Raw genomic sequence first — 72,089 nt, forward strand, 5'->3', positions numbered from 1 at the left:
GGCCACGGAAGGAGAGTTGTAATGGCGTTGAAGCTCGTTTGGAGGTTTGTTAACACAGTGTCCAAAGAAGGGCCAGAAGTATACAGAATGGTGTTGTCTGCGTAGAGGTGGATCAGAGAATCACCAGCTGCAAGAGCGACATCATTGATGTATACATAGAAAAGAGTCAGCCTGAGAATTGAACCCTGTGGCACACCCATAGAGACTGAACACACTGAACTCTATCAGAGAAGTAGTTGGTGAACCAGGCGAGGCAACCATTTGAGAAACAAAGGCTGTTGAGTCTGCCAATAAAAATGAGGTGATTGACAGAGTGGAAACCTTGGCCAGGTTGATGAAGACGGCTGCACAGTAATGTCTCTTATCGATGGCGGTTATGATATCGTTTAGATATGATGTGCATCCATGACCAGCTCGGAAACCAGATTGCATAGTGGAGAAGGTACGGTGGGTTTTGAAATGGTCGGTGATCTGTTGGTTAACTTGGCTTTCGAAGATTTTAGAAAGGCAGGGCAGGATGGATATAGGTCTATAACAGTCTGGGTCTAGAGTGTCTCCCCCTTTCAAGAGGGGGATGACCACGGCAGCTTTTTAATCTTTGGGGATCTCAGACGATATGAAAGAGAGGTTGAACAGGCTAGTAATAGGGGTTGCAACAATTTCGGGAAGATAATTTTAGAAAGAGAGGTTCCAGATTGTCTAGCCCAGTAATTTGTAGGGATCCAGATTTTGCAGCTCTTTCAGAACATCAGCTATCGGGATTTGGGTGAAGGACATGCAGGGGGGGCTTGGGCAAGTTTCTGGGGGGTGCAGAGCTGTTGGCCGGGGTAGGGGTAGCCAGGTGGAAAGCATTGCCAGCTGTAGAAAAATGCTTATTGAATTTATCGATTATCGTAGATTTATCGGTGGTGACAGTGTTTCCTAGCCTCAGTGCAGTGGGCAGCTGGGTGGAGGTAATCTTATTCTCCATGGAATTTACAGTCTCCCAAAACCTTTTGGAATTAGTGCTATAGGACACTAATTTCTCTTTGAAAAAGCTAGCCTTAGCTTTCCTAACTAATTGTGTATATTGGTTCCTGACTTCCCTGAAAAGTTGCATATCGTGGGGGCTATTCGATGCTAGTTAGTAGCTAGTTAGCTGGCTAGTTACTGATGGGGGTTCCGGTTCTAAAATATAAAAATAGCAGATCCGTACCACATTGGGTGTACCGGGTTGCAGGAAAGTATATTCAGTCAGTAGATAGAAAGTGAGATTAAAATATAAAGGAAAAAAACAACAACGAGGAAAACGACCAGTTACACGAGACAAGACGGGACAAGACAAACACAAGTCCGACTGCTACGCCATCTTGGAATAAGGAGTAAGGTACAGTAGATATGGAAGCTGTGCAAACAACGTTCCACATTCTGTTATTTTTCTCTGAATTAAACGTTTACAGTATAAATCTTAGGTTCAGGATATTGGTATTTTTCAGGTGCCAGATTTACCAAGCATTTGCATCAGGTGTCAAGTTTTCTCCTGTCTTTCCAATTGGTGAATATGAGTAGCCACAGCAAGATGGCTTGGGTTTGAATGAGCTAAATAGGGTTCTCCATGCTACGTTCTCCTCCTCCATTTTACTGTAGTGTCACATCAGAACCCTCTCATTGGTTCTACCAGAGATAAGTCAGTCTAATTGGTTGGATCATGTTCCAACTCATCCTCTGATTGGTTAGACCCGATTCCGGCTCAGCCTCTCGACACCTGTGTGTGGAATGTTCAGGAGCGTTCCGGAGCTTTTCACAGCTAACTGTCTCTCTCTAAACACTCTAACGTTAGAGGCTTTGATCCTGGCGTATGTACATGTGCTGTCTAGGCCTGAAACAGACTGTCAGACCAGGGAATCCAGGGGAATCCCAGACCAGACTAATAAATGATTCTACAGTGGGGAGAACAATTATTTGATACACTGCCGATTTTGCAGGTTTTCCTACTTACAAAGCATGTAAAGGTCGGTAATTCTTATCATAGGTACACTTCAACTGTGAGAGACAGAATCTAAAACAAAAATCCAGAAAATCACATTGTATGATTTTTAAGTAATTCATTTGCATTTTATTGCATGACATAAGTATTTGATACATCAGAAAAACAGAACTTAATATTTGGTACAGAAACCATTGTTTGCAATTACAGAGATTATACGTTTCCTGTAGTTCTTGACCAGGTTTGCACACACTGCAGCAGGGATTTTGGCCCACTCCTCCATACAGACCTTCTCCAGATCCTTCAGGTTTTGGGGCTGTCGCTGGGCAATACGGACTTTCAGCTCCCTCCAAAGATGTTCTATTGGGTTCAGGTCTGGAGACTGGCTAGGCCACTCCAGGACCTTGAGATGCTTCTTACGGAGCCACTCCTTAGTTGCCCTGGCTGTGTGTTTCGGGTTGTTGTCATGCTGGAAGACCCAGCCACGACCCATCTTCAATGCTCTTACTGAGGGAAGGAGGTTGTTGGCCAAGATCTCGCGATACATGGCCCCATCCCTCCTCCCCTCAATACGGTGCAGTCGTCCTGTACCCTTTGCAGAGAAGCATCCCCAAATAATGATTTTTCCACCTCCATGCTTCACAGTTGGGATGGTGTTCTTGGGGTTGTACTCATCCTTCTTCTTCCTCCAAGCACGGCGAGTGGAGTTTAGACCAAAAAGCTCTATTTTTGTCTCATCAGACCACATGACCTTCTCCCATTCCTTCTCCGGATCATCCAGATGGTCATTGGCAAACTTCAGACGGGCCTTGGACATGCGCTGGCTTGAGCAGGGGGTTCTTGCGTGCGCTGCAGGATTTTAATCCATGACGGCGTAGTGTGTTACTAATGGTTTTCTTTGAGACTGTGGTCCCAGCTCTCTTCAGGTCATTGACCAGGTCCTGCCGTGTAGTTCTGGGCTGATCCCTCACCTTCATCATGATCATTGATGCCCCACAAGGTGAGATCTTGCATGGAGCCCCAGACCGAGGGTGATTGACCGTCATCTTGAACTTCTTCCATTTCATAATAATTGCGCCAACAGTTGTTGCCTTCTCACCAAGCTGCTTGCCTATTGTCCTGTAGCCCATCCCAGCCTTGTGCAGGTCTACAATTTATCCCTGATGTCCTTACACAGCTCTCTGGTCTTGGCCATTGTGGAGAGGTTGGAGTCTGTTTGATTGAGTGTGTGGACAGGTGTCTTTTATACAGGTAACGAGTTCAAACAGGTGCAGTTAATACAGGTAATGAGTGGAGAACAGGAGGGCTTCTTAAAGAAGAGCCGAGAATTCTTACTGGTTGGTAGGTGATCAAATACTCATGTCATGCAATAAAATGCAAAATAATTACTTAAAAATCATACAATGTGATTTTCTGGATTCTGTCTCTCACAGTTGAAGTGTACCTATGATAAAAAATTACAGACCTCTACATGCTTTGTAAGTAGGAAAACCTGCAAAATCGGCAGTGTGTCAAATACTTGTTCTCCCCACTGTATGTCCATTTTGTTTCTACATGGACTTCTAACCCTTAGTCTGTAGCATCTATTATAGACACTTGTAGATCTTGGATAGGTGTGATAGGATACCATAGCTACTACCAATACAGATTATAAAATAAAACCATACAAATATATTGGATTAGATTAATATCATTTTAATAATAATAGTAATCATAACAACATACATAGTCCTTCCATAAGTTCACATAGTAGCTGGTCGTATACAGCCACTGTCTCTCCTCTTGGAGAGATCTGGAGAGGATTGTATGGACCAGAGACCACCACTCTACACCACACGAGATCTGGAGAGGATTGTATGGACCAGAGACCACCACTCTACACCACACGAGATCTGGAGAGGATTGTATGGACCAGAGACCACCACTCTACACCACACGAGATCTGGAGAGGATTGTATGGACCAGAGACCACCACTCTACACCACACGAGATCTGGAGAGGATTGTATGGACCAGAGACCACCGCTCTACACCACACGAGATCTGGAGAGGATTGTATGGACCAGAGACCACCACTCTACACCACACGAGATCTGGAGAGGATTGTATGGACCAGAGACCACCGCTCTACACCACACGAGATCTGGAGAGGATTGTATGGACCAGAGACCACCACTCTACACCACACGAGATCTGGAGAGGATTGTATGGACCAGAGACCACCACTCTACACCACACGAGATCTGGAGAGGATTGTATGGACCAGAGACCACCACTCTACACCACACGAGATCTGGAGAGGTTTTTTTTGTTTCTACCTGGTAGTTAATCACATGATGTCCCTGGTCTGAAATAGTCTCTGATTAGTTGGAGATGATGAAAACCAGAAGTGTTTGGGCCCTCCAGGACCATGATTGGGCAGCCCTGGTCTAGTAGGACCTATGATTGGACAGCCCTGGTCTAGTAGGACCTATGATTGGACAGCCCTGGTCTAGTAGGACCTATGATTGGACAGCCCTGGTCCAATTGGACCTATAATTGGGCAACGCTGGTCTAGTAGGACCTATGATTGGGCCCTGGTCTTGTAGGACCTATGATTGGACAGCCCTGGTCTTGTAGGACCTATGATTGGGCAGCCCTGGTCTAGTAGGACCCATGATTGGGCAGCCCTGGTCTAGTAGGACCCATGATTGGGCAGCCCTGGTCTAGTAGGACCCATGATTGGGCAGCCCTGGTCTAGTAGGATCTATGATTGGGCAGCCCTGGTCTAGTAGGACCTATGATTGGGCACTGGTCTAGTAGGATCCATGATTGGACAGCCCTGGTTTAGTAAGACCTATGATTGGGCCCTGATCTAGTAGGATCCATGATTGGACAGCCCTGGTCTAGTAGGACCTATGATTGGGCCCTGGTCTAGTAGGACCTATGATTGGGCCCTGGTCTAGTAGGACCTATGATTGGACACTCCTGGTCTAGTAGGACCTATGATTGGACAGCCCTGGTCTAGTAGGACCTATGATTGGGCCCTGGTCTAGTAGGACCTATGATTGGGCAGCCCTGGTCTAGTAGGACCTATGATTGGGCACTGGTCTAGTAGGACCCATGATTGGACAGCCCTGGTCTAGTAGGACCTATGATTGGGCCCTGGTCTAGTAGGACCCATGATTGGACAGCCCTGGTCTAGTAGGACCCATGATTGGACAGCCCTGTTCTAGTAGGACCTACGATTGGGCAGCCCTGATCTAGTAGGACCTATGATTGGGCAGCCCTGGTCTAGTAGGACCTATGATTGGGCCCTGGTCTAGTAGAACCCATGATTGGACAGCCCTGGTCTAGTAGGACCCATGATTGGACAGCCCTGGTCTAGTAGAACCCATGATTGGACAGCCCTGGTCTAGTAGGACCTATGATTTGGCCCTGGTCTAGTAGGACCCATGATTGGACAGCCCTGGTCTAGTAGGACCTATGATTGGGCCCTGGTCTAGTAGGACCTATGATTGGGCAGCCCTGGTCTTGTAGGACCCATGATTGGACAGCCCTGGTCTAGTAGGACCTATGATTGGGCCCTGGTCTAGTAGGACCCATGATTGGACAGCCCTGGTCTAGTAGGACCTATGATTGGGCAGTCCTGATCTAGTAGGACCTATGATTGGGCAGCCCTGGTCTAGTAGGACCTATGATTGGGCCCTGGTCTAGTAGGACCTATGATATGGCTCTGGTCTAGTAGGACCTATGATTGGGCAGCCCTGATCTAGTAGGACCTATGATTGGACAGCCCTGATCTAGTAGAACCCATGAAAAGAATCACAAACACAAAGCAGCACATGCATTCAATTATTCTGAAAAAGTCTGTAATGAAGAACTGGAAGAAAAACAACTTTGAAATGTCCCCAACACACCCCAACTCCACTGACATGCATGGGAGGGACACAATGCCATTATTCATCTGAAAAATATGGCATAATCATTCTGTAATGTTTAAACACTTTGGGAGAGCTATATTTCATCATCACACGTGTGTGCACAGATCCAAGGCAAATCACAATAATCTAAAACTCCCTAAATGATTAAATGATGAAATCGAAGTTATTCATGCTGCAATGGGTTTTGGGAGCACTGGTTTTCAATGGTCACCGGTTTCAACTGTACCTCACTGTCTTGGAAAACAACTTGGCTGGAACAAAAGCCTGTAACCACACAGTAAAACTGCCCAGCATCACGGATCACATCCCCCCTGTTCACAGATCACATCCCCACTGTTCACAGATCACATCCCCCCTGTTCACAGATCACATCCCCACTGTTCACAGATCACATCCCCCCTGTTCACAGATCACATCCCCACTGTTCACAGATCACACCCCCCTGTTCACAGATCACATCCCCACTGTTCACAGATCACATCCCCACTGTTCACAGATCACATCCCCACTGTTCACAGATCAACCCCTCCCCCTGTTCACAGATCACATCCCCACTGTTCACAGATCACATCCCCACTGTTCACAGATCACATCCCCCCTGTTCACAGATCACATCCCCACTGTTCACAGATCACATCCCCCCAGCATCACAGATCACACCCCCTGTTCACAGATCACATTCAAGAATAATTAAAATTGTGAAATTATAATTGTACAGTTTAAAAGAGGTTAGGGATTAACGCTGGTGTCAAAGTGTTGCTTCAGCGCCAATAGGATAGTAAGACAGAACTCCCGAAGGCCAATAGGATAGTAAGACAGAACTCCCGAAGGCCAATAGGATAGGAAGATAGAACTCCCGAAGGCCAATAGGATAGTAAGACAGAACTCCTGATGGCCAATAGGATAGTAAGACAGAACTCCCAAGGGCCAATAGGATAGTAAGACAGAACTCCCAAGGGCCAATAGGATAGTAAGACAGAACTCCTGAAGGCCAATAGGATAGTAAGATAGAACTCCCAAGGGCCAATAGGATAGTAAGACAGAACTCCCGAAGGCCAATAGGATAGTAAGACAGAACTCCTGGTGGCCAATATGATAGTAAGACAGAACTCCCAAGGGCCAATAGGATAGTAAGACAGAACTCCCAAGGGCCAATAGGATAGTAAGACAGAACTACTGAAGGCCAATAGGATAGTAAGATAGAACTTCCGAGGGCCAATAGGATAGTAAGACAGAACTCCCGAAGGCCAATAGGAGAATAAGACAGAACTCCTGAAGGCCAATAGGAGAATAAGACAGAACTCCCGAAGGCCAATTGGATAAAATGACAGAACTCCTGAAGGCCAATAGGAGAATAAGACAGAACTCCTGAAGGCCAATAGGATAAAATGACAGAACTCATGAAGGCCAATAGGAGAATAAGACAGAACTCCTGAAGGCCAATAGGATAGTAAGACAGAACTCCCGAAGGCCAATAGGATAGTAAGACAGAACTCCTGAAGGCCAATAGGATAGTAAGACAGAACTCCCGAAGGCCAATAGGATAGTAAGACAGAACTCCCGAAGGCCAATAGGATAGGAAGATAGAACTCCCGAAGGCCAATAGGATAGTAAGACAGAACTCCTGAAGGCCAATAGGATAGTAAGACAGAACTCCCAAGGGCCAATAGGATAGGAAGATAGAACTCCCAAGGGCCAATAGGATAGTAAGACAGAACTCCTGAAGGCCAATAGGATAGTAAGACAGAACTCCCAGGGGCCAATAGGATAGTAAGACAGAACTCCCAAGGGCCAATATGATAGTAAGACAGAACTCCCAAGGGCCAATAGGATAGTAAGACAGAACTCCTGAAGGCCAATAGGATAGTAAGATAGAACTCCCAAGGGCCAATAGGATAGTAAGACAGAACTCCCGAAGGCCAATAGGAGAATAAGACAGAACTCCTGAAGGCCAATAGGAGAATAAGACAGAACTCCCGAAGGCCAATTGGATAAAATGACAGAACTCCTGAAGGCCAATAGGATAAAATGACAGAACTCCTGAAGGCCAATAGGAGAATAAGACAGAACTCCTGAAGGCCAATAGGAGAATAAGACAGAACTCCTGAAGGCCAATAGGAGAATAAGACAGAACTCCTGAAGGCCAATAGGCTCACAGGGAGGAATGTCAAAGCCAACAGATCAAATAAGCAAGAGGTCAAACCACCAAAGCCTTGATGCTAGTGTATGTGCGGGTGGGCGTGTATGTCTGTGTATGTATGTATGTATGTATGTATGTGTGTGTATGTGTGTGTGTGTGTGTGTCTGTCTGTCTGTCTGTCTGTCTGTCTGTCTGTCTGTCTGTCTGTCTGTCTGTCTGTCTGTCTGTATGTATGTATGTATGTGCGTGCGTTATGCGGGTGTTGAACAGAAAATCACTTGGTCTCACAACTCTCCCCTCCAGACACAAGTACAGATTAGAGGAGGAGGCAATGATTTGGAAATGGTCAAATATAGAATATAATACATCAATACCCTCTAAAACAGAGGAAATAAACATCACAATAAACTAATAATAAATATAATTATTAACAAATGAATAAACATTAATAAACATAACATTAATTAAATATTGTTATTATGTTGGCTAGTTTGGCAACTCTTGGATTCAACTCAATTTGAACACGTCTGACTATCATTTCTCTTTTCGTTGTAAGAACGAATAATAATGATCATGATAATAATAATAATGATAATAATAATCATGATAATAATAATAATGATAATAATGATAATAATGATAATAATAATCATGATAATAATGATAATGATAATAATGATAATAATAATGATAATAATAATCATGATAATAATAATCATGATAATAATAATAATGATAATAATGATAATAATAATGATAATAATAATAATAATGATAATAATAATAATCATGATAATAATAATAATGATAATAATGATAATAATAATGATAATAATAATAATAATGATAATAATAATAATAATGATAATAATAATGATAATAATGATAATAATAATGATAATAATAATAATAATTATTATTATTATTATTTTTAAAAAACAGAGTCCATTTATCTATGAAATATACTTATTTTTCAGTTGTATGTGCTTTAAAATAATTTTAAAAAATCTCAGTTTTGCATCTAATGTGAGAATGTAGACTAGGCTCATTCAGACAGTATATACAGTATCTCAGTGACCAGGCTACATAGCTACACACTCCACGCCCCCCCAATACAAACTCATCCGGATGGAGGTGGGGAGTTTACAGTACCTCAGTGACCAGGCTACATAGCTACACACTCCACGCCCCCCCAATACAAACTCACCCGGATGGAGGTGGGGAGTTTACAGTACCTCAGTGACCAGGCTACATGGCTACACCCTCCACGCCCCCCCAATACAAACTCATCGGATGGAGGTGGGGAGTTTACAGTACCTCAGTGACCTGGCTACATGGCTACACCCTCCACGCCCCCCCAATACAAACTCATCGGATGGAGGTGGGGAGTTTACAGTACCTCAGTGACCTGGCTACATGGCTACACCCTCCACGCCCCCCCAATACAAACTCATCGGATGGAGGTGGGGAGTTTACAGTACCTCAGTGACCTGGCTACACCCTCCACGCCCCCCCAATACAAACTCATCCGGATAGAGGTGGGGAGTTTACAGTACCTCAGTGACCAGGCTACATGGCTACACCCTCCACGCCCCCCCCAATATAAACTCATCCGGATGGAGTTGGGGAGTTTACAGTACCTCAGTGACCAGGCTACATGGCTACACCCTCCACGCCCCCCCCCAATACAAACTCATCGGATGGAGGTGGGGAGTTTACAGTACCTCAGTGACCAGGCTACTCCACGCCCCCCCAATCCAAACTCCTCCGGAAGGAGGAGTGGAGTTTACTCCCGCTCTCTATTCGAGGACACACGGGGTTCAGATCATAATGAATTAAACTCTGACAGAATACAGGTAGGATTCTTGTGTAGTACAGGAAAGAGCATGCTCATCAATACGCTATTTTATTCATTCGCGGGATGTTCTATGTCGTTTTGGAGAGACACGGAAAGGCAATTTAATTTCTGAAGCCGACATTTCTTCTCTTGGAATAGAACACAAGACGCACTTCAACTTCGGATTGGCTCGAGAGGAAACGTCGTTCGCTGCTTTGAAGCATACTAAGTAAATTAAATTATTCTTTGCGGTGACGAAAATTGAGTTTGAATACATTTAAATCGATATCTTCCACAGACACACACACACACACCGCTATTTCGTCTGATGTTTGGACGGCTATCACTGAGCCGAAACTATGTGATAGAAATCCGTCACGGATTTGACTAAAGACGCGCCGCAGATAAAGGAATAACAAATCTTCAGAGAAACAAAAAACCTCATCGCTGTCTGAAGTCTGACGGAATGGAGCCTTCCATAGTATTACTGCTTACGACACTTTTCGGTAAGATGTTAAATATATATGTTTACTGAAATACTATTCATGTGGTTCCTTGTCTAATCATGCTTTTGAAGTAACTATAATTGATCCTTTAAAAAAAAAATGAATAGTCCTTTTAATTGGAGTTAATATGAAATACGCGTTTAGGAATATAATCGTGTGCAGTTGATACATCTGGTTTCCCACTACTGTAATTACTAGACGTTATAGACCAGTGCTATTCAACTCTTACCCTACACGTTCCGGGGGGGGGGCTGGTTTTCTGTTCTATCTGATAGTTATCTACACCTACCTGTTGTCCCAGGTCTAAGGCAGTCCCCGATTAGAGGGGAACAATGACAACAAGCAGTGGGAACTGGGGGGGGTTCTAGGTCCAGAGTTGAGTTTGAGGGTTCTAGACCCTCCATATACGGCCAAACTATGTGCGTATAGTTAAGCTATTTTCAACATCTTGTTTTACTCTATAGGCCAAATATGACATATTATAAGGATAAAAACACCCATGAGTGGAAAAGTTGTCACCAGAACTTCCCACAGAGAACAGAGCATTTGGTAGTGACTTATGTTTGGCCACATTGGTGGACATATTTGAGGCAGAGAATGCAATATAGCGTAGCCATGGGCAACAGGGCAGATGAATCAGGGCCTGATTACTGTAAACATTCCTGCTGGGGCTCATTCACACCACTACACACACACACACACACACACCACTACACACACACACACACACACACACCACTACACACACCACTACACACACACACACACACACACACACACCACTACACACACACACCACTACACACACACACACACACACACACCACTACACACACACACACACACACACCACTACACACACACACACACACACACACACCACTACACACATACACACACACACACACACACCACTACACACACACACACACACACACACACCACTACACACACACACACACACACCACTACACACACACACCACTACACACATACACACACAACACTACACACATACCACTACACACATACACCACTACACACACACACACAACTACACACACCCACACACACCACTACACACACACACACACACACACACACACCACTACACACACCCCCACACACCACTACACATACACCACTACACACCACTACACGCACACCACTACACACACCACTGCACACACACCACAACACACACGCACACCACTACACACACCCACAACACACACACACACACCACAACACACACCCACACACACCCCACTGCACACACACCACAACACACACACACCCACCCACACACACACCACAACACACACCCACACACACACACCACTGCACACACCCCACTGCACACACACCACAACACACACCCACACACACCCCACTGCACACACACCACAACACACACACACCCACACACACACACACCACTGCACACACACCACTAAACACACACATTTACACACCACCACACACACACATACACACACCACCACACACACACACCACTACACACACACATATACACACCACTACGCACACACACACCACTGCACACACACACACACCATTACACAACTACACACACACACCACTACACACACACATATACACACCACTGCACACACACACACACACACACACACCATTACACGACTACACACACACACCACTACACACACACACATATACACACCACTGCACACACACACACACACACACACCATTACACGACTACACACACACACCACTACACACACACATATACACACCACTGCACACACACACACACACACACCATTACACAACTACACACTAGATTACTGGAATAGAACTGACCAGTTCCATCTGCTGGCTATGACAGTACAGACAATGAAGCCAAAGACTTGGCCAGGACTTCAAACGAGCTGCAAGAAACTAACATTCAATTAACTGGGGCGTTATTGTAGTCTTTCCTTACAGCTGTACAACCGGCCTCTCAGACTGGATCAGTGTCAGCTGTACAACCAGCCTCTCAGACTGGATCAGTGTCAGCTGTACAACCAGGCTGTCAGACTGGATGAGTGTCAGCTGTACAACCAGACTGTCAGACTGGATCAGTGTCAGCTGTACAACCAGCCTCTCAGACTGGATGAGTGTCAGCTGTACAACCGGCCTCTCAGACTGGATCAGTGTCAGCTGTACAACCAGGATCTCAGACTGGATCAGTGTCAGCTGTACAACCAGCCTCTCAGACTGGATCAGTGTCAGCTGTACAACCAGGCTGTCAGACTGGATCAGTGTCAGCTGTACAACCAGGCTGTCAGACTGGATCAGTGTCAGCTGTACAACCAGCCTCTCAGACTGGATGAGTGTCAGCTGTAGAACCAGCCTCTCAGACTGGATCAGTGTCAGCTGTACAACCAGCCTCTCAGACTGGATCAGTGTCAGCTGTACAACCAGCCTCTCAGACTGGATCAGTGTCAGCTGTACAACCAGCCTCTCAGACTGGATCAGTGTCAGCTGTACAACCAGGCTGTCAGACTGGATCAGTGTCAGCTGTAAAACCAGGCTGTCAGACTGGATCAGTGTCAGCTGTACAACCAGCCTCTCAGACTGGATCAGTGTCAGCTGTACAACCAGGCTGTCAGACTGGATCAGTGTCAGCTGTACAACCAGGCTCTCAGACTGGATCAGCGTCAGCTGTACAACCAGGCTCTCAGACTGGATCAGTGTCAGCTGTAAAACCAGGCTGTCAGACTGGATCAGTGTAGGCTGTAAAACCAGACTGTCAGACTGGATCAGTGTCAGCTGTAAAACCAGGCTGTCAGACTGGATCAGTGTAGGGTGTACAACCAGGCTGTCAGACTGGATCAGTGTAGGCTGTACAACCAGGCTGTCAGACTGGATCAGTGTCAGCTGTAAAACCAGGCTGTCAGACTGGATCAGTGTCAGCTGTAAAACCAGGCTGTCAGACTGGATCAGTGTCAGCTGTAAAACCAGGCTGTCAGACTGGATCAGTGTCAGCTGTACAACCAGGCTGTCAGACTGGATCAGTGTCAGCTGTAAAACCAGGCTGTCAGACTGGATCAGTGTCAGCTGTAAAACCAGGCTGTCAGACTGGATCAGTGTCAGCTGTAAAACCAGGCTGTCAGACTGGATCAGTGTAGGCTGTACAACCAGGCTGTCAGACTGGATCAGTGTCAGCTGTAAAACCAGGCTGTCAGACTGGATCAGTGTCAGCTGTAAAACCAGGCTGTCAGACTGGATCAGTGTCAGCTGTAAAACCAGACTGTCAGACTGGATCAGTGTAGACTGTAAAACCAGGCTGTCAGACTGGATCAGTGTAGGCTGTAAAACCAGGCTGTCAGACCGGATCAGTGTAGACTGTAAAACCAGGCTGTCAGACCGAATCAGTGTAGACTGTAAAACCAGGCTGTCAGACTGGATCAGTGTAGGCTGTAAAACCAGGCTGTCAGACCGGATCAGTGTAGACTGTAAAACCAGGCTGTCAGACTGGATCAGTGTAGGCTTTAAAACCAGGCTGTCAGACCGAGGTGAGGAGGATTATTTAAGATACTGTTTGCAGTGGACGTGAGCTTCGACTAGAAGCCAGTGTAGTGTGAGGAGAAGCGGGGTGACATGAGAGAACTTGGGAATGTTTGAACACCAGGCGGGTTGCAGTGTTCTGGATAAGTTGAAGGGGTTTGATGGCAGAAGCAGGGAGCCCAGCCAACAGACGGGAGATGACAAGTGCCTGGATTAGGACCTGCGCTGCTTCCTGTGTGAGGTAGGGTCGTACTCTACGGCTGTTGTAGAGCGTTAACCTGCAGGAACGGTGTTTGCAGAGAACGACAGGGTGTTGTCCAGGGTCACGCCGAGGTTCTTTGCACTCTGGGAGGGCGACACTGTGGAGTTGTCAACCGTGATGAGGTCTTTAAGCGGGGCAGGCCTTCCCCGGGAGGAAGAGCAGCTCCATCTTGTCCAGGTTGAGCTTGAGGTGGTGGGCCGACATCCAACCTGAGATATCTGCCGGGCACGTAGAGATGCGTGTCGCCACCTGGGTGTCAGAACGGGGGGGGGGGGGGGGGGGGGGGGGGGGGGGGAAGTAGCTGAGTTTCATCCTCATAGTAATAATACGAGAGACCATGTGAGGATATGACGGAGCTGAGTGACTTGGTCTATAGAGAGAAGAGGAGAGACCATGTGAGGATATGACGGAGCTGAGTGACTTGGTCTATAGAGAGAAGAGGAGAGACCATGTGAGGATATGACGGAGCTGAGTGACATGGTCTATAGAGAGTAGAGGAGAGACCATGTGAGGATATGACGGAGCTGAGTGACTTGGTCTATAGAGAGTAGAGGAGAGACCATGTGAGGATATGACAGAGCTGAGTGACTTGGTGTAGAGAGGAGAGGAGAGGTCCATCCTCATAGCAGTGATAAGAGATATCATGTGAGGATATGACAGAGCTGAGTAACTTGGTGTAGAGAGGAGAGGAGAGACCATGTGAGGATATGACAGAGCTGAGTGACTTGGTCTATAGAGAGAAGAGGAGAGACCATGTGAGGATATGACGGAGCTGAGTGACTTGGTCTATAGAGAGTAGAGGAGAGACCATGTGAGGATATGACGGAGCTGAGTAACTTGGTGTAGAGAGAGTAGAGGAGAGACCATGTGAGGATATGACGGAGCAGAGTGACTTGGTGTAGAGACAGTAGAGGAGAGATCCATCCTCATAGCAGTGATAGGAGAGACCATGTGAGGATATGACAGAGCTGAGTGACTTGGTGTAGAGAGAGTAGAGGGCTTAGAACCGAGCCCTTGGGGGACACCAGTAGCGAGAGTACGAGGAGCAGACACAGATCCTCTCCGCGTCACCTGGTAGGAGCGGTTTGCCAGGTAGGGTCCAATCCAAGGTACTTCATTATCCATTTGGTTAGAATATAAACCGACGTCGTCTTAGATATATGATGATGTCGGAGGAGGAGTTCTCAAAGCCAACGTTCACAACAGATGTGGAGTCCTCCAGCTCCAGCCCAGCCAGGCAGGGGTCCCAGTTGTGTTAGCTCAATGGTGGTGCTGGGCCAAACTACGTGGGCCAATTGGAAATGTTCACTGTGGTTTGGATCTCTGCTAGGAGCTCTGTGGTTCTCTTTGATTTAGATAGAAACCAATGGGAAATGATTGGTAGAGGAGGAGGAGGAAGAGGAAAGAGCCTGCCATTCGGCCTCGGATAGCAGTGGCTTTAGATATAGGACTAATGAAGGAAGGGTTATGGACTTCTACATGAAAGAAACATGAACCTTGAACCCCCCCCCCCCCCCCCCCCCCCCCCACACACACAGATACAGTGCTAACATCATTCTGAGGAGGACAAATATGGACATTGGTGAGATTGCTGTAATTATGTGTAGTTTTGATCAAAATATATATTTTATATCTATATATTTGAAAGTGTTTTCCTCCCTTGGTGTGAAAGTGTTTTCCTCCCTTGGTGTGAATGTGTTTCCCCCTTGGTGTGAAAGTGTTTCCCCCTTGGTGTGAAAGTGTTTTCCTCCCTTGGTGTGAAAGTGTTTCCCCCTTGGTGTGAAAGTGTTTTCCTCCCTTGGTGTGAAAGTGTTTCCCCCTTGGTGTGAAAGTGTTTTCCTCCCTTGGTGTGAAAGTGTTTCCCCCTTGGTGTGAAAGTGTTTTCCTCCCTTGGTGTGAAAGTGTTTCCCCCTTGGTGTGAAAGTGTTTTCCTCCCTTGGTGTGAAAGTGTTTTCCTCCCTTGGTGTGAAAGTGTTTTCCTCCCTTGGTGTGAAAGTGTTTTCCTCCCTTGGTGTGAAAGTGTTTTCCTCCCTTGGTGTGAAAGTGTTTTCCTCCCTTGGTGTGAAAGTGTTTTCCTCCCTTGGTGTGAAAGTGTTTTCCTCCCTTGGTGTGAAAGTGTTTCCCCCTTGGTGTGAATGTGTTCCCCCCTTGGTGTGAATGTGTTTTCCTCCCTTGGTGTGAAAGTGTTTCCCCCTTGGTGTGAAAGTGTTTCTCCCTTGGTGTGAAAGTGTTTCCCCCTTGGTGTGAAAGTGTTCCCCCCCTTGGTGTGAAAGTGTTCCCTCCCTTGGTGTGAAAGTGTTTTTCCCCCTTGGTGTGAAAGTGTTTGATGCAAGAAATGATGCATGAAACCACTTGACAAAATGAAATTAATTAACAGAGAATTAGACAATGTTGACTTATTTACATGTTCAAGCCTGTCTCAAAATACAACACTGCCCCTTTTATTAAATTAACATAAGCTGTTTACCTAACTGGCTTTTCAAATGCAGTTTGAAAAGTAGTCTACACGTTTTGTGCTCTTGTAGGCAGCAATAACTCCCCATTTCGGACCTATACTTATCTATAACTGGGCTAATAACTCGCTAACTAGCAAAGAACATCAACAAATGTTTACACTCTGATCTGAAGTAATCTGAAAAGCGCAATTCACTTGCAGATGATTGAAAGACTTGTGAGATACACCCCCCCCCCCCCCCCCGGACCGCCCCACCCACCCCACCCCCCCCCCCCCCAAACGTTAGGTTGCTGTCATCAAGGTGAGACATTCGGGCTCTTCAATCAGCTCTGCTTTAGCCAACCTCCGCATAGCGGTTGTTTTTGACTTTTTGATCATTGGGTTTACTTGATAGCTACCTACACAAATAGCTAGCTAGAACAAAGTGTTAATAAGATAAATGAATTTAAAAAGATTAAAAGCAATACAAATAAGTTATCCTTGTCTCACCTTGTTATCACATTCAATACCACCTTGCACAATCTTGCCTGAATCTAGCTGATCTAGGGTGTAATCATTAGTCCAACAGTTGCAAACAAGAGTTTCTATTGGACAAATTCAGGTATGTTTATCCCAGTTTCGTTCCGTTTCCTTCTGTTTAAGGAGAAGTATAGCTTTAATTCTATACACTTGTATCTTTTATCAACGTTTATGATGAGTATTCCTGTAAATTAATGTGGCTCTGCAAAATCACTGGATGTTTTGGAGGCAAATGTAAACTGCCAATGTAAACTGAGATTTTTGGATATAAATATGAACTTTATCGAACAAAACATACATGTATTGTGTAACATGAAGTCCTATGAGTGCCATTTGATGAAGATCATCAAAGGTTAGTGATTACTTTTATCTCTATTTCTGCTTTTTTGTGACTCATCTCTTTGGCTGGAAAATGGCAGTTTTTTTGTGACTAGGCGCTGACCTAACATAATCACATAGTATACTTTCGTCGTAAAGCTTTTTTGAGATCGGACACTATGGTGGGATTAACAACAAGTTTATCTTTAAAATGGTGTATAACACTTGTATGTTTGAGGAATTTTAATTATGAGATTACTGTTTGAATTTGGGACCCTGCACTTTCACTGGCTGATTTAAAATCGATCCCGTTAATAACGGGATTTCAGCCGTAGGAAGTTAATGCAACCGCTGTGTCAGATTTTAAAAAAAAGCTTTACGGCAAAAGCAAACCATGCGATAATCTGAGTACAACGCTCAGCCACCATACAGATACCCGCCAAGTTGTGGAGTCAACAAAAGTCAGAAATAGCATTATAAATATTCACTTACCTTTGATGATCTTCATCAGAATGCACTCCCAGGAATCCCAGTTCCACAGTAAATGTTTGTTTTGTTCGATAAAGTCCATCATTTATGTCCAAATACCTCCTTTTCGTTTGCACGTTTAGTCCAGTAATCCAAATGCACAACTAGGAGCACTAGGAGCACTAGGACCAGACGAAAAAAGAAAGTTATATTACAGTTCATAGAATCATGTCAAACAATGTATAGAATCAATCTTTAGGATGTTTTTATCATGAATCTTCAATAATGTTTCAACCGGACAATTTCTTTGTCTTTAGAAATGAAAAGGAACAGAGTTCGTGCTCACGGCAGTGCACGTAACTAAACTAAAGGATTTCAAATGACATCAAATCAAATGTATTTATATAGCCCTTCGTACATCAGCTGATATCTCAAAGTGCTGTACAGAAACCCAGCCTAAAACCCCAAACAGCAAGCAATACAGGTGTAGAAGCACGGTGGCTAGGAAAAACTCTCTAGAAAGGCTAAAACCCTAGAAAGGCAAATTTCCCACTTCCTGGTTGGATTTTTCTCAGGTTTTCGCCTGCCATATGAGTTATGTTATACTCACAGACATCATTCAAACAGTTTTAGAAACTTCAGAGTGTTTTCTATCCAGAGTGTTTTCTATTCTACAGTAGTCCCCATTCTACAGTAGGTCCCCATTCTACAGTAATCCCCATTCTACAGTAGATCCCATTCCACAAACGTCCCATTCTACAGTAGGTCCCCATTTTACAGTAATCCCCATTCTACGGAAGTCCCCATTCTACAGTAGGTCCCCATTCTATAGTACGTCCCCCTTCTACAGTGGTCCCCATTCTACAGTAGGTCCCCATTCTACAGTAGGTCCCCATTCTACAGTAGATCCCCATTCTACAGTAGGTCCCCATCCTAGGAAAGTGTTCCTCTGATTCAATCTCTATTTGTATAACATCCCAGCAGATTTCTCCTTCTCCAGATAAGGGATGTGTCCCCAATGGCAGCCTATTCCCTACATAGTGCACTACCTTCGACCAAGGCCAGACCAGAGCGGTTTCCTCCTTCTCCAGATCAGCTGTACTGTAATCTGTAATCCACCATACCTGATTCATAGGACTCCATCCTCCCAGCGTGTGTCTGTGTGGTGTGTGTGTGTGTGTGCGCGTGCGTACGTACGATAAGGTTGTTCCTCCCAGGTTTGGCTGTAGCGTGTGTCTGTGTGGTGTGTGTGTGTGCGTCTGTGTGGTGTGTGTGTGTATGTGCGCGTGTGTGCGTACGATAAGGTTGTTCCTCCCAGGTTTGGCTGTAGCGTGTGTCTGTGTGGTGTGTGTGTGTGCGTCTGTGTGGTGTGTGTGTGTGTGTGTGTGTGCGCGTGCGTACGTACGATAAGGTTGTTCCTCCCAGGTTTGGCTGTAGTAGAAGGATGTCTGTTTTACCTCAGAATCTGATGGTCTCCTGAGCCCTGTGTTTCCATCCTCTTGTCATTGAGAGGAAACCCCATTGAATACCTTATCTGAATATTTGATGGAGGTGTGTGTGTGTGTGTGTGTGTGTGTGTGTGTGTGTACATATGTGTGTCAGGCGTTTGTACTGTAGACCTTAACAGTTCACCTCGCATTCATTCACATGCCAGTAAAGCTGTGTTTCAACATGCAGTAATTCCGACTAACGGATTTCTGGATGAGAAAGTGTTTACATACGCACACACACACACACACACACACACACACACACACACACACACACACACACACACACACACACACACACACACAGCCTTCGGAAAGTATTCAGACCCCTTTACTTATTCCACATGTTGTTACTTTACAGCCTTATTCTAAAAAAAAAAAAGTTTAATTTTATTTTTTTAACACAGCAATATGTACACACTATCCCAATAATGACAAAGCGAAAACAGTTTTTTTAAGAAATGTTTGTACATTTATTAAAATAAAAACGCTGACCTATCACATTTACTTAGGTATTCAGACCCTTTTGCGATGAGACTTGAAATTCAACTCAGGTGCATCCTGTTTCCCATTGATCATCCTTGAGATGTTTCTACAAGTTGATTGGAGTCCACCTGTGGTAAATTCAATTGATTGGACATGATTTGGAAAAGGCACACACCTGTCTATATAACGTCCCACAGTTGACAGTGCATGTCAGCGCAAAAACCAAGCGACGATATCAAAGGAATTGTCCGTAGAGCTCAGAGACAAGATTGTGTCGAGGCACAGATCTGGGGAAGGGTACCAAAAAATGTCTGCAGCATTGAAGGTCCCCAAGAACACAGTGGCCTCCATCATTCTTAAATCGAAGAAGTTTGGAACCACCACCAATCAGGCCTTTATGGTAGAGTGGCGAGATGGAAGCCACTCCTCAGTAAAAGGCACATGACAACCTGCTTGGAGTTTGCCAAAGGCACCTAAAGGACTCAGACCATGAGAAACAAGATTCTCTGGTCTGATGAAACCAAGATTCAACTCTTTGGCCTGAATGCCGAGCATCATGTCTGGAGGAAACCTGGCACCATCCCTACGGTGAAGCATGGTGGTGGCAGCATCATGCTATGAGGATGTTTTTCAGCGGCAGGGACTGGGAGACTAGTCAGGATCGAGGGAAAGATGAACGGAGCGAAGTACAGAGAGATCCTTGATGAAATCCTGCTCCAGAGCTCTCAGGACCTCAGACTAGGGCGAAGGTTATCCTTCCAACAGGACAATGACCCTAAGCACACAGCCAAGACAACGCAAGAGTGGCTTCGGGACAAGTCTCTGAATGTTCTTGAGTGGCCCAGCAGGAGCCCGGTCTTGAACCCAATCAAACATCTCTGGAGAGACCTGAAAATAGCTGTGCAGCGATGCTCCTCATACAACCTGACAGAGCTTGAGAGGATCTGCAGAGAAGAATGGGAGAAAATCCTCAAATACAAGTGTACCAAGTTTGTAGCGTTGTACCCAAGAAGACTCAAGGCTGTAATCGCTGCCAAAGGTGCTTCAACAAAGTACTGAGTAAAGGGTCTGAATATTTATGTAAATGTGATATGTTTTATTATTATGAATAAATTAGCCCAAAATTCTAAAAACCTGTTTTTGCTTTGTCATTATGGGGTATTGTGATGTCATTACGGGGTATTGTGATGTCATTACGGGGTATTGTGATGTCATTATGGGATATTGTGATGTCATTATGGGGTATTGTGATGTCATTACGGGGTATTGTGACATCATTACGGGGTATTGTGACGTCATTACGGGGTATTGTGACGTCATTACGGGGTATTGCTTCTACACCTGCATTGCTTGCTGTTTGGGGTTTTAGGCTGGGTTTCTGTACAGCACTTTGAGATATCAGCTGATGTACGAAGGGCTATATAAATACATTTGATTTGATTTGATTTATTGTGACGTCATTACGGGGTATTGTGATGCCATTACGGGGTATTGTGATGTCATTACGGGGTATTGTGATGTCATTACGGGGTATTGTGATGTCATTACGGGGTATTGTGATGTCATTACAGGGTATTGTGATGTCATTACGGGGTATTGTGATGATGTCATTACGGGGTATTGTGATGTCATTACAGGGTATTCTGTGTAGATTGATGAGGGGAAAAAAACAATTCAATCAATTTTAGAATAAGGCTGTAACATAAAATGTGTAAAATGTAATCGGGTCTGAATACTTTACGAATGTAACACATCTCTCCAGACTAACTCAGACACACACCGCCCGGTGTTTTCTGGTATCCCAAGTCCGAACACAATTCTGTTCAGGGCCGTTCCTCTGAAAGGAGGAGGCATAAACGCTCACACACTTATTGTGTCCTTCTTATTTTAATTTCTCCTGTTCTACCTTGTGTTTTTTCAAGTCAGAGCAAATTCTTCTTTACAATGACGGCCTAGGAACAGTTGGCAGAATGACAGATTTGTATCTTGTCAGCTAGGGGATTTGAACTTGCAACCTTTCGGTTACTAGTCAAACGCTCTAACCACTAGGCTACCCTGCCGTCCCTTCATTATTATTGATTACTGTATTGTTGGTTTTAGAGATTGCAAGAAAGGTATTTATTTGTATTTGTGCACATGACATTAAAGCGTGAAGCTTTGGGGTGACGTGAATGGGCTGCTGGTGCACACCAGACAGACAGACAGAGATACATTCGCTGGCGGAGAGAAGAGATCTGTGAAGTGCAAAGTGATCTCCTTGACACGGCCCCTGTGTGTGTGTGTGTGTGTGTGTGTGTGTGTGTGACCACACTGACAGCGTTATGCTTAGTATCACTCCGGTATTCATATCTACTAAACACACGCCAAGTCACTCCAGATTCCAAGGTGAAATTCAACGTTTGTCCCCAGGATTGTGGGAGATGTATTTAAAAAATTTTTTAAAAAGAAGCTGGTAAACAACCAACAGACAGTTGGTCTTGATACAGACCGACACCAAAGAGATGCTGTGTGTGTTGTCGTTGTGTTTTAACAGTCGTGTTAATGTCCGTGAGACTCAACTGAAACAAACAGGCTCAATAGTTCACCTCTCCTCCATCCAGGAATGCGGTTTCCCGGTGAGCCGACATGTGCAGCGCTCACCGTGAACATTGCCTTTAAAATTTCAATCACACTGAGGGCGGATCTTCCACGTACGGATTGAATCTAGCCCTTTACTCCGTGAGGAAACCTTTCCCAGGTGTGACAGACTGACTAAAGTTATTAACCAATCTCATAGTGATGCAAGGGTTAAATTGATGTTTAATCCCTGACGATGACACGGGTTAAATTGATGTTTAATCCCTGATGATGACAAGGGTTAAATTGACTAGATGTTTAATCCCTGACGATGACAAGGGTTAAATTGACTACATTAAACTTTGTATCACTTCAAAAGAGATTCGGCTTAATGAAAATGGTAATGAAGAATGTTAAAAGCAGCATTTTCTTTGTTTGAATGGTGTGGGTCGTACCCCAAGAACAGAATGGTGTGGGGCGTACCCCAACAACAGAATGGTGTGGGGCGTACCCCAACAACAGAATGGTGTGGGGCGTACCCCAACAACAGAATGGTGTGGGTCGTACCCCAACAACAGAATGGTGTGAACGTACCCCAACAACAGAATGGTGTGGGGCGTACCCCAACAACAGAATGGTGTGGGGCGTACCCCAACAACAGAATGGTGTGGGTCGTACCCCAACAACAGAATGGTGTGGGGCGTACCCCAACAACAGAATGGTGTGGGTCGTACCCCAACAACAGAATGGTGTGGGTCGTACCCCAACAACAGAATGGTGTGAACGTACCCCAAGAACAGAATGGTGTGAACGTACCCCAACAACAGAATGGTGTGAACGTACCCCAACAACAGAATGGTGTGGGGCGTACCCCAACAACAGAATGGTGTGGGGCGTACCCCAACAACAGAATGGTGTGGGGCGTACCCCAACAACAGAATGGTGTGGGTCGTACCCCAACAACAGAATGGTGTGGGTCGTACCCCAACAACAGAATGGTGTGGGCGTACCCCAACAACAGAATGGAATGGTGTGGGTCGTACCCCAACAACAGAATGGAATGGTGTGGGTCGTACCCCAACAACAGAATGGTGTGGGCGTACCCCAACAACAGAATGGTTAGGTTGGTTGTAGATGGAAGGCCGTGTTGCCCAACAGAGATCTTCCTGTCCTCGGAAGAATGTCTCTGGTGGTAAATTGGATACGTTGTAGTATCGTCGTTGTGTGTTAGACTGGATCCGTCGTTCGTCCTTTCCTAGCCCACGTTTACAGCGGCCGTTGCTAACTCAACGGCTAGGAGGTATCACTTCTGCAGTGAATAAGAGTTCAAAGTTCATACCATTCACAACCAAAGCTTACGCTGAGGTTGGCTTCGTTCTGTAGTTGACATGTTAGTCCTTTTCAACGTGGGACCGTCGTCCTCACGTCCTCGGAACCGGAGGTTACATTTTCGTCAAGGGCTTATATAGTGGAGGGAGAGAAGGGTGTGTTTCATAGTTTATAACCTATGTCTCTTCACAGGGGCGGGCCACTGATTGAGCAGAGCTCTAACCTTATGAAAACCCAATTCTCTCACTTGGAAGCTAAAATTACATTGAATCTTTTCACAAATAGTTTCATATTTATACATTTAAATTGCACAACAATTCCATGTGAATCTGATAACTAGAATGTGTAGACTTTCCCAGATACAGTTTATGTCGTCCTGTCATCAGTCATAATGTCTCAGATGACAACCGAACTGACATCATATTCATTAAGTACCAACGCATATTTTCAACTGGTTCTATTACCAAAATATGGTTCCTTCCCCCCATCTTTTGATGTTCCCTGACTCTCTATGTTTAACAAAGGCTCTTCAAGAGTCCTTCAGTAGAGTCAAGAGAGAGGCGTAGGGGAGAAAGGTATTTATGGGGGGGGGGTCATAAACCTTACCCACAGGCCAACATCATGACACCGGTCATCGATAATATTAATGACAAGTAACGGCTGATTGGTCAGCTCAATGAGCCAACATGACATCCTGTTCTATGAGGAAATAGCAAGCATTTTTACAACAGTCTGTTTGAGATACGAGTTTGAGGTGGGGTTTTAAAGTGTTTTTTTCTTCTCAAATATATGCTTTGGACACAGTATTATTTGGGTGTAAGTTAACTGAATATGAACTATAAAAAGTGAGATTTTCATTGGACAATTACTTTAACTGTTGTCTCTCTTAGGTTTGGGTGAGGGGTCGTCCCACAACTACTCAGAGGGCCGCTCCAACCGCCTGCTGTCCCTGGAGAAGATGTTCGGTCGTCCTGCGAAACACTCCCAGTGTCATCACAAGTTGAAACATCTCCACCACGGGGCCCGGATCACCGTCCAGATGCCCCCCAACATAGAGGGTCACTGGGTCTCTACCAGGTAAAACTAACCCTAGCTCCGATCCTAACCTCATCGCAACAGAGTGACACTGGGGCCGGGACTCAATTAAAGGCACGTTGTAGCCAAGCACATTGTTCTTGACGTTTTTAGGGAAATCAAACTCCTCTCCCCGTCCACCTCTCTCTAAGTCCTCTCCCCATCCACTTTTCTCTAAGTCCTCTCCCCATCCACCTCTCTCTAAGTCCTCTCCCCATCCATCTCTCTCCAAGTCCTCTCCCCATCCACCTCTCTCTAAGTCCTCTCCCCATCCACCTCTCTCTAATTCCTCTCCCCATCCACCTCTCTCTAAGTCCTCTCCCATCCATCTCTTTCTAAGTCCTCTATCTACCTCTTTCTAAGTCCTCTCTATCTACCTCTCTCTAAGTCCTCTCCCCATCCACCTCACTCTAATTCCTCTCCCCCATCCACCTCTCTCTAAGTCCTCTCCCCCATCCACCTCTCTAACTCATCTCCCCATCCACCTCTCTCTCTCCGTCTGCCAGCTGTGAGGTACGTCCTGGCCCAGAGTTCCTGACGCGGTCGTACCGGTTCTTCCCGAACAACACATTCCAGGCCAACCAGTTCTACTACAGGGACAACCACTGCACCAGCCCCACCTACACCCTGGTGGTCCAGGGACGGCTGAGGCTCAGACAGGCCTCCTGGATCATCAGAGGAGGAACAGAGGCTGACTACCAGCTTCACCACACACAGGTAGGGGTTGTTTTAGTGTGTGTGTGAGTGTGTGTGTGACAACAGTAAAACTCCTTGCTCAACTAGATTAATTTACTAGTGTGTTAAAGCCCTGGTCAGTCAGTGTCTTAAAGCCCTGGCCAGTCAGTTTGTTAAAGCCCTGGTCAGTCAGTGTGTTAAAGCCCAGGTCAGTCAGTGTGTTAAAGCCCAGGTCAGTCAGTGTGTTAATTAAAGCCCTGGTCAGTCAGTGTGTTAAAGCCCATGTCAGTCAGTGTGTTAATTAAAGCCCTGGTCAGTCAGTGTGTTAATTAAAGCCCTGGTCAGTCAGTGTGTTAAAGCCCTGGTCAGTCAGTGTGTTAAAACCCTTGTCAGTCAGTGTGTTAAAGCCCTGGTCAGTCAGTGTGTTAAAGCCCTGGTCAGTCAGTGTGTTAAAGCCCTGGTCAGTCAGTGTTAATTAAAGCCCTGGTCAGTCAGTGTGTTAATTAAAGCCCTGGTCAGTCAGTGTGTTAATTAAAGCCCTGGTCAGTCAGTGTGTTAATTAAAGCCCTGGTCAGTCAGTGTGTTAAAGCCCTGGTCAGTCAGTGTCTTAAAGCCCTGGCCAGTCAGTTTGTTAAAGCCCTGGTCAGTCAGTGTGTTAAAGCCCAGGTCAGTCAGTGTGTTAAAGCCCAGGTCAGTCAGTGTGTTAATTAAAGCCCTGGTCAGTCAGTGTGTTAAAGCCCATGTCAGTCAGTGTGTTAATTAAAGCCCTGGTCAGTCAGTGTGTTAATTAAAGCCCTGGTCAGTCAGTGTGTTAAAGCCCTGGTCAGTCAGTGTGTTAAAACCCTTGTCAGTCAGTGTGTTAAAGCCCTGGTCAGTCAGTGTGTTAAAGCCCTGGTCAGTCAGTGTGTTAAAGCCCTGGTCAGTCAGTGTTAATTAAAGCCCTGGTCAGTCAGTGTGTTAATTAAAGCCCTGGTCAGTCAGTGTGTTAATTAAAGCCCTGGTCAGTCAGTGTGTTAAAGCCCTGGTCAGTCAGTGTGTTAATTAAAGCCCTGGTCAGTCAGTGTGTTGATTAAAGCCCTGGTCAGTCAGTGTGTTAAAGCCCTGGTCAGTCAGTGTGCTAATTTAAGCCCAGGTCAGTCAGTGTGTCAATTAAAGCCCTGGTCAGTCAGAGTGCTAATTAAAGCCCAGGTCAGTCAGTGTGTTAATTAAAGCCCTGGTCAGTCAGTGTGTTAATTAAAGCCCTGGTCAGTCAGTGTGTTAAAGCCCTGGTCAGTCAGTGTGTTAATTAAAGCCCTGGTCAGTCAGTGTGTTGATTAAAGCCCTGGTCAGTCAGTGTGTTAAAGCCCTGGTCAGTCAGTGTGCTAATTTAAGCCCAGGTCAGTCAGTGTGTCAATTAAAGCCCTGGTCAGTCAGAGTGCTAATTAAAGCCCAGGTCAGTCAGTGTGTTAATTAAAGCCCTGGTCAGTCAGTGTGTTAATTAAAGCCCTGGTCAGTCAGTGTGTGTTCATCCCACTACCCAGGTGGTGTGTCACAGCGCGGCCGTGGCCAGGGACCTGAGCCAGAGGTTAAACCAGAGCTGTCCGGGCACCGTGAGGATCAAAGCACCCTGGGAACCCAACGTCAGCTACGAGCTGTGGAACGAGGAGGGCTGTGACTGTTCCAGAGAGATCAACCTCTCCATACACGAGCTACAGGTTAGTGAGGAGGACTAGTAACCAGAGGGTCGACGGTTCGAATCTCATTCCCGACTAGAAAAAAAAATATGCAATGGGACTGGCAACCACAGGGTTGCGCTGGCATCAATATCCACTAGTAACCCTTTGAACAGAGGCTCTTAACCTCTAGATACTGACCATGGGAGAGTTGCAGTGTGGCTTTCTGTTAGACATGAGTGTACGTTGGACCACAGAATAAAACACGTTTTGAATTATATGTCTATGAATCATTCTTCTTCTATGTCTATATCTATATATCTATCTATATCTATATATCTATCTATATCTATATGTCTATATCTATATATCTATCTATATCTATATGTCTATATCTATATATCTATCTATATCTATATATCTATATCTATATATCTATCTATATCTATATGTCTATATCTATATATCTATCTATATCTATATATCTATATATCTATCTATATCTATATGTCTATCTATATCTATATATCTATATCTATATGTCTATCTATATCTATATGTCTATATCTATATATCTATCTATATCTATCTGTCTATATCTATATATCTATCTATATCTATATGTCTATGAATCATTCTTCTCCTCCTGCAGCTGCTGCGTGTGGAGAAACAGTACCCTCATCATAACTTGGACCACATGGTTGAAGAGCTGTTCCTGGGAGACATCCACACTGAGGTAGCCCAGAGGATGTACTATAGACCCTCTAGTTACCAGGCCGCGCTACAGAGTGCCAAGGTCAGTGTGCTGCTCTGTATGCTAGTGGGGCTGAAGGTTGTACAGATTTAAGACGTTAGGTTGAAGACTGTTCCTGGTGTTGTCTGTGTACTTACTGCCTCCCAGACCATGACATACTGATACCATACTGATACCATAACATACTGATACTATGACATACTGATACCATACTGATACTATGACATACTGATACCATAACATACTGATAGCATACTGATACTATGACATACTGATATCATACAGATACTATGACATACTGATACCATGACATACTGATACTATGACATACTGATACTATGACATACTGATACCATACTGATACTATGACACACTGATATCATACAGATACTATGACATACTGATACCATGACATACTGATACTTTGACATACTGATACCATGACACACTGATACCATGACATACTGATACCATACTGATACCATAACATACTGATACTATGACATACTGATACTATGACATACTGATACCATGACATACTGATATCATACTGATACTATGACATACTGATACCATGACATACTGATACTATGACATACTGATACTATGACATACTGATACCATACTGATACTATGACATACTGATACCATGACATACTGATAGCATACTGATACTATGACATACTGATATCATACTGATACTATGACATACTGATATCATACTGATACTATGACATACTGATACCATGACATACTGATACTATGACATACTGATACTATGACATACTGATACTATGACATACTGATACCATACTGATACTATGACATACTGATACCATGACATACTGATACCATACTGATACTATGACATACTGATATCATACAGATACTATGACATACTGATACCATGACATACTGATAGCATACTGATACTATGACATACTGATATCATACTGATACTATGACATACTGATACCATGACATACTGATACTATGACATACTGATATCATACTGATACTATGACATACTGATACCATGACATACTGATACCATACTGATACCATACTGATACTATGACGTACTGATACCATGACATACTGATAGCATACTGATACCATGACATACTGATACCATACTGATATCATACTGATACCATGACATACTGATTCCATGACACACTGATACCATGACATACTGTTACCATGGCATACTGATAGCATACTGATACCATGACATACTGATACCATACTGATACTATGACATACTGATACTATACTGATACTATGACATACTGATACCATCACATACTGATACTATGACATACTGATACCATACTGATACTATGACATACTGATACCATGACATACTGATACCATGACATACTGATACCATGACATACTGATACCATACTGATACTATGACATACTGATACCATGACATACTGATACCATGACACTGATACCATACTGATACCATGACATACTGATACCATGACATACTGATACCATACTGATACCATGACATACTGGTACCATACTGATACCATGATATACTGATACTATGACATACTGATACCATGACATACTGATACCATACTGATACAATGACATACTGATACTATGACTTACTGATACCATGACTTACTGATACCATGACTTACTGATACCATACTGATACCATGACATACTGATACCATGACACACTGATACCATGACATACTGATACCATGACACACTGATACCATGACATACTGATACCATGACATACTGATACCATACTGATACTATGACATACTGATACCATGACACACTGATACCATGCCATACTGATTCCATGACACACTGATACCATGACATACTGATACCATGACATACTGATACCATACTGATACTATGACATACTGATACCATGACACACTGATACCATGACATACTGATACCATGGCATACTGATACCATGTCCAGTTGCTTTCCACTTCTTTACATATCAAGGCCCAAGTCATTTTAATTCCTGATCGTGCTCTTGATGAGGATGTGATTTTAACTGTTTATAGTTGAACAGAGGTTGTCCTGCTCCATGTAACCTTATAGTCATGCTGTGAAACCAGCTCCGTCGAATAGATTACCCTGAGATCCTCTGGAGTGGCCTGTCTAAACAACCATTACATCTGTACCACGCTGACCCAGCTCCATTTCACTGGACTGGTAATGCAAACAGCGACTGGGCACCCTATGGGCCCTGGTCAAAAGTAGTGCACTATATAGGGAATAGGGTGCCATTTGGGACATAAACGAGTGGTTAAGGTGAGGAGCCATGACAAGACTAGCTACGTTGTGTTGCTCTAACGACCAGTGCTGCAGAGGGAAGCACCTCAGGGCCGGTTGAGAAGAGAAACAGGGGGGGGGGGGACATGAAACCTGGGTACGTCCCAAATTACACATTATTGCCTACATAGTGCACTACTTTTGGCCAAAAGCCTATGGGCCTTGGTGAAAAGAAGTACCCTATATGGAGAAAGGGGTTTCAATTGGAATGTGAAACCTTCCGTCTCTGGTAGTGATCAACGTGCGGCATTCCTAGAATTTGGAATCATGCAGCCTTATGAATGATTCCGGACCGAACATCCCGACTCTGATTTCATGCATACCCCTGTATGTTTCTCTCTGTATGTTTGTCTCTGTCTGTCTGTCTGTCTGTCTGTCTGTCTGTCTGTCTGTCTGTCTGTCTGTCTGTCTGTCTGTCTGTCTGTCTGTCTGTCTGTCTGTCTGTCTGTCTGTCTGTCTCTCTCTCTCTCTCTCTCTCTCTCTCTCTCTGTCTCTCTCTCTGTCTGTCTCTCTCTCTCTCTCTCTGTCTCTCTGTCTCTCTCTCTCTCTCTCTCTCTCTCTCTCTCTCTCTCTCTCTCTCTGTCTCTCTCTCTGTCTGTCTCTCTCTCTCTCTCTCTCTGTCTCTCTCTCTGTCTGTCTCTCTCTCTCTCTCTCTCTCTCTCTCTCTGTCTCTGTCTCTCTCTCTGTCTGTCTCTCTCTCTCTCTCTCTCTCTCTCTCTCTCTCCGTGCAGTAGGTCCAGCATATCTTATCTACCATAATCAAAGCACACTAGCAGCATTTCCATTTTCCATGAGCTCTAATCAAATACAGGCAGCTTGGAGGTCATCAAAAAACATTTCCCTTGTCCAATAGTTTGCCTTCTATTCCTGAAATAAAGTCTTATAATAAACCCCAGGAAGAGTAGCTGCTGCCTTGACAGGAACTAATGGGGATCCATAATAAACCCCAGGAAGAGTAGCTGCTGCCTTGACAGGAGCTAATGGGGATCCATAATAAACGCCAGGAAGAGTAGCTGCTGCCTTGACAGTAACTAATGGGGATCCATAATAAACCCCAGGAAGAGTAGCTGCTGCCTTGGCAGGAACTAATGGGGATCCATAATAAACCCCAGGAAGAGTAGCTGCTGCCTTGACAGTAGCTAATGGGGATCCATAATAAACCCCAGGAAGAGTAGCTGCTGCCTTGACAGGAACTAATGGGGATCCATAATAAACCCCAGGAAGAGTAGCTGCTGCCTTGGCAGGAACTAATGGGGATCCATAATAAACCCCAGGAAGAGTAGCTGCTGCCTTGACAGGAACTAAATGGGGATCCATAATAAACCCCAGGAAGAGTAGCTGCTGCCCTGACAGGAACTAATGGGGATCCATAATAAACCCCAGGAAGAGTAGCTGCTGCCTTGACAGGAGCTAATGGGGATCCATAATAAACGCCAGGAAGAGTAGCTGCTGCCTTGACAGGAACTAATGGGGATCCATGATAAACCCCAGGAAGAGTAGCTGCTGCCTTGACAGTAACTAATGGGGATCCATAATAAACCCCAGGAAGAGTAGCTGCTGCCTTGGCAGGAACTAATGGGGATCCATAATAAACCCCAGGAAGAGTAGCTGCTGCCTTGACAGGAACTAATGGGGATCCATAATAAACCCCAGGAAGAGTAGCTGCTGCCTTGACAGGAACTAATGGGGATCCATAACAAACCCCAGGAAGAGTAGCTGCTGCCTTGACAGTAGCTAATGGGGATCCATAATAAACCCCAGGAAGAGTAGCTGCTGCCTTGACAGGAACTAATGGGGATCCATAATAAACCCCAGGAAGAGTAGCTGCTGCCTTGGCAGGAACTAATGGGGATCCATAATAAACCCCAGGAAGAGTAGCTGCTGCCTTGACAGGAACTAAATGGGGATCCATAATAAACCCCAGGAAGAGTAGCTGCTGCCTTGACAGGAACTAATGGGGATCCATAATAAACCCCAGGAAGAGTAGCTGCTGCCTTGACAGGAACTAATGGGGATCCATGATAAACCCCAGGAACAGTAGCTGCTGCCTTGGCAGGAACTAATGGGGATCCATAATAAACCCCAGGAAGAGTAGCTGCTGCCTTGACAGGAACTAATGGGGATCCATAATAAACCCCAGGAAGAGTAGCTGCTGCCTTGACAGGAACTAATGGGGATCCATAATAACCCCCAGGAAGAGTAGCTGCTGCCTTGACAGGAACTAATGGGGATCCATAATAAACCCCAGGAAGAGTAGCTGCTGCCTTGGCAGGAACTAATGGGGATCCATAATAAACCCCAGGAAGAGTAGCTGCTGCCTTGACAGGAACTAAATGGGGATCCATAATAAACCCCAGGAAGAGTAGCTGCTGCCCTGACAGGAACTAATGGGGATCCATAATAAACCCCAGGAAGAGTAGCTGCTGCCTTGACAGGAGCTAATGGGGATCCATAATAAACGCCAGGAAGAGTAGCTGCTGCCTTGACAGGAACTAATGGGGATCCATGATAAACCCCAGGAAGAGTAGCTGCTGCCTTGACAGTAACTAATGGGGATCCATAATAAACCCCAGGAAGAGTAGCTGCTGCCTTGGCAGGAACTAATGGGGATCCATAATAAACCCCAGGAAGAGTAGCTGCTGCCTTGACAGGAACTAATGGGGATCCATAATAAACCCCAGGAAGAGTAGCTGCTGCCTTGACAGGAACTAATGGGGATCCATAATAACCCCCAGGAAGAGTAGCTGCTGCCTTGACAGGAACTAATGGGGATCCATAATAAACCCCAGGAAGAGTAGCTGCTGCCTTGGCAGGAACTAATGGGGATCCATAATAAACCCCAGGAAGAGTAGCTGCTGCCTTGACAGGAACTAAATGGGGATCCATAATAAACCCCAGGAAGAGTAGCTGCTGCCCTGACAGGAACTAATGGGGATCCATAATAAACCCCAGGAAGAGTAGCTGCTGCCTTGACAGGAGCTAATGGGGATCCATAATAAACGCCAGGAAGAGTAGCTGCTGCCTTGACAGGAACTAATGGGGATCCATGATAAACCCCAGGAAGAGTAGCTGCTGCCTTGACAGTAACTAATGGGGATCCATAATAAACCCCAGGAAGAGTAGCTGCTGCCTTGGCAGGAACTAATGGGGATCCATAATAAACCCCAGGAAGAGTAGCTGCTGCCTTGACAGGAACTAATGGGGATCCATAATAAACCCCAGGAAGAGTAGCTGCTGCCTTGACAGGAACTAATGGGGATCCATAACAAACCCCAGGAAGAGTAGCTGCTGCCTTGACAGTAGCTAATGGGGATCCATAATAAACCCCAGGAAGAGTAGCTGCTGCCTTGACAGGAACTAATGGGGATCCATAATAAACCCCAGGAAGAGTAGCTGCTGCCTTGGCAGGAACTAATGGGGATCCATAATAAACCCCAGGAAGAGTAGCTGCTGCCTTGACAAAAAACTAACTGGGGATCCATAATAAACCCCAGGAAGAGTAGCTGCTGCCTTGACAGGAACTAATGGGGATCCATAATAAACCCCAGGAAGAGTAGCTGCTGCCTTGACAGGAACTAATGGGGATCCATGATAAACCCCAGGAACAGTAGCTGCTGCCTTGGCAGGAACTAATGGGGATCCATAATAAACCCCAGGAAGAGTAGCTGCTGCCTTGACAGGAACTAATGGGGATCCATAATAAACCCCAGGAAGAGTAGCTGCTGCCTTGACAGGAACTAATGGGGATCCATAATAACCCCCAGGAAGAGTAGCTGCTGCCTTGACAGGAACTAATGGGGATCCATAATAAACCCCATGAAGAGAAGCTGCTGCCTTGACAGGAACTAATGGGGATCCATAATAAACCCCAGGAAGAGTAGCTGCTGCCTTGACAGGAACTAATGGGGATCCATAATAAACCCCAGGAAGAGTAGCTGCTGCCTTGACAGGAACTAATGGGGATCCATAATAAATCCCAGGAAGAGTAGCTGCTGCCTAAGCAGGAACTAATGGGGAACCATAATAAACCCCAGAAAGATAAGCTGCTGCCTTGGCAGGAACTAATGGGGATCCATAATAAACCCCAGGAAGAGTAGCTGCTGCCTTGGCAGGAACTAATGGGGATCCATAATAAACCCCAGGAAGAGTAGGTGATGCCTTGGCAGGAACTAATGGGGATCCATAATAAACCCCAGGAAGAGTAGCTGCTGCCTTGACAGGAACTAATGGGGATCCATAATAAACCCCAGGAAGAGTAGCTGCTGCCTTGACAGGAACTAATGGGGATCCATAATAAACCCCAGGAAGAGTAGCTGCTGCCTTGACAGGAACTAATGGGGATCCATGATAAACCCCAGGAACAGTAGCTGCTGCCTTGACAGTAACTAATGGGGATCCATAATAAACCCCAGGAAGAGTAGCTGCTGCCTTGGCAGGAACTAATGGGGATCCATAATAAACCCCAGGAAGAGTAGTTGCTGCCTTGACAGGAACTAATGGGGATCCATGATAAACCCCAGGAAGAGTAGCTGCTGCCTAAGCAGGAACTAATGGGGATCCATAATAAACCCCAGGAAGAGTAGCTGCTGCCTTGACAGGAACTAATGGGGATCCATAATAAACCCCAGGAAGAGTAGCTGCTGCCTTGACAGGAACTAATGGGGATCCATAATAAACCCCAGCAAGAGTAGCTGCTGCCTAAGCAGGAACTAATGGGGAACCATAATAAACCCCAGAAATAGAAGCTGCTGCCTTGGCAGGAACTAATGGGGATCCATAATAAACCCCAGGAAGAGTAGCTGCTGCCTTGGCAGGAACTAATGGGGATCCATAATAAACCCCAGGAAGAGTAGCTGCTGCCTAAGCAGGAACTAATGGGGAACCATAATAAACCCCAGAAAGAGAAGCTGCTGCCTTGGCAGGAACTAATGGGGATCCATAATAAACCCCAGGAAAAGTAGCTGCTGCCTTGGCAGGAACTAATGGGGATCTATAATAAACCCCAGGAAGAGTAGGTGATGCCTTGGCAGGAACTAATGGGGATCCATAATAAACCCCAGGAAGAGTAGCTGCTGCCTTGACAGGAACTAATGGGGATCCATAATAAACCCCAGGAAGAGTAGCTGCTGCCTTGACAGGAACTAATGGGGATCCATGATAAACCCCAGGAAGAGTAGCTGCTGCCTTGACAGTAACTAATGGGGATCCATAATAAACCCCAGGAAGAGTAGCTGCTGCCTTGGCAGGAACTAATGGGGATCCATAATAAACCCCAGGAAGAGTAGCTGCTGCCTTGACAGGAACTAATGGGAATCCATAATAAACCCCAGGAAGAGTAGCTGCTGCCTTGACAGGAACTAATGGGGATCCATAATAAACCCCAGGAAGAGTAGCTGCTGCCTAAGCAGGAACTAATGGGGATCCATAATATATCCCAGGAAGAGTAGCTGCTGCCTTGACAGGAACTAATGGGGATCCATAATAACCCCCAGGAAGAGTAGCTGCTGCCTTGACAGGAACTAATGGGGATCCATAATAAATACAAACATACAATAACTAGTGGATAGTATGTGGAAGTAAACCAGCTCTACACATACAGACTTTCCTTCTCTCTTTGTACACTGAGGATGATAGTATATTGAAGTGAAACCCCGGATCTTGTATGTGCCACAAGGCTTTGTTAGCCAGCTGAGCGGAAGCCCAGATAATATATTGGACTTAAAATAGCTTTAGACATGCCCTCAGCTCAGTCAGTTAACCACAAGTTAACTTACAATCACCAATAATCTTTTCTCTTATCCAACACCAGTCACAGTCATCAGTTCGCTAGCCAACCCATCCGGTGATGTCATAATGGTTTCTTCTTCAGGATGTGTTATTGCCATGGCGACTATCCGATCCGTTAATGTTCAGTGGGTATATACTGTAGTTGGGGCTGGTAACAGGTCCAGAGTGTTGTCACTGCCAGCCTGTTAGTCTGCGGTTATTGTGTGGATCTCAGTGACGCAATAAGAGCGAGGCAGCAGACAGTTTACACCCATTTATGTATTTTCCATCCATTCTCCAGATAAAGTTATGAGCATGAGCTTTTATTTTGTTCCATATGTGGAGTTGTGGCACTCAATATTGTTTAAACTAAATTAAACACCATAGTGTACAGCAGTGTTTCCAAACACCCTGGTCCTCCAGTATCCCCCCAACACCCTGGTCCTCCAGTACCCCCCCCAACACCCTGGTCCTCCAGTACCCCCCCAACACCCTGGTCCTCCAGTACCCCCCCAACACCCTGGTCCTCCAGTACCCCCCCCAACACCCTGGTCCTCCAGTACCCCCCCAACACCCTGGTCCTCCAGTACCCCCCAACACCCTGGTCCTCCAGTACCCCCCAACACCCTGGTCCTCCAGTACCCCCCCCAACACCCTGGTCCTCCAGTACCCCCCCAACACCCTGGTCCTCCAGTACCCCCCCCAACACCCTGGTCCTCCAGTACCCCCCCAACACCCTGGTCCTCCAGTACCCCCCCAACACCCTGGTCCTCCAGTACCCCCCAACACCCTGGTCCTCCAGTACCCCCCCCAACACCCTGGTCCTCCAGTACCCCCCAACACCCTGGTCCTCCAGTACCCCCCCAACACCCTGGTCCTCCAGTACCCCCCAACACCCTGGTCCTCCAGTACCCCCCAACACCCTGGTCCTCCAGTACCCCCCCCAACACCCTGGTCCTCCAGTACCCCCCCAACACCCTGGTCCTCCAGTACCCCCCAACACCCTGGTCCTCCAGTACCCCCCCAACACCCTGGTCCTCCAGTACCCCCCCAACACCCTGGTCCTCCAGTACCCCCCAACACCCTGGTCCTCCAGTACCCCCCCCAACACCCTGGTCCTCCAGTACCCCCCCAACACCCTGGTCCTCCAGTACCCCCCCAACACCCTGGTCCTCCAGTACCCCCCAACACCCTGGTCCTCCAGTACCCCCCCCAACACCCTGGTCCTCCAGTACCCCCCCAACACCCTGAGGACTGGGCTGTATTTCTGCAGTAAAACCCAGCTGGAGGACTGGGCTGTATTTCTACAGTAAAACCCAGCTGGAGGACTGGGCTGTATTTCTACAGTAAAACCCAGCTGGAGGACTGGGCCGTATTTCTACAGTAAAACCCAGCTGGAGGACTGGGCTGTATTTCTACAGTAAAACCCAGCTGGAGGACTGGTCTGTATTTCTACAGTAAAACCCAGCTGGAGGACTGGGCTTTATTTCTACAGTAAAACCCAGCTGGAGGACTGGGCTGTATTTCTACAGTAAAACCCAGCTGGAGGACTGGGCTGTATTTCTGCAGTAAAACCCAGCTGGAGGACTGGGCTGTATTTCTACAGTAAAACCCAGCTGGAGGACTGGGCTGTGTTTCTGCAGTAAAACCCAGCTGGAGGACTGGGCTGTATTTCTACAGTAAAACCCAGCTGGAGGACTGGGCTGTCTCTCTGCAGTAGTTTTTTCCTTCTGTCCGTCCATCCATGTCTGTTTCAGTAAATAATGTGACCCTGAGAAAACACTGCCACTTTGCTTGGATTCCGTAACGGATTGATTCTTTCTGAAGAAAAAAAGTTTTCCTTTATAACCCAAAGTACAGCAAGAGTCGTTAAATTACAGTACTTAAACGATTCTATTGGTATTTGACATTACAGTAATGTACATATTAGATGTGCTCGACATGTCTAGTAATCCCGTCTAATAGAGAGAATAAAATAGATAGGGAATACAGCTCATTGATCATACTTGATGTTCCTACAGAGACCTTTAATGACAAGACAAAAACTCAACAAATCCTATTTAGTGATTTTGCAGTGTTAAAGGGACATTACAGCCTACAATCTAAGTGTGTCAGATGTTTTCATACCTTAAATGTAGTCTTCCAACTCTTTTATTCATTTCTGTCCTCCTCCAGAACCATGACCCCGGCTGCGTCCCCTGTCGTATCATCTACCGGTCGGATGAGTTCCACCCTCCCATCCTGGCGCCGCGGGCGGACATGACAGTGGGGCTGACTGGCCAATGGGTGAGCCAGCGCTGTGAGGTCCGTCCTGAGGTCCTCTTCCTGACCCGTCACTTCATCTTCCATGACAACAACCACACCTGGGAGGGCCACTACTACCACTACTCTGACCCCATCTGCAAACACCCCTCCTTCAGTATCTACGCTAGAGGGAGGTACAGCCGAGGGACGCACTCAAGCCGAGTTATGGGAGGCACGGAGTTTGTCTTCAAAGGTAAAGGTCAAAGGTTGATTTTCAACTCTGTTGAGATGTGAATTTGTGAGCCGTGTGGTTGAGATGAATGAGAGGGAGGGTGTATTTCAGATTACATTTATCATCTCGTCCTCTGCCCCTCTCCTTCCCCCTCCAGTGAATCACATGCGTGTGATGCCCATGGACCTGGCCATCACGTCCCTCCTCAACGTGTTCAAAGGTAACGAATGTGGCACCCATGGTTCCTGGGAGGTCGGAGTTGAACAGGACGTCACCCTGACCAATGGCTGCGTGGCGTTGGGGATCCGCCTGCCCCACACAGAGTACGAGCTGTTCCGGATGGAGCAGAACGCCCACGGACACCTACTCCTCTACAACGGACAGAGACCCTCAGACGGGACCAGCCCCGACCGGCCAGATAAACGAGCAACCTCGTACCAAATGCCCCTGGTCCAGTGTTCAGCTAGCAGCCAGAGGTCAGAGGTCGTGGGAGGGGAAGACGAGGACCAACCCCTGAGGCTGAGTAATGGTGGAACCAGAATGACGTGGAACCAGAACCGGAGGGATGTTGTTGTGGTTCTGACCGCGCTGGTACTGTTGTTCCGATGTTACAGCTAAGAACTGACAGTCTGGTTTTTCATAGTTAAAGAACAGACCTATTGGTTTTTGTACATAAAGACACTGACTGTGTGGAGGACTGTGAACCGTGAGAGAGGACTCTAATCTGACTCTACTTCGGCGTCAACCCTGAGGGAAAGGAGAATGCTAGTTGCCTTTGGCGCACTTGAACTTTTGAAATATATTTTTGGGCTCTTTTAAAAGCGATGGAAGCGTTTAAAAGACAAGGTGGAGATAGAGTGGAGAAAGAGTGGAGATAGAGTGGAGATAGAGTGGAGATAGAGTGGAGCGAGTGGAGATAGAGTGGAGCGAGTGGAGATAGAGTGGAGCGAGTGGAGATAGAGTGGAGAAAGAGTGGAGATAGAGTGGAGGGAGTGGAGATAGAGTGGAGAAAGAGTGGAGATAGAGTGGAGATAGAGTGGAGATAGAGTGGAGGGAGTGGAGATAGAGTGGAGAAAGAGTGGAGATAGAGTGGAGCGAGTGGAGATAGAGTGGAGCGAGTGGAGATAGAGTGGAGCGAGTGGAGATAGAGTGGAGAAAGAGTGGAGATAGAGTGGAGCGAGTGGAGATAGATTGGAGCGAGTGGAGATAGAGTGGAGCGAGTGGAGATAGAGTGGAGCGAGTGCAGAGTAGTTCCTTTGATGCCTCTGTTGCTTTGAACTCCACTCGGTTATTAGGGTTAGGGTTAGGGTTAGGGTTAGGTTATTACCAGAGGTGACACCGCTGCATCACAAGAACTGCACTTTAGAGTGGAAATGGAGAACTAGAGAAGACTAGAACTAGAGAAGTCTGGCTATAGAACTAGAGAAGACTAGAACTAGAGAAGTCTGGCTATAGAACTAGAGAAGACTAGAACTAGAGAAGTCTGGCTATAGAACTAGAGAAGACTGGCTATAGAACTAGAGAAGTCTGGCTATAGAACTAGAGAAGACTAGAACTAGAGAAGTCTGGCTATAGAACTAGAGAAGTCTGGCTATAGAACTAGAGAAGACTGGCTATAGAACTAGAGAAGTCTGGCTATAGAACTAGAGAAGACTAGAACTAGAGAAGACTAGAACTAGAGAAGTCTGGCTATAGAACTAGAGAAGTCTGGCTATAGAACTAGAGAAGACTAGAACTAGAGAAGACTAGAACTAGAGAAGTCTGGCTATAGAACTAGAGAAGTCTAGAACTAGAGAAGTCTGGCTATAGAACTAGAGAAGACTAGAACTAGAGAGGTCTGGCTATAGAACTAGAGAAGACTAGAACTAGAGAAGTCTGGCTATAGAACTAGAGAAGACTAGAACTAGAGAAGTCTGGCTATAGAACTAGAGAAGACTAGAACTAGAGAAGTATGGCTATAGAACTAGAGAAGACTAGAACTAGAGAAGTCTGGCTATAGAACTAGAGAAGACTATAACTAGTGAAGTCTGGCTATAGAACTATAAAAGTCTAGAACTATAGAAGTCTGGCTATAGAACTAGAGAAGTCTGGCTATAGAACTAGAGAAGTCTAGAACTATAGAAGTCTGGCTATAGAACTAGAGAAGACTAGAACTATTGAAGTCTGGCTATAGAACTAGAGAAGACTAGAACTATTGAAGTCTGGCTATAGAACTAGAGAAGACTATAACTAGTGAAGTCTGGCTATAGAACTATAAAAGTCTAGAACTATAGAAGTCTGGCTATAGAACTAGAGAAGACTAGAACTAGAGAAGTCTGGCTATAGAACTAGAGAAGACTAGAACTAGAGAAGTCTGGCTATAGAACTAGAGAAGACTAGAACTAGAGAAGTCTGGCTATAGAACTAGAGAAGACTAGAACTAGAGAAGTCTGGCTATAGAACTAGAGAAGACTAGAACTAGAGAAGTCTGGCTATAGAACTAGAGAAGACTATAACTAGTGAAGTCTGGCTATAGAACTATAAAAGTCTAGAACTATAGAAGTCTGGCTATAGAACTAGAGAAGTCTGGCTATAGAACTAGAGAAGTCTAGAACTATAGAAGTCTGGCTATAGAACTAGAGAAGACTAGAACTATTGAAGTCTGGCTATAGAACTAGAGAAGACTAGAACTATTGAAGTCTGGCTATAGAACTAGAGAAGACTATAACTAGTGAAGTCTGGCTATAGAACTATAAAAGTCTAGAACTATAGAAGTCTGGCTATAGAACTATATAAGTCTGGCTATGGAACCATAGAAGTCTGGCTATAGAACCATAGAAGTCTGGCTATAGAACTAGAGAAGTCTGGCTATAGAACTAGAGAAGTCTAGAACTATAGAAGTCTGGCTATATAACTATAGAAGTCTGGCTATAGAACTATAGAAGTATGGCTATAGAACTAGAGAAGTCTAGAACTAGAGAAGTCTGGCTATAGAACTAGAGAAGTCTAGAACTAGAGAAGTCTGGCTATAGAACTAGAGAAGTCTTTGGCTATAGAACTAGAGAAGTCTTTGGCTATAGAACTAGAGAAGTCTTTGGCTATAGAACTAGAGAAGTCTTTGGCTATAGAACAAGAGAAGTTTTTGGCTATAGAACTAGAGAAGTCTTTGTCTATAGAACTAGAGAAGTCTAGAACTAGAGAAGTCTGGCTATGGAACTAGAGAAGCCTGGCTATAGAACTAGAGAAGTCTGGCTATAGAACTATAGAAGTCTGGCTATAGAACTAGAGAAGTCTGGCTATAGAACTAGAGAAGTCTAGAACTAGAGAAGTCTGGCTATAGAACTAGAGAAGTATAGAACTAGAGAAGTATGGCTATGGAACTAGAGAAGTCTGGCTATAGAACGAGAGAAGTCTTTGGCTATGGAACTAGAGAAGTCTGGCTATAGAACTAGAGAAGTCTGGATATAGAACTAGAGAAGTCTTTGGCTATAGAACTAGAGAAGTCTGGCTATAGAACTAGAGAAGTCTTTGGCTATAGAACTAGAGAAGTCTTTGGCTATAGAACCTAGAGAAGTCTTTGGCTATAGAACTAGAGAAGTCTTTGGCTATAGAACTATAGAAGTCTTTGGCTATAGAACTATAGAAGTCTTTGGCTATAGAACTATAGAAGTCTTTGGCTATAGAACTAGAGAAGTCTTTGGCTATAGAACTAGAGAAGTCTTTGGCTATAGAACTAGAGAAGTCTTTGGCTATAGAACTAGAGAAGTCTTTGGCTATAGAACTAGAGAAGTCTTTGACTATAGAACTAGAGAAGTCTTTGGCTATAGAACTACGTGTCAACAGAACAGAGATAATGAAGTGACGTGTCAACAGAACAGAGATAATGAAGTGACGTGGCAACAGAACAGAGATAATGAAGTGACGTGGCAACAGAACAGAGATAATGAAGTGACGTGGCAACAGAACAGAGATAATGAAGGGATGTGTCAACAGAACAGAGATAATGAAGTGTTGTGTCAACAGAACAGAGATAATGAAGTGACGTGTCAACAGAACAGAGATAATGAAGTGACGTGTCAACAGAACAGAGATAATGAAGTGACGTGTCAACAGAACAGAGATAATGAAGTGACGTGTCAATAGAACAGAGATAATGAAGACGCATGAATAAGTGCTTGAATAGCTTTTAAATTGAAGGGAGTATTCTATAACGCTATGGCCAGTACTTAGTATTGCTGGATATCCAAGAAAATACTGTAACAACCTCCTTTTATAGTACTTGGACTTCTGTTGTATAATAAAGACAACTTCATACAATACGAATGATTACCTTAGGTTGTTTTTTTTCCCATAATGTTTTAAAACACTTTCACAGAGGTAAATCTAACTTCACGTGTAAAGGGTTTACTTTTAACTAACTGTAACAACCTCCTTTTATAGTACTTGGACTAAAAAAAAACATGTGTGAGGCAGACCTTTTGAGAATGTTTTTCTTGTTATTTTTATTTATTTTATTATAATCGTTTATTTTAAACTTTATTTAACTAGACAAGTCAGTTAAGAACAAATTCTTATTTACAATGACGGCCTACGAACAGTGGGTTAACTGTCTGTTCAGGGGCAGAACGACAGATTTGTACCTTGTCAGCTCGGGGATTTGAACTTGCAACCTTTCGGTTACTAGTCCAACGCTCTAACCACTAGGCTGCCTGCTGGTTACTGACCCAACACTCTAACCACTAGGCTACCTGCTGGTTACTAGTCCAACACTCTAACCACTAGGCTACCTGCTGGTTACTGACCCAACACTCTAACCACTAGGCTACCTGCTGGTTACTGACCCAACACTCTAACCACTAGGCTACCTGCTGGTTACTGACCCAACACTCTAACCACTAGGCTACCTGCTGGTTACTGACCCAACACTTTAACCACTAGGCTGCCTGCTGGTTACTGACCCAACACTCTAACCACTAGGCTACCTGCTGGTTACTAGTCCAACACTCTAACCACTAGGCTCCCTGCTGGTTACTGACCCAACGCTCTAACCAGTAGGCTGCCTGCTGTCCCAACACTAACCACTAGGCTGCCTGCCGTCCCAACACTCTAACCACTAGGCTACCTGCTGGTTACTGACCCAACACTCTAACCACTAGACTACCTGCTGGTTACTGACCCAACACTCTAACCACTAGGCTGCCTGCTGGTTACTGACCCAACACTCTAACCACTAGGCTACCTGCTGATTACTAGTCCAACACTCTAACCACTAGGCTACCTGCTGGTTACTAGTCCAACACTCTAACCACTAGCCTACCTGCTGATTACTAGTCCAACACTCTAACCACTAGGCTACCTGCTGGTTACTAGTCCAACACTCTAACCAGTAGGCTGCCTGCGTCCCAACACTCTAACCACTAGGCTACCTGCTGGTTACTGACCCAACACTCTAACCACTAGACTACCTGCTGGTTACTGACCCAACACTCTAACCACTAGGCTTCCTACTGGTTACTGACCCAACACTCTAACCACTAGGCTACCTGCTGGTTACTGACCCAACACTCTAACCACTAGGCTACCTGCTGGTTACTGACCCAACACTCTAACCACTAGGCTACCTGCTTGTTACTGACCCAACACTCTAACCACTAGGCTTCCTACTGGTTACTGACCCAACACTCTAACCACTAGGCTACCTGCTGGTTACTGACCCAACAGTCTAACCACTAGGCTACCTGCTGGTTACTGACCCAACACTCTAACCACTAGGCTACCTGCTGGTTACTGACCCAACACTCTAACCACTAGGCTACCTGCTGGTTACTAGTCCAACACTCTAACCACTAGGCTACCTGCTGGTTACTGACCCAACACTCTAACCACTAGGCTACCTGCTGGTTACTGACCCAACACTTTAACCACTAGGCTGCCTGCTGGTTACTGACCCAACACTCTAACCACTAGGCTACCTGCTGGTTACTAGTCCAACACTCTAACCACTAGGCTCCCTGCTGGTTACTGACCCAACGCTCTAACCAGTAGGCTGCCTGCTGTCCCAACACTAACCACTAGGCTGCCTGCCGTCCCAACACTCTAACCACTAGGCTACCTGCTGGTTACTGACCCAACACTCTAACCACTAGACTACCTGCTGGTTACTGACCCAACACTCTAACCACTAGGCTGCCTGCTGGTTACTGACCCAACACTCTAACCACTAGGCTACCTGCTGATTACTAGTCCAACACTCTAACCACTAGGCTACCTGCTGGTTACTAGTCCAACACTCTAACCACTAGCCTACCTGCTGGTTACTAGTCCAACACTCTAACCACTAGGCTACCTGCTGGTTACTAGTCCAACACTCTAACCAGTAGGCTTCCTGCGTCCCAACACTCTAACCACTAGGCTACCTGCTGGTTACTGACCCAACACTCTAACCACTAGACTACCTGCTGGTTACTGACCCAACACTCTAACCACTAGGCTTCCTACTGGTTACTGACCCAACACTCTAACCACTAGGCTACCTGCTGGTTACTGACCCAACACTCTAACCACTAGGCTACCTGCTGGTTACTGACCCAACACTCTAACCACTAGGCTACCTGCTTGTTACTGACCCAACACTCTAACCACTAGGCTTCCTACTGGTTACTGACCCAACACTCTAACCACTAGGCTACCTGCTGGTTACTGACCCAACAGTCTAACCACTAGGCTACCTGCTGGTTTCTGACCCAACACTCTAACCACTAGGCTACCTGCTGGTTACTGACCCAACACTCTAACCACTAGGCTACCTGCTGGTTACTGACCGAACACTCTAACCACTAGGCTACCTGCAGGTTACTAGCCCAACACTCTAACCACTAGGCTACCTGCTGGTTACTAGTCCAACACTCTAACCACTAGGCTACCTGCTGGTTACTAGTCCAACACTCTAACCACTAGGCTACCTGCTTGTTACTGACCCAACACTCTAACCACTAGGCTTCCTACTGGTTACTGACCCAACACTCTAACCACTAGGCTACCTGCTGGTTACTGACCCAACTCTAACCACTAGGCTACCTGCTGGTTACTAGTCCAACACTCTAACCACTAGGCTGCCTGCTGGTTACTGACCAAACACTCTAACCACTAGGCTGCCTGCTGGTTACTAGTCCAACACTCTAACCACTAGGCTACCTGCTGGTTACTGACCAAACACTCTAACCACTAGGCTCTCTGCTGGTTACTAGTCCAACACTCTAACCACTAGACTACCTGCTGGTTACTGACCCAACACTCTAACCACTAGGCTACCTGCTGGTTACTAGTCCAACGCTCTAAGCACTAGACTACCTGCTGGTTACTGACCCAACACTCTAACCACTAGGCTACCTGCTGGTTACTGACCCAACACTCTAACCACTAGGCTACCTGCTGGTTACTGACCCAACACTTTAACCACTAGGCTGCCTGCTGGTTACTGACCCAACACTCTAACCACTAGGCTACATGCTGGTTACTAGTCCAACACTCTAACCACTAGGCTCCCTGCTGGTTACTGACCCAACGCTCTAACCAGTAGGCTGCCTGCTGTCCCAACACTAACCACTAGGCTGCCTGCCGTCCCAACACTCTAACCACTAGGCTACCTGCTGGTTACTGACCCAACACTCTAACCACTAGACTACCTGCTGGTTACTGACCCAACACTCTAACCACTAGGCTGCCTGCTGGTTACTGACCCAACACTCTAACCACTAGGCTACCTGCTGATTACTAGTCCAACACTCTAACCACTAGGCTACCTGCTGGTTACTAGTCCAACACTCTAACCACTAGCCTACCTGCTGGTTACTAGTCCAACACTCTAACCACTAGGCTACCTGCTGGTTACTAGTCCAACACTCTAACCAGTAGGCTGCCTGCGTCCCAACACTCTAACCACTAGGCTACCTGCTGGTTACTGACCCAACACTCTAACCACTAGACTACCTGCTGGTTACTGACCCAACACTCTAACAACTAGGCTTCCTACTGGTTACTGACCCAACACTCTAACCACTAGGCTACCTGCTGGTTACTGACCCAACACTCTAACCACTAGGCTACCTGCTGGTTACTGACCCAACACTCTAACCACTAGGCTACCTGCTTGTTACTGACCCAACACTCTAACCACTAGGCTTCCTACTGGTTACTGACCCAACACTCTAACCACTAGGCTACCTGCTGGTTACTGACCCAACAGTCTAACCACTAGGCTACCTGCTGGTTACTGACCCAACACTCTAACCACTAGGCTACCTGCTGGTTACTGACCCAACACTCTAACCACTAGGCTACCTGCTGGTTACTGACCGAACACTCTAACCACTAGGCTACCTGCAAGTTACTAGCCCAACACTCTAACCACTAGGCTACCTGCTGGTTACTAGTCCAACATTCTAACCACTAGGCTACCTGCTGGTTACTAGTCCAACACTCTAACCACTAGGCTACCTGCTTGTTACTGACCCAACACTCTAACCACTAGGCTTCCTACTGGTTACTGACCCAACACTCTAACCACTAGGCTACCTGCTGGTTACTGACCCAACTCTAACCACTAGGCTACCTGCTGGTTACTAGTCCAACACTCTAATCACTAGGCTGCCTGCTGGTTACTGACCAAACACTCTAACCACTAGGCTGCCTGCTGGTTACTAGTCCAACACTCTAACCACTAGGCTACCTGCTGGTTACTGACCAAACACTCTAACCACTAGGCTCACTGCTGGTTACTAGTCCAACACTCTAACCACTAGACTACCTGCTGGTTACTGACCCAACACTCTAACCACTAGGCTACCTGCTGGTTACTAGTCCAACGCTCTAACCACTAGACTACCTGCTGGTTACTGACCCAACACTCTAACCACTAGGCTACCTGCTGGTTACTAGTCCAACACTCTAACCACTAGGCTACCTGCTGGTTACTGACCCAACACTCTAACCACTAGGCTACCTGCTGGTTACTAGTCCAACACTCTAACCACTAGCCTACCTGCTGGTTACTAGTCCAACACTCTAACCACTAGGCTACCTGCTGGTTACTAGTCCAACACTCTAACCACTAGGCTGCCTGCGTCCCAACACTCTAACCACTAGGCTACCTGCTGGTTACTGACCCAACACTCTAACCACTAGACTACCTGCTGGTTACTGACCCAACACTCTAACCACTAGGCTTCCTACTGGTTACTGACCCAACACTCTAACCACTAGGCTACCTGCTGGTTACTGACCCAACACTCTAACCACTAGGCTACCTGCTGGTTACTGACCCAACACTCTAACCACTAGGCTACCTGCTTGTTACTGACCCAACACTCTAACCACTAGGCTTCCTACTGGTTACTGACCCAACACTCTAACCACTAGGCTACCTGCTGGTTACTGACCCAACAGTCTAACCACTAGGCTACCTGCTGGTTTCTGACCCAACACTCTAACCACTAGGCTACCTGCTGGTTACTGACCCAACACTCTAACCACTAGGCTACCTGCTGGTTACTGACCGAACACTCTAACCACTAGGCTACCTGCAGGTTACTAGCCCAACACTCTAACCACTAGGCTACCTGCTGGTTACTAGTCCAACACTCTAACCACTAGGCTACCTGCTGGTTACTAGTCCAACACTCTAACCACTAGGCTACCTGCTTGTTACTGACCCAACACTCTAACCACTAGGCTTCCTACTGGTAACTGACCCAACACTCTAACCACTAGGCTACCTGCTGGTTACTGACCCAACTCTAACCACTAGGCTACCTGCTGGTTACTAGTCCAACACTCTAACCACTAGGCTGCCTGCTGGTTACTGACCAAACACTCTAACCACTAGGCTGCCTGCTGGTTACTAGTCCAACACTCTAACCACTAGGCTACCTGCTGGTTACTGACCAAAAACTCTAACCACTAGGCTCTCTGCTGGTTACTAGTCCAACACTCTAACCACTAGACTACCTGCTGGTTACTGACCCAACACTCTAACCACTAGGCTACCTGCTGGTTACTAGTCCAACGCTCTAACCACTAGACTACCTGCTGGTTACTGACCCAACACTCTAACCACTAGGCTACCTGCTGGTTACTGACCCAACACTCTAACCACTAGGCTACCTGCTGGTTACTGACCCAACACTTTAACCACTAGGCTGCCTGCTGGTTACTGACCCAACACTCTAACCACTAGGCTACATGCTGGTTACTAGTCCAACACTCTAACCACTAGGCTCCCTGCTGGTTACTGACCCAACGCTCTAACCAGTAGGCTGCCTGCTGTCCCAACACTAACCACTAGGCTGCCTGCCGTCCCAACACTCTAACCACTAGGCTACCTGCTGGTTACTGACCCAACACTCTAACCACTAGACTACCTGCTGGTTACTGACCCAACACTCTAACCACTAGGCTGCCTGCTGGTTACTGACCCAACACTCTAACCACTAGGCTACCTGCTGATTACTAGTCCAACACTCTAACCACTAGGCTACCTGCTGGTTACTAGTCCAACACTCTAACCACTAGCCTACCTGCTGGTTACTAGTCCAACACTCTAACCACTAGGCTACCTGCTGGTTACTAGTCCAACACTCTAACCAGTAGGCTGCCTGCGTCCCAACACTCTAACCACTAGGCTACCTGCTGGTTACTGACCCAACACTCTAACCACTAGACTACCTGCTGGTTACTGACCCAACACTCTAACAACTAGGCTTCCTACTGGTTACTGACCCAACACTCTAACCACTAGGCTACCTGCTGGTTACTGATCCAACACTCTAACCACTAGGCTACCTGCTGGTTACTGACCCAACACTTTAACCACTAGGCTACCTGCTTGTTACTGACCCAACACTCTAACCACTAGGCTTCCTACTGGTTACTGACCCAACACTCTAACCACTAGGCTACCTGCTGGTTACTGACCCAACAGTCTAACCACTAGGCTACCTGCTGGTTACTGACCCAACACTCTAACCACTAGGCTACCTGCTGGTTACTGACCCAACACTCTAACCACTAGGCTACCTGCTGGTTACTGACCGAACACTCTAACCACTAGGCTACCTGCAGGTTACTAGCCCAACACTCTAACCACTAGGCTACCTGCTGGTTACTAGTCCAACACTCTAACCACTAGGCTACCTGCTGGTTACTAGTCCAACACTCTAACCACTAGGCTACCTGCTTGTTACTGACCCAACACTCTAACCACTAGGCTTCCTACTGGTTACTGACCCAACACTCTAACCACTAGGCTACCTGCTGGTTACTGACCCAACTCTAACCACTAGGCTACCTGCTGGTTACTAGTCCAACACTCTAATCACTAGGCTGCCTGCTGGTTACTGACCAAACACTCTAACCACTAGGCTGCCTGCTGGTTACTAGTCCAACACTCTAACCACTAGGCTACCTGCTGGTTACTGACCAAACACTCTAACCACTAGGCTCTCTGCTGGTTACTAGTCCATCACTCTAACCACTAGACTACCTGCTGGTTACTGACCCAACACTCTAACCACTAGGCTACCTGCTGGTTACTAGTCCAACGCTCTAACCACTAGACTACCTGCTGGTTACTGACCCAACACTCTAACCACTAGGCTACCTGCTGGTTACTAGTCCAACGCTCTAACCACTAGACTACCTGCTGGTTACTGACCCAACACTCTAACCACTAGGCTACCTGCTGGTTACTAGTCCAACACTCTAACCACTAGGCTACCTGCTGGTTACTGACCCAACACTCTAACCACTAGGCTACCTGCTGGTTACTAGTCCAACACTCTAACCACTAGCCTACCTGCTGGTTACTAGTCCAACACTCTAACCACTAGGCTACCTGCTGGTTACTAGTCCAACACTCTAACCACTAGGCTGCCTGCGTCCCAACACTCTAACCACTAGGCTACCTGCTGGTTACTGACCCAACACTCTAACCACTAGGCTTCCTACTGGTTACTGACCCAACACTCTAACCACTAGGCTACCTGCTGGTTACTGACCCAACACTCTAACCACTGGGCTACCTGCTGGTTACTGACCCAACACTCTAACCACTAGGCTACCTGCTTGTTACTGACCCAACACTCTAACCACTAGGCTTCCTACTGGTTACTGACCCAACACTCTAACCACTAGGCTACCTGCTGGTTACTGACCCAACACTCTAACCACTAGGCTACCTGCTGGTTACTGACCGAACACTCTAACCACTAGTCTACCTGCAGGTTACTAGCCCAACACTCTAACCACTAGGCTACCTGCTGGTTACTAGTCCAACACTCTAACCACTAGGCTACCTGCTGGTTACTAGTCCAACACTCTAACCACTAGGCTACCTGCTTGTTACTGACCCAACACTCTAACCACTAGGCTTCCTACTGGTTACTGACCCAACACTCTAACCACTAGGCTACCTGCTGGTTACTGACCCAACTCTAACCACTAGGCTACCTGCTGGTTACTAGTCCAACACTCTAACCACTAGGCTGCCTGCTGGTTACTGACCAAACACTCTAACCACTAGGCTACCTGCTGGTTACTAGTCCAACACTCTAACCACTAGGCTACCTGCTGGTTACTAGTCCAACACTCTAACCACTAGGCTACCTGCTGGTTACTGACCAAACACTCTAACCACTAGGCTACCTGCTGGTTACTAGTCCAACGCTCTAACCACTAGACTACCTGCTGGTTACTGACCCAACACTCTAACCACTAGGCTACCTGCTGGTTACTGACCCAACACTCTAACCACTAGGCTACCTGCTGGTTACTGGCCCAACACTCTAACCACTAGGCTACCTGCTGGTTACTGACCCAACACTCTAACCACTAGGCTACCTGCTGGTTACTGACCCAACACTCTAACCATTAGGCTACCTGCTGGTTACTGACCCAACACTCTAACCACTAGACTAGATTTTCTGAAGTGCGTAGAGTTGATTAAAACAAGTAAAAACTAGAATGGAATGTGTATTTATCCTATTGTTTTTACCAAGACATGTACGGGGGTTAAAATGTCTAACCACTAGGCTACCTGCTGGTTACTGACGGGGGTTAAAATGTCTACTCAAATAACAGTTTTTATTTATACGACAAAAAACAAAAGTGATACCCATAGGAGGATTTTGTTCCTGGAGGTTAACTCCAACCCTGTTCCTGGAGAGAGACCCTCCTGTAGGTTTTTAACTCCAACCCTGTTCCTGGAGAGAGACCCTCCTGTAGGTTTTTAACTCCAACCCTGTTCCTGGAGAGAGACCCTCCTGTAGGTTTTAACTCCAACCCTGTTCCTGTAGGAGGGTCTCTCTCCAGGAACAGGGTTGGAGTTAAAACCTACAGGAGGGTAGATCCTGTAAAAACCTACAGGAGGGTAGGAACAGGGTTAGAGAGCCCTGATCCAGAATGTCAGGACTCTGGTACGTTTCTGCTTGGTTAGAACTAAAGCCAGCACCCTGGAATGATAAGAGAGGGTAGCTAGAGACAGCTGGAGAGGGTAGCTAGAGACAGCTGGAGAGGGTAGCTAGAGACAGCTGGAGAGGGTAGCTAGAGACAGCTGGAGAGGGTAGCTAGAGACAGCTGGAGAGGGTAGCTAGAGACAGCTGGAGAGGGTAGCTAGAGACAGCTGGAGAGGGTAGCTAGAGACAGCTGGGCCAGTTCAAGCCCTCTACAGCTGGAGAGGGTAGCTAGAGACAGCTGGGCCAGTTCAAGCCCTCTACAGCTGGCCCAGTTCAAGCCCTCTACAGCTGGAGAGGGTAGCTAGAGATAGCTGGGCCAGTTCAATCCCTCTACAGCTGGCCCAGTTCAAGCCCTCTACAGCTGGAGAGGGTAGCTAGAGACAGCTGGCCCAGTTCAAGCCCTCTACAGCTGAAGAGGGTAGCTAGAGATAGCTGGGCCAGTTCAAGCCCTCTACAGCTGGAGAGGGTAGCTAGAGACAGCTGGGCCAGTTCAAGCCCTCTACAGCTGGCCCAGTTCAAGCCCTCTACAGCTGGAGAGGGTAGTTAGAGACAGCTGGGCCAGTTCAAGCCCTCTACAGCTGGCCCAGTTCAAGCCCTCTACAGCTGAAGAGGGTAGCTAGAGACAGCTGGCCCAGTTCAAGCCCTTTACAGCTGGCCCAGTTCAAGCCCTCTACAGCTGAAGAGGGTAGCTAGAGACAGCTGGGCCAGTTCAAGCCCTCTACAGCTGGAGAGGGTAGCGAGAGACAGCTGGGCCAGTTAAAGCCCTCTACAGCTGAAGAGGTTTATACCCTTACACCATGTTATTACAAGTGATCCCATGACCACCCAGAACACCTACCTTACTGTTTAGTTATTTTGTCTGACTGACTGGGCCTGGGCCCGTATTCATGAAGCTTCTCATTATCCACAGCTCTATGCTGATCTAGGATCAGGTCTTTGTTATCCACAGCTCTGTGCTGATCTAGGATCAGGGTTTCATTATCCACAGCTCTGTGCTGATCTAGGATCAGGGTTTCATTATCCACAGCTCTGGGCTGATCTAGAATCAGGTCTTCATTATCCACAGCTCTGGGATGATCTAGGATCAGGTCTTCATTATCCACAGCTCTGGGCTGATCTAGGATCAGGTCTTCATTATCCACAGCTCTGTGCTGATCTAGGATCAGGTCTTCATTATCCACAGCTCTGGGCTGATCTAGGATCAGGTCTTCATTATCCACAGCTCTGTGCTGATCTAGGATCAGGTCTTCATTATCCACAGCTCTGTGCTGATCTAGGATCAGGTCTTCATTATCCACAGCTCTGGGCTGATCTAGGATCAGGTCTTCATTATCCACAGCTCTGGGCTGATCTAGGATCAGGTCTTCATTATCCACAGCTCTGGGCTGATCTAGGATCAGGTCTTCATTATCCACAGCTCTGTGCTGATCTAGGATCAGGTCTTCATTATCCACAGCTCTGGGCTGATCTAGGATCAGGTCTTCATTATCCACAGCTCTGGGCTGATCTAGGATCAGGTCTTCATTATCCACAGCTCTGGGCTGATCTAGGATCAGGTCTTCATTATCCACAGCTCTGGGCTGATCTAGGATCAGGTCTTCATTATCCACAGCTCTGGGCTGATCTAGGATCAGGTCTTCATTATCCACAGCTCTGGGCTGATCTAGGATCAGGTCTTCATTATCCACAGCTCTGGGCTGATCTAGGATCAGGTCTTCATTATCCACAGCTCTGTGCTGATCTAGGATCAGGTCTTCATTATCCACAGCTCTGTGCTGATCTAGGATCAGGTCTTCATTATCCACAGCTCTAGGCTGATCTAGGATCAGGTCTTCATTATCCACAGCTCTGGGCTGATCTAGGATCAGGTGTAAAGTACTTAAGTGGTACTTTAAAGTATTTTTTACTTCAGTAGTTTTTTGGGGTATCTGTACTTTATATTAATATTTTTGACAACTTTGACTTTTACTTCACTACATTCCTAAAGAAAATGATGTACTTTCTACTCCAATAGTCCAATTCGCACACTTATCCAGAGAACATCCCTGGTCATCCCTACTGTCTCTGATCTGGAGGACTCACTAAACAGAGAACATCCCTGGTCATCCCTTCTAGCCTCTGATCTGGAGGACTCACTAAACAGAGAACATCCCCGGTCATCCCTACTGCCTCTGATCTGGAGGACTCACTAAACAGAGAATATCCCTGGTCATCCCTACTAGCCTCTGATCTGGAGGACTCACTAAACAGAGAACATCCCTGGTCGTCCCTACTGCCTCTGATCTGGTGGACTCACTAAACAGAGAACATCCCTGGTCATCCCTACTGCCTCTGATCTGGTGGACTCACTAAACAGAGAACATCCCTGGTCGTCCCTACTGCCTCTGATCTGGTGGACTCACTAAACAGAGAAGATCCCTGGTCATCCCTACTGCCTCTGATATGGTGGACTCACTAAACAGAGAATATCCCTGGTCCTCCCTACTGCCTCTGATCTGGAGGACTCACTAAACAGAGAACATCCCTGGTCATCCCTACTGCCTCTGATCTGGAGGACTCACTAAACAGAGAATATCCCTGGTCATCCCTTCTAGCCTCTGATCTGGAGGACTCACTAAACAGAGAACATCCCTGGTCATCCCTACTGCACAAGCATTTCGCTACACTCGCATTAACATCTGCTAACCATGTGTATGTGACAAATAAAATTTGATTTGATTTGCCTCTGATCTGGAGGACTCACTAAACAGAGAACATCCCTGGTCATCCCTACTGTCTCTGATCTGGAGGACTCACTAAACAGAGAACGTCCCTGGTCATCCCTACTGCCTCTGATCTGGAGGACTCACTAAACAGAGAACATCCCTGGTCATCCCTACTTCCTCTGATTTGGTGGACTCACTAAACAGAGAATATCCCTGGTCATCCCTACTGTCTCTGATCTGGAGGACTCACTAAACAGAGAACATCCCTGGTCATCCCTACGGTCTCTGATCTGGAGGAATCACTAACAGAGAACATCCCTGTTCATCCATACTGTCTCTGATCTGGAGGACTCACTAAACAGAGAACATCCCTGGTCATCCCTACTGCCTCTGATCTGATCTGGAGGACTCACTAAACAGAGAACATCCCTGGTCATCCCTACTGCCTCTGATCTGGAGGACTCACTAAACAGAGAACATCCCTGATCATCCCTACTAGCCTCTGATCTGGAGGACTCACTAAACAGAGAACATCCCTGGTCTTCCCTTCTAGCCTCTGATCTGGAGGACTCACTAAACAGAGAACATCCCTGGTCATCCCTACTGCCTCTGATCTGGAGGACTCACTAAACAGAGAACATTCCTGGTCATCCCTACTGCCTCTGATCTGGAGGACTCACTAAACAGAGAACATCCCTGGTCATCCCTTCTAGCCTCTGATCTGGAGGACTCACTAAACAGAGAACATCCCTGGTCATCCCTACTGCCTCTGATCTGGAGGACTCACTAAACAGAGAACATCCCTGGTCATCCCTACTGCCTCTGATCTGGAGGACTCACTAAACAGAGAACATCCCTGGTCATCCCTACAGCCTCTGATCTGGAGGACTCACTAAACAGAGAACATCCCTGGTCATCCCTACTGCCGCTGATCTGGAGGACTCACTAAACACAAATGCTTTGTTTTTAAATGTCGTCTGAGTGTTGGAGTGTGCCATCTGTAAAACAAAAAGAATTGCGCCGTCTGGTTTGCTTAATATACCGAATTTTAAATTATTCGTACATTTACTTTTGATACCGAAGTATTTTTATTTCACCAGGTAGGCCAGTTGAGAACAAGTTCTCATTTACAACTGCAACCTGGCCAAGATAAAGCAAAGCAGTGCGACACAAACAACAGAGTAACACAACCAAACGTACCATCAATAACACAATAGAAAAATCAATGTACAGTGTGTGCAAATGTAGGGAGGTAGGCAAGGTAGGGAGGTAGGCCTATTTATTGCCTTAGAGACAAAAATAATTACAATTTAGCATTAACACTGGAGTGATAGATGTGCAGAAGATGATGTGCAAGTAGAGATACTGGGGTGCAAAAGAGCAAGAGGATTAGTAACAATATGGGGATGAGGTAGTTGGGTGGGCTATTTACAGATGGGCTGTGTACAGGTACAGTGATCGGTAAGCTGCTCTGACAGCTGATACTTAAAGTTAGAGAGGAAGACATAAGCTTCAGTGATTTTTGCAGTTCATTCCAGTCATTGGCAGCTGAGAACTGGAAGGAAAGGCAGCCAAAGGAAGTGTTGGCTTTGGGGGTGACCAGAGAGATATACCTGCTGGAGCGCGGGCCTATTTAAAACCAAATACTTTTACTCTAGTAGTATTTTACTTGAGTCATTTTCTATTAAGGTATCTTTACTTTTACTCAAGTATGACAATGGAGTACTTTTTCCCCCACCACTGGCCATGTTATTAGGCCCAGCTTGTGTTAAAATTTTAAAGAAACTGGTCCTAGATCAGTACTCCTACCCAGACATTTTATGAACACAGGCCTTGATCTCACCCTAAATGAACACCAACAAGATATTTGGTCGATAAAAACGGTGATACTCGATTGATGAATGGGCTTCCACAGAATAGGTACCTGGTAACCAGGAAACCTTATTACTGGGGCTCAGTGGTTTCAGAGTCCCACTAGAATGTGTTGAAAGCGTTTCCACAGGGATGCTGGTCCATGTTGACTCCGATGCTTCCACAGGGATGTTGGTCATGTTAACTCCGATGCTTCCACAGGGATGCTGGTCATGTTGACTCCGATGCTTCCACAGGGATGCTGGTCCATGTTGACTCCGATGTTTCCCCACAGTTGCGTCCAGTTGGCTGGATATCCTTTGGGTGGTGGATCATTCTTGATACACACAGGGGAAACTGTTGAGTGTGAAAAAACCCAGCAGCGTTGCAGTTCTTGACACAAACCGGTGCTCCTGGCACCTACTACCATACCCAGTTCAAAGGCACTTTTAATATTTTAATGACACACACATACACAATCCATGTCTCAAGGCTTAAAAATCCTTCTTTTACCCGTCTCCTCCCCTTCATCTACACTGATTTGAAAGTGACATCAATAAGGGATCATAGCTTTCACATGGTCAGTCTGTGTCCTTAACTGTGGAGTAATATTTTTTACTTTTTTTTGCCCCTATGCAATTATCCACAGTGGGATTTGAACTTTTATTTAACTAGGCAAATCCGTTAAGAACAAAATTCTTATTTACAATGACGGCCTACCCCAGCCAAACATCATTATGAGGTATTGTGTGTAGATTGATGAGCGAAATATCAATTTTAGAATCAGGCTTTAACGTAACAAAATGTGGAAAAAGGGGTCTGAAATCCTTTCGAATGCACTGTATGTAGCAATTAGCCTCGGGGGACAAGGCCGAGCTAGATCCGGTCAATTAGCCTCGGGGGACAAGGCCGAGCTAGGTCCGGTCAATTAGCCTCGGGGGACAAGGCCGAGCTAGGTCCGGTCAATTAGCCTCGGGGGACAAGGCCGAGCTAGGTCCGGTCAATTAGCCTCGGGGGACAAGGCCGAGCTAGGTCCGGTCAATTAGCCTCGGGGGACAAGGCCGAGCTAGGTCCGGTGAATTAGCCTCGGGGGACAAGGCCGAGCTAGGTCCAGTCAATTAGCCTCGGGGGACAAGGCCGAGCTAGGTCCGGTGAATTAGCCTCGGGGGGGACAAGGCCGAGCTAGGTCCAGTCAATTAGCCTCGGGGGACAAGGCCGAGCTAGGTCCGGTCAATTAGCCTCGGGGGACAAGGCCGAGCTAGGTCCAGTCAATTAGCCTCGGGGGACAAGGCCGAGCTAGGTCCGGTCAATTAGCCTCGGGGGACAAGGCCGAGCTAGGTCCGGTGAATTAGCCTCGGGGGGACAAGGCCGAGCTAGGTCCAGTCAATTAGCCTCGGGGGACAAGGCCGAGCTAGGTCCGGTGAATTAGCCTCGGGGGGACAAGGTTGAGCTAGGTCCAGTGAATAGATGTTTGTATTAGCAAACAATTAACAATATTCATCTAGATATTCGTCAGCAAACAAAGATGTCGGCTACATTGTGATGTATGACTTGTACATTTGAAGAGACTCCGCAAGAAGATGGCCATCAAAACCAACATTGTTTTCAGTTTTATTTCTTCAATGCTTAATACCATGGGAGGGATGGGGTTAAGAACATTTGCCTCAGAAGGTAAGGAGAGAGGATTGGACAGGAAGTGGGGAGAGGATTGGACAGGAAGTGGGGAGAGGATTGGACAGGAAGTGGGGAGAGGATTGGACAGGAAGTGGGGATAGGATTGGACAGGAAGTGGGGATAGGATTGGACAGGAAGTAGGGCTAGGATGGACAGGAAGTAGGGCTAGAATTGGATAGGAAGTAGGGATAGGATAGGAAGTAGGGATAGAATTGGACAGGAAGTAGGGAAGGACCTTTGTCCCAGATGGACTAGAAACATTTCCCAGAGAAGTAGAGAAATTACTAAACTGAACAAATCAAGTAGTCGACGTCTCCGTCCCAAATGGCACCCCATCTATCCGTTCGTCCATATATCCATCCAGCCATATAGTGCACTACTTTATACCAGATCGCCCTACAGGCCCTGGTGAAAAGCGGGACATTATACAGGGAATAGGAGTACCATTTTGTACGGACTACATCAGAGGCGATCCTGCATTAAGTAGCGAGGTGGTCGGTGTTTGGACAACGGAAGAAGTAGTTCTCTCCTTTTTAGCTTAAAAAAAAGGATTAAAATAAAAATGTTTCACTTAACATTTCATTCAAGTACTATTTTTTATTTTTTTTATAATTAAAAAAAAGAGTGAGAGAGCGAGAGAAGACGATTGGTTTATTCAACTGCTTCATGTCCCCATGGTGACTAGGACCGTGTTCCAATACTTAAGAAATGCATAGTTCCCATCCTACCCATCATGCATAGTTCCCTTCCTACCCATCATGCATAGTTCCCTTCCTACCCATCATGCATAGTTCCCTTCCTACCCATCATGCATAGTTCCCTTCCTACCCATCATGCATAGTTCCCTTCCTACCCATCATGCATAAGTTCCTTCCTACCCATCATGCATTAGTTCCTTCCTACCCATCATGCATAAGTTCCTTCCTACCCATCATGCATTAGTTCCTTCCTACCCATCATGCATTAGTTCCTTCCTACCCATCATGCATTAGTTCCTTCCTACCCATCATGCATTAGTTCCTTCCTACCCATCATGCATTAGTTCCTTCCTACCCACCATGCATTAGTTCCTTCCTACCCACCATGCATAGTTCCTTCCTACCCACCATGCATTAGTTCCTTCCTACCCATCATGCATAAGTTCCTTCCTACCCACCATGCATTAGTTCCTTCCTACCCACCATGCATTAGTTCCTTCCTACCCATCATGCATTAGTTCCTTCCTACCCATCTTCCTTGAAGGAATCACAGATCTGAATTGGGTAAAGTAATAAGGGGGGGGGGGGGGGGGGGGGGGCTTTTCACCGATCTAACCACTTATGGAGCTATGCTTACCTCGTAAGGTAGGAACGGTGCGTTAAAGTACTCTAACAGGGCCTAGGCACGTCATAAACTGTCCTCCGTGTTGATTGATAGTGTACCACTTCCTGTGTGTCCCCCAAAAGGCACCCTATTCCTTGTGCAGTGCACTACTGTTGACCAGGACCATTAGAAGTAGTGTACTATGCAGGGAATAAAGGTGCTATTTGGTACGTACATCTCATACCTGCACTTAGGCTGTCTGTCCATCCAGCAAAAACAAGGCAGAAAAACTAAACGGAACCATCTTTTTCGTTATCTTCCTTCCTTTCCTTTCCTTTCCTTTCCTCTCTCCCCTCTGTGTGTACACTAACCATGTGTAAAGGCTTGCAGAAAGGCAGTGGGGGCCCTCGTACTGTACAGACAGACAACATGGCCACTGCAGACAGAGCACTACTTCTGATATGGCAAAGTCAACACAAAGTCTTTCCTTCTTGGTTAGTCAGTTCCACCCTTTCGGCCTTTTGATTCAGGAGCCGAGGGGTTGTCATTAGATACGGCAGGCGTCTTGCTTCTCCCAGGGCGCGCTGTCCGAAATGGCACCCTATTCCCTATGTAGTGCCCTACTTTGAACCAGAGGCCCCTATGGGACTCCCTATCGGTTCTGCTCAACAAAAAAAATTGTGCACAAAATAGAAAATAGGGTGCCATTTCAGAGCCAGTTCCAGTTTACAAGATGAACTTCCCGATGAAGAATCCGATGAAGATGGCTGCTATGACAACGAGGAGAGAGGGGAGGGAGGCGGCGGTCGTCTGTTGCATCATGGAGGAGGAGGAGGAGCCCGTCTGGTTTGATGTCATGTGGTCAGAACGCTGGGCAGCCCTTCTCATTCTAACGCCGTCGTCCTTGGGGGAATAGAGAGGGAGGGGGAATAGAGAGGGAGGGGGAATAGAGAGGGAGGGGGAATATAGAGGGAGGGGGAACAGAGAGGAGAGAGGGAATAGAGAGGAGCGAGGGAGGGGGAATAGAGAGGAGAGAGGGAGGGGGAATAGAGAGGAGAGAGGGAGGGGGAATAGAGAGGAGAGAAGAAACTATCAAACAACAATATAGTTCTCTACAGAACCTTTTAACTGCTGGTTAGTTGGCACTTCTCATAATCTGACTAAACCCTTCGGTGCTAACAGCGAAGGTCAAGTCACGCGTCCTCCGAAACATGACCCACCAAACCACTCCCCTTCACACTGGAAGCCAGCCATACCCGTTCAACTGACTACCGGAGTCCGCCTGCAGGCGCCAGGCGTGCCAAAGAGTCGCTAGAGCGCGATGAGCCAAGGCCTTGAAACGAGCAGGTCATGCGTAAAAACCCACATATGTTCTTCACTTAATGCAGTTCTGCATGGAAGAGTGGGTCAAAATTCCTCCGCAGCGTTGTGAGAGACTGATCCAACAACTACAGGAAGTGGTCATACAGTACCAGGAAGTGGTTAGTTGGAGTCAGTGCAGCTACAGTAAATTCCTCCACAGCAATGTGAGAGACTGTTCTACAACTACAGGAAGTGGTCATACAGTACCAGGAAGTGGTTGGTTGCAGTCAGTGCAGTTAAAGGTGGCACAACCAGTTATTGAGTGTAAGGGGGCATTTACTTTTTCACACAGGGGAATAGTGTGTTTCATAACTTTGTTAATTAAATCAAATAAGTATAGATGTTTTGTGTTATTTCTAAACTCAGGTTAATATTAGATTTTGGTTGGAGAGCTGATAACATTCAGTATTAAAAAAATATGCAAAAGTAAATTTAGAAAATTAGAAAGGGGGGGGAAAAAATACACTATATACACAGAGATGAGAAAAATAATGTTCAAACTCCGAATCAAATAGGATACGCGACAATGACATGGTCGCTGTGGGAGAACGTTGATTTTCTGCATTTATTCAAGTCCCATCAGGTAGCCTGATGTGTCCATGTCAACTGGATTATTGGGGAATTGATTCTTCTGGCAAAGCAGGATTTTAATTGAACTCTTTTATACCAACCTGACTAATAATCGTACTGTTGTGTGCAATGAAACCACGTCGAACCTCTAAGCCGTCTCCACGGCAGAGAGAACCTAACCTTGAGTTGACGGTTTTCGCCGGTCAGCTTGTCCATCTCAGCCTGAAGTCTCCTGCATTCCTCTGTTAGTTTCCTCATCTCAGAGGCGTTGGTTGAGACGCTGGCGGTCTTCGCCGCTGTCAGCACGGGAGCCGCCTTGGACGAGTTCTGTACGGGAGCCGTCGTGTTGCTGCTCAACTCCACGTCGATCTGGAGAAGAGGACAACGGAGAGAGAGAGAGAGAGAGAACCCACTAAGTCCGCAGCATCCCAAATGGCACCCTTATATATTAAGTGCACTACTGACCAGGACTTCAAAGGGCTCTAGTCATAAGTAGTGCACTGTTTATAGGGAATAGGGTGTCATTTGCAGATGTTTAAGGGAAAACCACTAAACAGAAACCCAGCAGCAGTGTGTCCTTAGCCTGGTCCCAGATCAGTTAGGGGCTGGAGGTTAGGAGACTGTCCAGGGTTCAAACAGTACGTGTTTTATCTGATGCTTAGAGTGGGGTTCAAACAGTACGTGTTTTATCTGATGCTTAGAGAGAGTAGGGTTCAAACAGTACGTGTTTTATCTGATGCTTAGAGAGAGTAGGGTTCAAACAGTACGCGTTTTATCTGATGCTTAGAGAGAGTAGGGTTCAAACAGTACGTGTTTTATCTGATGCTTAGAGAGAGTAGGGTTCAAACAGTACGTGTTTTATCTGATGCTGAGAGAGTAGGGTTCAAACAGTACGCGTTTTATCTGATGCTTAGAGAGAGTAGGGTTCAAACAGTACGTGTTTTATCTGATGCTTAGCGAGAGTGGGGTTCAAACAGTATGTGTTTTATCTGATGCTTAGCGAGAGTAGGGTTCAAACAGTACGTGTTTTATCTGATGCTTAGAGAGTAGGGTTCAAACAGTACGCGTTTTATCTGATGCTTAGAGTGGGGTTCAAACAGTACGCGTTTTATCTGATGCTTAGCGAGAGTGGGGTTCAAACAGTACGTGTTTTATCTGATGCTTAGAGAGAGTAGGGTTCAAACAGTACGTGTTTTATCTGATGCTTAGAGAGAGTAGGGTTCAAACAGTACGTGTTTTATCTGATGCTTACTTGAATTCGCCTGCAATGAAACAATCTCTAAAGTGCTTACCACATCCGGTCTCAAATCAAATAATTATTCTATGAAAGAAAACAAGTACTGTTTGATTAGGAGGCCGTACGTACGACAGAGGAGGCCGAGTCTGTTGCCTTATGGGCCCCGATGAAAAGTCACGCACTATATTGGGAATATGGGGCAATTTGGCAGGCAGCTTGTGTGTCTGGTCCAGGCTGGAGGCAGCTAGAGGACGCACATCGCAGGCACCAGGGAGGGAACGTCCCTTCAATAGCATGGTTAGATGTGGTTCTGGTCAGTGAACAGTCAACGACACGTTACAGTGAAGGACAAGGGATGGGGGAAACACACACGAGAGTTCCCAGGGAGACGGCTTGTGTGTCCGGTCCACTCTGCTGCACTAGCCTTTCTCCTGGCCCGACCAAGGACACGACGTAGCAAAATGTTTTGAAACAGAAAAGGAGAATGTGCTTTTCCTATTGGACAAACTGCAGTACAGCAGTAGTACCTACCTTTAGAACCCAGACCAGTTTTCCCCTCCCTGCAGGCCGCTCCCACTCCCCGCAGGCCCCTCCCTGCAGGCCGCTCCCCGCAGGCCCCTCCCCCTCCCCGCAGGCCCCTCCCCGCAGGCCCCTCCCCGCAGGCCCCTCCCCCTCCCCACATAAGTCCTGCTGATGCTCCTTCAACTTACCACTTCATTGTTTTCAGAAGGCAGGTCGAATACACATCTCAGCTTGGAATCCATGAGGTCATGAGGTTTCACATCTTTCCACTGGAGGAGAGGTGAGGAATACATCAGCATGTTATTCATCAGACTAAACTACTAGCAGCTGGACTCCATATACACTAACACACCATCTCTCTCTCACACACAGACACATACCACGGTGGGTGGAGGAAAAAAATCTGGCAACGAACTATCACATCATTATTCAACTATTCAGCTCTTAGCCAAACACTAAAGCTCCGTAGATATCTTTCCTGTACTTGTCGTCACTGTGATGTTCTGTGAGGAGATCAACACCAGCTCTAACTGTAGTATTAGAGAGATACATAGAATGCTTGGTTTTGACGAGAGGGGAAACTATCATGACTCTGTTGCTGCCCTCTACTGGACGAGAGGGGAAAACTACCATGACTCTGTTGTTGCCCTCTACTGGACGAGAGGGGAAAACTATCATGACTCTGTTGCTGCCCTCTACTGGACGAGAGGGGGAAACTATCATGACTCTCTTGCTGCCCTCTACTGGACGAGAGGGGAAAACCACCATGACTCTGTTGCTGCCCTCTACTGGACGACAGGGGGAAACTACCATCACTCTGTTGCTGCCCTCTACTGGACGAGAGGGGAAAACCACCATGACTGTTGCTGCCCTCTACTGGACGAGAAGGGAAAACCACCATGACTCTGTTGCTGCCCTCTACTGGACGGCAGGGGAAAACCACCATGACTGGGTTAAGTCACAGATAATACAAATGGGGTGCGACATCAAAGCCAGTTCCAATACCTTATTTATTTTTCCTTCTTCCCTTGTAATCAGGGATAGATTTACACCTGGGACACCAGAAAAGGATACAGATGGATACAGAAAAGCAGCAGTAGTCCAGACCTCGTAGGGTCAGATGTAGATTGACAGTAAGGTAGAATTACTCACCATTGCATCCATCTCAGCCACATTAGGAAGCGCAAAGATACTCTGGACCATGAATTTGTGTTTACTTTTCTCGTTGGGGTCGTAGTCGAAGGGCTGGAGCATTACTGTAATAGATTCAAAACAAACTGTCACACACACACGTCAGCAAAAAACAGAGTTCTTTATTTACGCTATAAGCCTTAAAATGTAGTTTATTTCAACTACTGTAACAAGGATCGAAATAAAAGCTATAGACTAAAGTTGTCCGAATGGACAACTAAAAAAAAATGATAAAACAAAAAAGGCTCCTACGACCAGAATTTATATTTGTTATGGATCCGCCACCCCTCCCCACTAACCACTAGGCTACCTGCCTCCCCTACAATCTAACCACTAGGCTACCTGCCTCCCCTACACTCCAACCACTAGGCTACCTGCCTCCCCTACACTCCAACCACTAGGCTACCTGCCTCCTCTACACTCTAACCACTAGGCTACCTGCCTCCCCTACAATCTAACCACTAGGCTACCTGCCTCCCCTACAATCTAACCACTAGGCTACCTGCCTCCCCTCCACTCTAACCACTAGGCTACCTGCCTCCCCTACACTCTAACCACTAGGCTACCTGCCACCCCTACAATCTAACCACTAGTCTACCTGCCGCCCCTCCACTCTAATCACTAGGCTACCTGCCTCCCCTCCACTCTAACCACTAGGCTACCTGCCACCCCTACACTCTAACCACTAGGCTACCTGCCTCCCCTCCACTCTAATCACTAGGCTACCTGCCTCCCCTACACTCTAACCACTAGGCTACCTGCCTCCCCTACACTCTAACCACTAGGCTACCTGCCTCCCCTACACTCTAACCACTAGGCTACCTGCCACCCCTACACTCTAACCACTAGGCTACCTGCCTCCCCTCCACTCTAACCACTAGGCTACCTGCCGCCCCTACACTAACCACTAGGCTACCTGCCGTCCCTACACTCTAACCACTAGGCTACCCTGCAGTCCCTACACTCTAACCACTAGGCTACCCTGCAGTCCCTACACTCTAACCACTAGGCTACCCTGCAGTCCCTACACTCTAACCACTAGGCTACCCTGCCGCCCCTCCACTCTAACCACTAGGCTACCCTGCAGTCCCTACACTCTAACCACTAGGCTACCCTGCAGTCCCTACACTCTAACCACTAGGCTACCCTGCAGTCCCTACACTCTAACCACTAGGCTACCCTGCAGTCCCTACACTCTAACCACTAGGCTACCCTGCAGTCCCTACACTCTAATCACTAGGCTACCCTGCATTCCCTACACTCTAACCACTAGGCTACCCTGCAGTCCCTACACTCTAACCACTAGGCTACCTGCCGCCCCTTCACTCTAACCACTAGGCTAACCTGCCGCCACCCCACTCTAACCACTAGGCTACCATGCCGCCCCTCCACTCTAACCACTAGGCTACCTGCCGCCCCTCCACTCTAACCACTAGGCTACCCTGCCGCCCCCCCACTCTAACCACTAGGCTACCTGCCGCCCCTCCACTCTAACCACTAGGCTACCTGCCGCCCCTCCACTCTAACCACTAGGCTACCTGCCGCCCCTCCACTCTAACCACTAGGCTACCTGCCGCCCCTCCACTCTAACCACTAGGCTACCTGCCGCCCCTCCACTCTAACCACTAGGCTACCTGCCGCCCCTCCACTCTAACCACTAGGCTACCTGCCGCCCCTCCACTCTAACCACTAGGCTACCTGCCGCCCCTCCACTCTAACCACTAGGCTACCTGCCGCCCCTCCACTCTAACCACTAGGCTACCTGCCGCCCCTCCACTCTAACCACTAGGCTACCTGCCGCCCCTCCCCTCTAACCACTAGGCTACCTGCCGCCCCTCCCCTCTAACCACTAGGCTACCTGCCTCCCCTCCACTCTAACCACTAGGCTACCTGCCGCCCCTCCACTCTAACCACTAGGCTACCTGCCTCCCCTACACTCTAACCACTAGGCTACCTGCCGACCCTACACTCTAACCACTAGGCTACCTGCCGTCCCTACACTCTAACCACTAGGCTACCTGCCGACCCTACACTCTAACCACTAGGCTACCTGCCACCCCTCCACTCTAACCACTAGGCTACCTGCCTCCCCTACACTCTAACCACTAGGCTACCTGCCTCCCCTACACTCTAACCACTAGACTACCTGCCACCCCTACACTCTAACCACTAGTCTACCTGCCACCCCTACACTCTAACCACTAGGCTACCTGCCACCCCTACACTCTAACCACTAGGTCACTAACCACTAGGCTACCTGCCGCCCCAACCCTCTAACCACTAGGCTACCTGCCTCCCCTACACTCTAACCACTAGGTCACTAACCACTAGGCTACCTGCCTCCCCTACACTCTAACCACTAGGTCACTAACCACTAGGCTACCTGCCTCCCCTACACTCTAACCACTAGGTCACTAACCACTAGGCTACCTGCCTCCCCTAAACTCTAACCACTAGGCTACCTGCCTCCCCTACACTCTAACCACTAGGTCACTAACCACTAGGCTACCTGCCTCCCCTACACTCTAACCACTAGGTCACTAACCACTAGGCTACCTGCCTCCCCTACACTCTAACCACTAGGTCACTAACCACTAGGCTACCTGCCTCCCCTACACTCTAACCACTAGGTCACTAACCACTAGGCTACCTGCCTCCCCTACACTCTAACCACTAGGTCACTAACCACTAGGCTACCTGCCTCCCCTACACTCTAACCACTAGGTCACTAACCACTAGGCTACCTGCCTCCCCTACACTCTAACCACTAGGTAACTAACCACTAGGCTACCTGCCTCCCCTACACTCTAACCACTAGGTCACTAAGCACTAGGCTACCTGCCTCCCCTACACTCTAACCACTAGGTCACTAAGCACTAGGCTACCTGCCTCCCCTACACTCTAACCACTAGGTCACTAACCACTAGGCTACCTGCCTCCCCTAAACTCTAACCACTAGGCTACCTGCCTCCCCTACACTCTAACCACTAGGTCACTAACCACTAGGCTACCTGCCTCCCCTACACTCTAACCACTAGGTCACTAACCACTAGGCTACCTGCCTCCCCTACACTCTAACCACTAGGTCACTAACCACTAGGCTACCTGCCTCCCCTACACTCTAACCACTAGGTCACTAACCACTAGGCTACCTGCCTCCCCTACACTCTAACCACTAGGTCACTAACCACTAGGCTACCTGCCTCCCCTACACTCTAACCACTAGGTCACTAACCACTAGGCTACCTGCCTCCCCTACACTCTAACCACTAGGTAACTAACCACTAGGCTACCTGCCTCCCCTACACTCTAACCACTAGGTCACTAACCACTAGGCTACCTGCCTCCCCTACACTCTAACCACTAGGTCACTAACCACTAGGCTACCTGCCTCCCCTACACTCTAACCACTAGGTCACTAACCACTAGGCTACCTGCCTCCCCTACACTCTAACCACTAGGTCACTAACCACTAGGCTACCTGCCTCCCCTACACTCTAACCACTAGGTTACTAACCACTAGGCTACCTGCCTCCCCTACACTCTAACCACTAGGTCACTAACCACTAGGCTACCTGCCTCCATTCCACTCTAACCGCTAGGCTACCCGCCCCCCCTCCCCTCTAACCGCTAGGCTGCCTGCCGCCCCCCCCTCCCCTCCAACCGCTAGGCTGCCTGCCGCCCCCCCCTCCCCTCTAACCGCTAGGCTGCCTGCCGCCCCCCCTTCCCCTCTAACCGCTAGGCTGCCTGCCGCCCCCCCTCCCCTCTAACCGCTAGGCTGCCTGCCGTCCCCCCTCCCCGCTAGGCTGCCTGCCACCCCCCCCCCCTCTAACCGCTAGGCTGCCTGCCACCCCCCCCTCCCCTCTAACCGCTAGGCTGCCTGCCGCCCCCCCTTCCCCTCTAACCGCTAGGCTGCCTGCCGCCCCCCCTTCCCCTCTAACCGCTAGGCTGCCTGCCGCCCCCCCTCCCCTCTAACCGCTAGGCTGCCTGCCGTCCCCCCTCCCCGCTAGGCTGCCTGCCACCCCCCTCTAACCGCTAGGCTGCCTGCCGCCCCCCTCTAACCGCTAGGCTGCCTGCCGCCCCCCCTCCCCTCTAACCGCTAGGCTGCCTGCCGCCCCCCCTCCCCTCTAACCGCTAGGCTGCCTGCCGCCCCCCCTCCCCTCTAACCGCTAGGCTGCCTGCCGCCCCCCCTCCCCTCTAACCGCTAGGCTGCCTGCCGCCCCCCCCCCCCCCCTCCCTTCTAACCGGTAGGCTGCCTGCCGCCCCCCCCCCCCTCCCCTCTAACCGCTAGGCTGCCTGCCGCCCCCCCCCCCCTCCCCTCTAACCGCTAGGCTGCCTGCCGCCCCCCCTCCCCTCTAACCGCTAGGCTGCCTGCCGCCCCCCCTCCCCTCTAACCACTAGGCTGCCTGCCGCCCCCCCTCCCCTCTAACCGCTAGGCTGCCTGCCGCCCCCCCTCCCCTCTAACCGCTAGGCTGCCTGCCGCCCCCCCTCCCCTCTAACCGCTAGGCTGCCTGCCGCCTCCCCTCCCCTCTAACCGCTAGGCTGCCTGCCGCCCCCCCCCCCCCCCCCTCCCTTCTAACCGGTAGGCTGCCTGCCGCCCCCCCCCCCTCCCCTCTAAACGCTAGGCTACCTGCCCCCCCCCCCCCCCCTCCCCTCTAAACGCTAGGCTACCTGCCGTCCCCCCTCCCCTCTAACCGCTAGGCTGCCTGCCGCCCCCCCTCCCCTCTAACCGCTAGGCTGCCTGCCGCCTCCCCTCCCCTCTAACCGCTAGGCTGCCTGCCGCCTCCCCCCCTCCCCTCTAACCGCTAGGCTGCCTGCCGCCTCCCCCCCTCCCCTCTAACCGCTAGGCTGCCTGCCGCCTCCCCTCCCCTCTAACCGCTAGGCTGCCTGCCCCCCCCCCCTCCCCTCTAAACGCTAGGCTGCCTGCCGCCCCCCCTCCCCTCTAACCGCTAGGCTGCCTGCCGCCCCCCCCCTCCCCTCTAACCGCTAGGCTGCCCCCCCCCCCCCTCCCCTCTAACCGCTAGGCTGCCTGCCGCCCCCCCCCTCCCCTCTAACCGCTAGGCTGCCTGCCCCCCCCCCTCCCCTCTAACCGCTAGGCTGCCTGCCGCCCCCCCCCCCTCCCCTCTAACCGCTAGGCTGCCTGCCCCCCCCCCCTCCCCTCTAACCGCTAGGCTGCCTGCCCCCCCCCCTCCCCTCTAACCGCTAGGCTGCCTGCCCCCCCCCCCTCCCCTCTAACCGCTAGGCTGCCTGCCCCCCCCCCTCCCCTCTAACCGCTAGGCTGCCTGCCGCCCCCCCCCTCCCCTCTAACCGCTAGGCTGCCTGCCGCCCCCCCCTCCCCTCTAACCGCTAGGCTGCCTGCCGCCCCCCCCTCCCCTCTAACCGCTAGGCTGCCTGCCGCCCCCCCCCCCTTCCCCTCTAACCGCTAGGCTGCCTGCCGCCCCCCCCCCCTTCCCCTCTAACCGCTAGGCTGCCTGCCGCCCCCCCCCCTTCCCCTCTAACCGCTAGGCTGCCTTCCCCCCCCCCTCCCCTCTAACCGCTAGGCTGCCTGCCCCCCCCCCTCCCCTCTAACCGCTAGGCTGCCTGCCGCCCCCCCCCTCCCCTCTAACCGCTAGGCTGCCTGCCGCCCCCCCCTCCCCTCTAACCGCTAGGCTGCCTGCCGCCCCCCCCCTCCCCTCTAACCGCTAGGCTGCCTGCCGCCCCCCCCCTCCCCTCTAACCGCTAGGCTGCCTGCCGCCCCCCCCCTCCCCTCTAACCGCTAGGCTGCCTGCCCCCCCCCCCCCCTCCCCTCTAACCGCTAGGCTGCCTGCCGCCCCCCCCCTCCCCTCTAACCGCTAGGCTGCCTGCCGCCCCCCCCTCCCCTCTAACCGCTAGGCTGCCTGCCGCCCCCCCCCTCCCCTCTAACCGCTAGGCTGCCTGCCGCCCCCCCCTCCCCTCTAACCGCTAGGCTGCCTGCCGCCCCCCCCCCCCTTCCCCTCTAACCGCTAGGCTGCCTGCCGCCCCCCCCCCCCTTCCCCTCTAACCGCTAGGCTGCCTGCCGCCCCCCCCCCCCTTCCCCTCTAACCGCTAGGCTGCCTGCCGCCCCCCCCCCCTTCCCCTCTAACCGCTAGGCTGCCTGCCGCCCCCCCCCCCTTCCCCTCTAACCGCTAGGCTGCCTGCCGCCCCCCCCCCCTTCCCCTCTAACCGCTAGGCTGCCTGCCCCCCCCCCTCCCCTCTAACCGCTAGGCTGCCTGCCGCCCCCCCCCTCCCCTCTAACCGCTAGGCTGCCTGCCGCCCCCCCCTCCCCTCTAACCGCTAGGCTGCCTGCCGCCCCCCCCTCCCCTCTAACCGCTAGGCTGCCTGCCGCCCCCCCCCTCCCCTCTAACCGCTAGGCTGCCTGCCCCCCCCCCCCCTCCCCTCTAACCGCTAGGCTGCCTGCCCCCCCCCCCCCCTCCCCTCTAACCGCTAGGCTGCCTGCCCCCCCCCCTCCCCTCTAACCGCTAGGCTGCCTGCCCCCCCCCCTCCCCTCTAACCGCTAGGCTGCCTGCCCCCCCCCCTCCCCTCTAGCCGCTAGGCTGCCTGCCCCCCCCCCTCCCCTCTAACCGCTAGGCTGCCTGCCCCCCCCCCTCCCCTCTAACCGCTAGGCTGCCTGCCCCCCCCCCTCCCCTCTAACCGCTAGGCTGCCTGCCGCCCCCCCCTCCCCTCTAACCGCTAGGCTGCCTGCCGCCCCCCCTCCCCTCTAACCGCTAGGCTGCCTGCCGCCCCCCCTCCCCTCTAACCGCTAGGCTGCCTGCCGCCCCCCCCTCCCCTCTAACCGCTAGGCTGCCTGCCGCCCCCCCTCCCCTCTAACCGCTAGGCTGCCTGCCGCCCCCCCTCCCCTCTAACCGCTAGGCTGCCTGCCCCCCCCCTCCCCTCTAACCGCTAGGCTGCCTGCCGCCCCCCCCTCCCCTCTAACCGCTAGGCTGCCTGCCGCCCCCCCTCCCCTCTAACCGCTAGGCTGCCTGCCGCCCCCCCTCCCCTCTAACCGCTAGGCTGCCTGCCCCCCCCCCTCCCCTCTAACCGCTAGGCTGCCTGCCCCCCCCCCTCCCCTCTAACCGCTAGGCTGCCTGCCCCCCCCCCCTCCCCTCTAACCGCTAGGCTGCCTGCCGCCCCCCCCTCCCCTCTAACCGCTAGGCTGCCTGCCGCCCCCCCTCCCCTCTAACCGCTAGGCTGCCTGCCGCCCCCCCTCCCCTCTAACCGCTAGGCTGCCTGCCGCCCCCCCCTCCCCTCTAACCGCTAGGCTGCCTGCCGCCCCCCCCTCCCCTCTAACCGCTAGGCTGCCTGCCGCCCCCCCTCCCCTCTAACCGCTAGGCTGCCTGCCCCCCCCCCTCCCCTCTAACCGCTAGGCTGCCTGCCGCCCCCCCCTCCCCTCTAACCGCTAGGCTGCCTGCCGCCCCCCCTCCCCTCTAACCGCTAGGCTGCCTGCCGCCCCCCCTCCCCTCTAACCGCTAGGCTGCCTGCCCCCCCCCTCCCCTCTAACCGCTAGGCTGCCTGCCGCCCCCCCCTCCCCTCTAACCGCTAGGCTGCCTGCCGCCCCCCCTCCCCTCTAACCGCTAGGCTGCCTGCCCCCCCCCCCTCCCCTCTAACCGCTAGGCTGCCTGCCCCCCCCCCCTCCCCTCTAACCGCTAGGCTGCCTGCCGCCCCCCCCTCCCCTCTAACC

The 72,089-nt window shown here is 48.3% G+C and overlaps 2 protein-coding genes across 2 annotated transcripts in view; one reads left to right on the top strand and one right to left on the bottom strand.

The window, feature by feature from the left end:
• The first annotated feature begins 9,818 nt into the window (after window positions 1-9,818).
• LOC110513441 (protein APCDD1-like) lies at window positions 9,819-39,474 on the top strand. Its single transcript, XM_036986650.1, has 7 exons — window positions 9,819-10,371; window positions 24,682-24,868; window positions 25,372-25,582; window positions 27,061-27,234; window positions 27,845-27,988; window positions 38,213-38,534; window positions 38,671-39,474. Exons 1-7 carry the CDS (start codon window positions 10,332-10,334, stop codon window positions 39,129-39,131), a joined length of 1,539 nt encoding a protein of 512 aa, XP_036842545.1. The 5' UTR covers window positions 9,819-10,331; the 3' UTR covers window positions 39,132-39,474.
• An 18,676-nt stretch (window positions 39,475-58,150) lies between these two features.
• Window positions 58,151-72,089, bottom strand: part of LOC110517127 (vesicle-associated membrane protein-associated protein A-like) — a 30,663-nt gene continuing 16,724 nt past the window's right edge. Inside the window, exons 3-6 of the mRNA XM_036986651.1 lie at window positions 64,376-64,479; window positions 63,412-63,492; window positions 61,645-61,833; window positions 58,151-60,435 (exon numbers count right to left, since the gene is read on the bottom strand). Of these exons, the coding sequence (XP_036842546.1) occupies window positions 60,259-60,435; window positions 61,645-61,833; window positions 63,412-63,492; window positions 64,376-64,479 (551 nt within the window). The 3' untranslated portion in view covers window positions 58,151-60,258. The remainder of the gene's footprint in view (window positions 60,436-61,644; window positions 61,834-63,411; window positions 63,493-64,375; window positions 64,480-72,089) is intronic.

This window comes from Oncorhynchus mykiss, chromosome 8 (assembly GCF_013265735.2).
Source record: "Oncorhynchus mykiss isolate Arlee chromosome 8, USDA_OmykA_1.1, whole genome shotgun sequence".
Classification (NCBI taxonomy): Eukaryota; Metazoa; Chordata; class Actinopteri; order Salmoniformes; family Salmonidae; genus Oncorhynchus; species Oncorhynchus mykiss.

Bases quoted from the DNA above. Each gene is read 5' to 3' on its own strand.
- LOC110513441 (XM_036986650.1), top strand. From the start codon at position 10,332: ATGGAGCCTTCCATAGTATTACTGCTTACGACACTTTTCG. The intron at 24,869-25,371 runs GTAAAACTAACC...TCCGTCTGCCAG, and splicing joins GGTCACTGGGTCTCTACCAG to CTGTGAGGTACGTCCTGGCC. The intron at 38,535-38,670 runs GTAAAGGTCAAA...TTCCCCCTCCAG, and splicing joins CACGGAGTTTGTCTTCAAAG to TGAATCACATGCGTGTGATG.